At 48.0% G+C, this 72,089-nt stretch overlaps 1 protein-coding gene across 1 annotated transcript; it reads right to left on the bottom strand.

The window, feature by feature from the left end:
* Positions 1-21,779: 21,779 nt before the first annotated feature.
* On the bottom strand, positions 21,780-61,376 carry LOC146193575 (uncharacterized). Its single transcript, XM_084600585.1, has 4 exons — positions 61,370-61,376; positions 60,735-60,878; positions 33,964-34,845; positions 21,780-21,958 (listed from the first exon to the last, which is right to left on the bottom strand). The coding sequence occupies exons 1-4, from the start codon at positions 61,374-61,376 to the stop codon at positions 21,780-21,782; spliced, it is 1,212 nt and encodes a 403-aa protein (XP_084456711.1).
* Positions 61,377-72,089: the final 10,713 nt, after the last annotated feature.

The following is a 72,089-nucleotide window of genomic DNA, read 5'->3' as shown; positions in this document are numbered from 1 at the left end:
AGAATGATGACCTTCCTCTTGAGGCGAAGAGCACCAGCATGAGCCTTCTGGCTCGACGACTGCCTTTGCCGCTTCTGTGCAACCTGTCGTCTCGGAGGGCACAATCTCATTTTCCTGAGAAATTTTAGCTCCAGTAAAGTCTTCTTTTGAAACTTCTGTTGCAGGAACACGATGTTCCACAACCTCATTCTGGCTGCTGGAGTTAGTTTCTACAGTACCTGTGGCTGTGAACGAATCGCTCGGTTCGCTGTACTTTCTAATATAAGGAAAGGTAACCTCCGGAGGCTCGGTGATACCTTTCAAACGCCGAACTTCAACCAGCTTCTTCAGAAGAATATCTCTTTTTAAAAATTCTTTTTCTTTTTCTGCCTACTTCCTGAGCCATTCTTTCTCTCTTCTTCTTGTCTCTTTGCCTGTGCTTGCTTTCGTAGCCATTCTCTCTCTCTTTCGGCTCGCTTCCTGAGCCATTCTTTCTCTCGTTCTTCTCTATGCCTCTTTCTTTCTTTCTCAGCCTCTTCCCTTTCCTTCTTAGCCTGTTCTAGAACCTCCTTTTCTTTTCGGTCCACCCATTCTCGCAGCTCAGCTCCTTTAAGACCCTTCTCTAGGCCGCCCAAGGCAATAATCTCCTTTAGATTCATCTTCAACCTGAACTGCCTAATGCTATCACACAGCACTCTTAATAGACCTTACACAGCTGCTTCAGCGCGGTACCTCTCTTTATCGCTCTGCTGTTACACTGTTTACGACCTCTTCGTAAACTCTTCAAACTAGTTCTCCGTCCTCTGTGCTTGATTGCACCAAACGTCCTGTCGCGGACGCCAGAATAATTGTCACCCGTTAATAATTAGGGGGTATTATTAACGATGCGCCCTTAACGGTGCGCACACTCCCAGACACCCTTAGAGTGAGTTGGGGTAGTTGCTCCGGTCGCAAAGGGGATGCCCTCGACCTGCGTGGCAAGCTCAGCCGGAATTCAACTACCTTGTAGTGACGGAAGGGGGTGGCCCTTTGGTGCCCAGCTGTCGCCGGTTTAAACCAGAGTAAGGATCGGAGTCAGAAGTAACAAACAAAACACAATTTATGCAGAGCAAGAGACGATACAAAGGAATACACAAGATCACTTGAAATGCACAGACGAGAGGTTCACAAAATTCAAACGCTAAGCATGCAACTACAGAATGTTTCAATAACACAGAGGCTTTAAGATCAAACACGAGAGAGATACATAAACAAACACCAAATTGTTCACCGGGCCCTGTTGCAGTCCGACGCCTCAAGAGTCACGATGTGGCCGCCATACGAGACGAGCGCCGCTCCCTTGCAGGTCCGTGGGTTTGCCAGCAGCGAGTGATCCCCGGGAGTCCAGCCTAAGCACTGGCGAACACGCCGCAACCTCTGACTAACTGACTGACTGGCTGACTACACAAGCGGCGCTGTCTCTTAAAATAGGGCGCGCCGCGTCTGTCTGTTAGCACGCGTCAAAGCTAGCGCACACACACACTTAGCTTCGCTGGTTAGAGCGCTCTCTTTTCCTCCCGCCGAGCCGCGCGTCGTCATTGGCCACAACCCGTAGAATATTCTGGAACTTTCTGGCGTATTCCAGACTGATGAGTCCGCGTCATCACCGTGTGATGAGAAAGAGGGCGACGGCGACGCGTACAAAGGGGAAGGAGGTTTTTCTCGAGCTTTCCGTGCGACGCCGTGCGGGCCTCGCGCCGTGCCGGCTTGATGAAAATGTGCGCCGATTTCGTGACACCCGCATAGCAAGCAAGGCACTAAACCTTGCTAAGAGTTTGTTCTAATATGTCCCAAAAGAACATATGTCGACACAGAATAAAGCAACGATTAATTGTTTCAGACACGTTACACTGACGGCAATTTACCGTTTAGGGCCCAAACATATTATCATGAAGAAATGTCTCGACAGCCAGCGTCACTGTGTGTAATTTGAGAAAGAATGTTTTTGCGGCTGCCTGAATTTACATTCGCCTAGCATGCTCTAAAGCACAACAGATAGGGCTGTCGATACAATGGTGTAGGGAACAAAGACTCATAGACAAATTGGGTCATCTGCTTTTTCTGGAGAGCTTATACAGGTAATCTAATGAGAAGCGCACAGTTAGGAAATTGAAAGTATCAGCAACCTCCTTATGTAATCCCCATAAAGGCCCCTCACGGGCCTGCCCAGTCGTTGCGAATACGTAAGGATAATGAGGACTGAGACGCGTAATGAGCACAACTACAAGAAACGGGTTGTTTGCCAATTTGAAAAAGAAAAAAACACGGGAAACAAGTTGATGCACGAACAGGTGAACAAGGCCCACTCCATCAAACTCTAGGGGAAGGAACAAGTTGCCACGCCGCATTGGCTCCCAATGTGAGCGCCACACGAATGTTGCAAATATTCTGTGTATTACTTTTATATTTCTCCTCGCACAATACAGGAATTCCTTCGCAAGCTTTGCTAACAAAAATATGTTGCAGACCTGTGCCCTAGCAAACACTGCGAGTTCCCTACCCATCCGAGCCTGTATTTGTTGCCGCATAGGTATGATTTGTGAATGCCAATAGACTTCACTGTTGCGAACTTGGTGCAGCGGAACCCCTAGGTATTGAAGAGGGCTACAGTCCAAGCATATGCCACCAAACTAGCTTGGCCTAGTGCCCCGATGACCCAATTAAAAGCCCTTAGATTTATCTAAATTAAGAGCCACGCCTGATACAGGCAGAGCTGTTTAGTCAAATGTAAAGCCTTAAGTACAGTCATAACGAAAGAAGGCGATAATATCAGCATAGGCTAAAATCTTTACTTCACATTGAGGCAGAGAGAAGCCACGAAGAGCTGCGCTTTTAATTATGTTGAGACAGAGGGGTTCGAGATATAGGGCAAACAACAATGGAGACAGTGGGCATCCTTGACGAGCAGGTGATTGTGGTGGTATTGATTTCGTTAGCAATAGATTAACAATTAGCCTCGTTAAGAGTTCTTATAGCACTGCCTTATGCCTTCGAGCAAAACGTCAGTATTGTTTGCATACTCCAAACCGTGAACAAGAAATCATTTCGAACTTTATCGAATGCCTTCGCCAGGTCAATTTGAATAAGAGGTATTTGGTCTGTCTCATATGATACTGTCTCCAATACTGAACGTGCAACATGCATGTGTTTGAATACTGTGGCCTCTGATCCCATATACCTGATGCGAACCTATCAAGTTCATAATGACTATCTGCAGAAGACAACAAGAACCTTGGCAAAAAAAGTCTAATCAACATCACAGAGGGAAATTGGACTATATCCTTTAAGCGTTTTCAACCGATTAGTAGTTTTCGTTTTGGGAATTAATGTTGATTGGCCAGCGTAGAAAGTGGGAGGCAGGAAACACACATAAGGTGCTTGAAAAACGTCCAATAAAACAGACGCTAGGCAAGGCGCAACTTTTTAAAGAATTCGCTAGTACCATCTGAGCCAGGAGATTTGTGGCTCTGAAAGCCAGAAATGGCTGTTTTAAAATCGGTCAAAGTGATGCGTCCACTTTGAACGCAAGGAATTGCAATCGGAACCCTGATTTGGATCTTCACAGCTGCCTAGGAGCTTCCGATAATAGCACAAAAAAAGCATCAAGAATACCAGGAGCACTGTTGTATGTGCAATCCCCATGCTGAATTTCCAATATTTCCTTCGCAAGAGCATTTTCTCTTTCATCACTGAGGGCCCGACGAGAAGGTTGCTCGTCAAGAAACCTTCGGGACCTAGATCTTATCAAATCCCCCTGGTTTCTTTCCGTCGCATATTGTTGAAGCTCAGCTTTTAGGTTATTAATTTCTTCGACATAGGCACCCGGGCTAACCCTCTCAAGCTTATGTAGCCCAGTTAGATTGCGCTCACACTCACGAATATAGTGGTTCTTCAAGAACGCGATTTCTGCTGAGGCTTCAATTGCCAAGTGTTTGGTCTCCGGTTTAAACAAAGTCCTACTTTGGAATTGACAGATCATGACGTTACCATATGTGTTTTAAACAAGTAGTTATAGAACGCTGAAAGATTTCATCCGAGAGCAGAGAGTTATCCATCTTCCACAGATCCCATCGAGGGTGAAGTATATGCCGACTGTACCTCCCTATTTGACGAGACACCATGCAGTTGATGCTGAAGATGGGCTGCCCAGAGCAACTAAACACACTCGATAACGTACCTACAGAAGCGTAAATGCTGCCAGCGTGCAATAAAGGAAAACTGAAAATGAGTGAAATGAATCATCATTATCACCCTAACTATACCCACTGCAGGGCGAAGGCCTCTCCAATATTTCTCTAATTAACACAGTTCTGTGCTAATTGCATCCACTTGACCCCTGCGAACTTCTTAACCTCACTAGCCCACCTAACTTTCTGCCGCCCCCTGCTACGCTTTCCTTCCCTTGGAATCAAGTGAAATGAATGCTGTCGCCGTTTTCCTGTCCCACATCCACAAGATTATATTCACAAGCGATATCAGTAAGTAATGCAGCCCTACACCCATATCTTTTACATGACACTGATTGGTCCGCACCCCTACAAACCCAATTAAAACCTCCCAACAATATAAATGGTCAACTAATGACAAAAAGCAAAGTCTTCTTTCTCGCTGTTTTACGAGCGCGTAAACACAAATAATTCGCCACTGCACACCTGAAATTGTGAGGTGGCAGCATATAAGTCGCCCCTCGCCATTTATGCAAAAAGACATGGTGTCTTTTCTAGCGTACTGCCAGGAATAGCACACACCCTCCAGATAAGCCTCTAGCGTGGCTAACAATAATGTGATACTCCGGCAAAAACGGCTAGAGAGTCGTTTCTGTCTATTCATCAGAGGACAACTTTGTTTCCTGAATTGCTGCTACAGACAAGCTCCATTTCTTTAAAAGATGCCCTAACTGCTGTTGCTTCCGACGATTACGCATACCCCTAACGTTAATTGTAGCGACATGATATGCTGCAATGCTCGCCATCTTTGGTGCCAATCTTGCCCACGAACCCGAGTGGAGCACATCACTCGCAGCCACACTCACAGCCGACAGATAACCGGACACGCCAGAGATCGACGCCAGACACGGCTCTCTGTTACCCTCCAACGACGAAGGAAAATCAGCGATGAAGGAGGATTGGCGACCATCCGCTGGCTGTATCGTCTCCACTGACTTCACAGGAGGCTTATCCAAACGCTGTCCTTTGGTGACAGGCCTTTCCTGTGCAGCAAGCATATCACTCTGAGTGGCACTCACAGGCAGGCGCGGGGCCGGCGGTCTTTCCTCTGCAGATTCAGATTTTACATGGCCAATCATTGCATATTCTTCTGTGTTGACATGACGTGCAGAAGGCTTCTGGTCCCCATTAATTTGGGGTTCACGACTTTGCTAACCGATCACATCGACAACCTCTGACACATCCGTGTTGTGTTCTGATGCCACGTGTTCTCGTGACTACTAGCCTTAACGCTGCCTGTCAGCATAACTCAAGACATAGTTCTCCACAGCATGTCCGAAGTGCCGGCACTGTGTGCATCGACGCGTGCGGCACTGGCGCCGTACATATTCAACCCGAATATATTGGAGACACAGTGGAGATCTTGGAATAAAAACTAATGCCTGCCCCCATAAACATTAGGAGTGTGAGGAATCGTGCTTGCTGACACTTGGTACTTGAGCGTGACGGAGATTTCACGGTTCGCCTTTTTCATATTCTCCATCCCTGGGTACCGCCACTTTTCATGCTGCACAGATTGAATCGTTCCATAAGGCTCTAAAGCTTCCATAATCCTCCGGTGCTACATATAGCGGGGAAGCTAAAGGAGCTTAACCTTGACGTTCTTTGTATTCGAGTCAAACACCATACACCTGAGGCCTTTGACAAGAATCTCTACTTTGTTAACAAGCTTCTGCTTGCTACTCTCGCAGGTAACCATCCACACGTGGCTCGTTTGGTATTGAGCGCTACACAAAATTTCCCAGAGGTCATACTTTTGTGCGAGGGCCTCTCCGAAGTATGAAGCTTCTTACGGGCGACCCATAAGGTCAGCATGCAGGAAGACAACGTTAAGGACTACATTACCAGCAGGCAGTCGAGGAAGGACAACTTTGCACGAGTATGTAGTATCTTCAGAAGCCAGAAGACCTCGGCCAACGGCTGATGCGCTGTTTCAAGCAAAGTGCATTTTTAGACAGCCACACAGAACAGCTTCTTCTTCTTCGTCCCACTCGGACATCCTGACAATTCTACCAGCGTAACTTTACTTGCAGCACTACACGGCGTTCTCGAAGTATGACAGAAAAGAAATGCGGTAGAATTGCAATTCGAAACCACGCCTACATCTGTGACCAGAAACCTCGGTTACCTGACTTAGCAGGCGTGGAGTTTGTTTAATCCTCAGAATACAAAGTGCAATACAGAGAGAAGGGTAATTCATATTAAAAAGAACTTCCAGCGCAATTAAAACAAGATTGCATTGTATTCAGTTTTATGACGCCAAAGCGACTATAGTTATAATGCGTCAAACACAAGGTTATAATTAAAACAAGACGACAAACACTAAACGTAGAAATGTTCTGGTTGATAACTTTCTTACAACAAAAAACATAAAAGAATTGATGACAGTAATATCAAGCGGGGCACAAAAACAGCATAGTAATTCAGTTAATGAATGCAAGTACAATGCGTATTTAGTTTCCGCTGTAAAGACAGTTTTAAACTCATTGGGACCATTGATGACGGTTAATGACGCGGATAAAGAATTCCAATCTTAACAGGTAGTTGGAAAATAGTTATGCACATGTAGTTTGCAGCTGTGTCTAAACTGACGCAGGGAAAATAAGGGGTAGTAGATACAGAGCGCCAAATGAACAGGACGAACAAAGAATTTGCACAGGCAAGGCATCAAGTGTTTACTGGTTATGCAGCAACTAGCCTAATTGTCGATTTTTAAAATGATGGGCTTATTTATTACATGATTAACAAAGGGGAGGATTGGACGAAAAATTAGGTTGGCTTCACATTAACCTTCCAAATTTACCAGATAGGTTTGCTTTTAAGCTGCCTTCTTTTAAATGTGGCACTCACCAAGTAGTGGTCACTGTACCGAATTGGTTTTGCTTCATGGGCCTTTCATAGATGAGCGATTCAGCATTAATGTTTAGCCATGGGCAAGAGTCTGCTGGATGCGAGTGCGCGATATAATACCCCGTTCGGGTATTCAGGGTAGTTCCTATTTGATATCGCAGAAAAACTGCTCAGAAAAACCACAGTTGTTGAAAGGCAAAGAAAAACGACACATGCAGGCTTAAGGAGATTACAGCTGAATGTGACATTCAGGTTATGTTGTCCGTTGCAGTAAACAGGTTGGGATGTGCAGGAAAAAATAAAACTGGATTCATTACCTCAAATAGGTATTGTCATGGAAATTTCATCTAAACGAATTGCGCGGAAGTGTGAATGTGCCTACGCAAAACGCGCTGCGGTGCCTAAACAAGAGACTAAGAGAGTACAAGCACATGCGAAGAAACATGCTGTAAGTATATTTGGTTTGCGCTAATTGGTTCCACATCTTTGAAACAGAAAAACGGCGCGAATGAAACAAGGACAAGAAGCAATTTAAACTAACAGGACTGGCACCAACTATCTCAGTGGATAGTTGGTGCCAGTACCGTAACGTTACGTCGCTTTTTGTTCTTGTTTCAGTCCCACCGTTGTTCTGTTTCAAACAGGTGAATAAAGGAACCTGTAGCGGCCCTCTACTCACAATGTAACTGAGCAGCAAAACCGGGAAATTCGATGTGATACGAAAACAAAAGGACAGAAGGGGAAGGACAGTACAACTTTATTGTGGAAATGAAAGGTGGGGGAAGGGAATGTTAAATCATTGTGGCGTTTCCAACGAAGATAGTCCTTAAAGGGCCACTATCCAGGTAAGGACCTTTTAGGCGAAGGAGCCAAGTGTTTCGATCAGGTACCGGATATAGTCTGTGCAAAATGATACAGTGACACGCCCGCCGCAAAGCAACGAAAATACAAATCAAAGCTCTCTCATGCTCTCCTTCGGGAAGCCAGCTTCCCCGTTTCCTGCGCCGGCCCGTCGAGCCACAGTAATGACGTAGTTCCCGCGAACGACGTCCATTGGACCGTCTCGCTGTCTGAGGTTGAAGGATGAGTGTCTACCGCTCGCTGCGCGCTTTTCCCACGCCACAGCCCAACTGAATCCAGAGGCGCGCGCTCCCTCGCCCGTTTTCTTTTTTTTTTTCGCGCAGGTGGAGCGCCACGCCCCACCTCCCGCCAAACGCGAAGGAGGAAAGGGAATTTGTCTAGGCTAGACAACCGGGTAGGCGAGTGGAAAACCTTTGCTAGGGAACGGAAGGAGAGAAACACGACAGAATCGGGTGATTGGGGTGGCTGTAACTGCGTTATTAGCTACTCTTTTCAAAAACATTTGCGGCCTTGCGTTCTGGGGGCGAAGTCTCACAGCCACCGGGGATGAAAATACGTTCGACCGGAGGGTGGACAGTGGGCCTTTAAGGACTGCTGCGTTAGTACGCGCTCAGTTACTCTGTAGGGAAGATTGACTTTTTTAGGCGAAAGCCTTTATTGCCTCATCGTTGTCGACAGCAAAAGTGTCACGCTTTTGTGGCGGCTCTAATTAGTCGAGACGGCATGACGTCATGGATTTCTGGACCAATCACAGAGCACGACCACAGTATGCGTGAATGCGTGCCTTATATGTCCATATGCCAATAAATGATCAATTACTAAATAATTACCTAATAAATAATTGCTATCGACAAATTACTACGTGTTCCTAATTACCTTTTATTACTAATTAGTTATATAATAACTAATTAGTGACTTTTGCGTAAATAATGATTAATTATTGCCGCGCACCCGGTAAAATCAACCAACCTACAGTAAATGTAGAACAACTGCGAAGATACAAGGAGGGCGATTCCGTCGCTGCCAAGCAGAATTTATTTAATAAATGCACTCGCAGAATGTGAAAGAGTAGTCGCTCGCTTTACTTGTACCAGCATTCATCGCTATATGCACAACAGTCGCGTAGTAGAATGTAGCACTCAAGATTTCGCCTTTCATCACTTTAGTCACCAAAGTGTTTTCGAATTTTGTTCAGGAGTTTGAATCTGCAACAGGGCATGGTCTTACCATTGCTGTGGCGGGCATGCTTTGCATAGCATCGTGTATGTATACAATCTTTGACAAAAATAAATAGTTGCAAGTAGCGATTTGTTTCGTGATTGGCCACCTTCTACTCGTGCTGTTACCTGTATCCAAGTAACCGTTTAAAAATTACGGCTACATATGCACTGTTCCTTATTCTTGTACTTTCACACCACTGAATGAAATTCTTATATTTTTGTTTTACGTTTATGACCAGAACTACACTTTTCCCGGTCGACGTAACAATGACAATCTTGTCGTAGTAGGAAAGTGCCCCCCCCCCCCCCCCCCAACTTCGTAAAAATTTAATTGAAAAATCTGACTGGCGCGATCAGTCAAGTTGATGCAGCGAAGCTGCGGCAGCAGTGAAGAGGCCTGCGGCTTTAATTAATTTAGATTTTGGGGCTAAGATTTGAATTCTGGTCGACGAAATGTGTTTGCGACTGAGAGCTCCGCAGCTGCGCGGATGTACTTGGGGTCAACGCTTTTCACTTATGTAGCGGTGTGGCAGGCGCTTTGTGTTTCCGACAGGGATATGTGCGCCGCTTTTATTGGATTTACTTTAAATATTGTTCTTTGTAATAACGTACTTACGTGTTTTTTTTTTTGGTTAAGTTGATTTAGAATAATTTTATTGGCCAGTTGCCTCTATTTTTCGATTGTCACGCGCTTCGGGCTTCATTAACGCGTATCGAATGAGAGGCTTGTTCTTTGTGGCTTCGTGCTCCGATTTCGTATGCACTTGCTTGCATTGTGTCTCTACCAGAATATTCTTTTTATGGCAGCTGTTGTCGTAGCCTCAGTTCCCATTATTCAGAGCCAAGTGCCACTGTGGATTAGAGGAGGCTTGACAGAGACAGCGTGATCTAGAGGATACAAGGAGAAGCATAGACGAGTGCTGTCCGATTTTAACGTTCATTGTTTACAGCACCGTGCCTCTCTGTGTTCATATCCATCCTGCGCTGCTCCTCTTCGCTTGTTCAACTCGTATTGCGGGCCGAGCAGGGAGAGCGGTAGGGAGAGGGGATAGCGTCCATGTCTGCTTGGCGCATGTACCAGAGGATGGTGAATGGATGAAAAAACGTTATTCCGATTACGTGGTAAATGGACATCAATCCATGGCTGACGACGGCTTGGGTGGTCCACTCGACGATCCTAATCTAGAGGCCGTGTCTGAGCTGGCCAACACGGCCTCTCACTGCTCGAGGCAAAGATAAGCTTGTGGTAGCGCTGCACTTAAGTTTTATAAGATATATACATAGGTTGCCAGATCTTGGCAATACCTCCCTGCACTTAATATCTAACGGAGCTTAAACAGCTGTTGATTTTCCCACTTCCTCCTCAGGAAAATATGAGCTGTAATAAAATAAAAATCTTTTTATCGTTAGGGGATCACAGGGGCCCAGCTAAGACGAAGTCATTATCGATTATCGTAAGTTAAATCAGGTAACGAAACGGGCGTATACCTACTCCCGCGTATCGACGACGCATTGGACCGGTTACGTAATGCCAAATATTTCTCGTCGCTTGACTTCAAGAATGGCTACTGGCAGATAGAAGTGGACGACAGGGACAGACAGAAAACAGCGTTCGTCACCCCCGACGGCCTCTATGAATTTTAAGTGCTTCCTTTCGGTCTCTGTTCTGCGCCAGCAACCTTCCAACGAATGATGGACACCGTTCTCTCTGGACAGAAGTGGTAAGCGTGCCTAGTGTATCTCGACGACGTCATCATTTTTGCGTCGTTTCGATGAGCACCTCGATCGGCTGCGAATGGTACTACAGGCGCTGCGTTCAGCCCAACTGACGATAAAACCGCAGAAATGCCATTTCGGATTCTAGGAGCTCCACTTTCTTGTCCATGTTATTAGTGCTGAGGACATGAAACCAGATCCCGACAAGACTGCTGCTGTGGAAAACTTCCCAAGCCCAACCGACAAAAAGTAAGTTAGAAGATCTTTGGGACTTTGTGCCTATTACAGGCGTTTCGTCGAAAATGTTTCAGCGATTGCCAAGCCTCTTACGCTTCTTCCCCGAGACAATGTCCCTTTTGCGTGGCAAGAAGATCAAGAGAATACATTCAACGAGTTACGCCAGCGACTGGAGACCACCCCGATACTTGCCCATTTTGATGCAAACGCTGCTACGAATATTCATACCAATGCCAGTAATTTTGGACTCGGTGGCGTTCTGATTCAGTGGCGAAATAGCACTAAGAAAGGTATCGCTTGCGCGAGTCGCTCTCTTTCAAAAGCCGAGGCAAACTACTCAACCTCGGAAAAAGAATGTCTTGCGGTAGTTTTGGCGATAATTAAGTTCCGACCCTATCTTTACGGACGCCCTTTTAGGGCTGTGAGCGTCCACCATTCGTTATGCTGGTCAGCCAACCTCAAAGTCCCCTCTGGACGGCTTGCAAGGTGGAGCCTCCGCCTCGAAGAGTACAACATTATGATTGTATACAAGTGCAGCCGTAAGCACAACGACACCGATTGCTTGTCGCGTGCACTAGTTGATGCGGCCCCTCCAGACAGCGAAGACGACTACTTCACGTTTCTTGGTGTAGTCACAACAACCTACATGGCCCAGCGTCAACGGGCTGACCCCTCTTTACGCCCGCTTATTGAGCATCTCGAAGGCCTTGGTGTAGCTTTCCCACGTGCTTTCGCATGGGGTTTATCCTTCTACAACATTTGCAATCGCATCCTATATAAGAGAAACTTTCAGCACAAGGAAACCTTTCTTCTCGTTGTGCCGTCCGACCTCCAGCCGGAAATCTTTTATGCATGCCACGATAAGCCTTCGGCTGGTCATTTAGGAGTCACGCGAACATTAGGACGCATTCGGTAAAAGTACTGTTGGCCTAAGTTGCTGCCTTCAGTCCAGCACTACGTGAGAACATGCCGAGATTGCTAGTGGCGAAAGACACCTCCTCTGAAGCCTGCAGGCGTCTTTAGCCGATACCTCCGCCAACAGCCCCTTTCCAGCAAGTGGCCATGGATCTTCTGGGCCCTTCCCAACGTCTGCATCAGGGAACAGATGGATAGTAGTGGCAACGGACTACTTAACGCGATATGCTGAGACACAGTCACTTTCCCATGCAACTGCTGCTGACGTAACCCAGTTTTTTCTCAAGACCATCGTACTGCGCCACGGTGCCTCATCGGTTATTATTACTGACCGCGGTGCAGCCTTTACGGCCGAACTAATGCAGGCTCTCTTCAGTCTTACAAGCACAAGTCATCGTAGGCCCACTGCTTACCATTCGCAAACAAACGGACTGACTGAACGCCTCAATAGAACGCTTGCAGACATGATTTCCAAGTACGTCGACGTTAGGCATCGCACGTGGGATGAAGTCCTTCCGTATGCAACTTTCGCATACAATACGGCTGAACAAGAGACCACGCGTCTTACGCCATTCCAGCTAGTCTACGGTCGTCCCGTCACCACAATGTCGGACGCTATGCTGCCCATAATTCACGGCGACGATGCCACAAATGCCTATGCGGACGGCGACATATTTCTGCAGTGGGCAGAAGAAGCGCGCCAGCTCGCACGGTGCCGTATTCAACATCACCGTGATGCCAATCGGTACAACCTTCGACGCCGAGACGTTCACTACCAACCTGGCGACTTTGTATGGGTGTGGACACCAGTGCGCCTACGAGGACTCTCCGAGAAGCTACTTCGCCGTTACTTTGGGCCATACAGGGTCATTCGGCGTCTTAGTAACGTGACATACGAAGTTGTTCCTCGGGGTCAACGACCCTCAATGCGGCGTCGCTCAGGTGCTAAAACTGTTCACGTTGTGCGGATGAAAGCGTATTATGAGAGGGAGTGATCTTTTGTGCGTGTGCAGCTTTGTGTTTTCTGCTTCTCCTGTGTGCATGTAGTTTGAGGACACACACCCAGCGTCGAGTCGCCGCTTTCGAAGAGGGGGGTAATGCCGCGTGCCTCTCGGAACCGAGGCAAAAGAGGACGAAGCAATGCCGCGTGCCTCTCGGAATCGAGAAAAAAAAGAGGAAAAAGCTGAGTGTGTGAGACTGATCCGCTCAGGGGACTGATTCGTTGCCGCCTTCTACTCGTTACATTTTCTGGAGGAGCAGCCGGGTACGATTCCCCTTTTGCTGAGTTCTACCCCTCAAGGGCAACGGAGCAGTCCCTTGAAGGAATCAGTCTCACACACTCAGCTTTGTCCTGTTTTTCCTCGGTTCCGAGAGGCACGCGGCAGTATGCAAGGCAATCATTTCACTTTTTTTCATCTTACTCGCCGCTTCTCAAATCTGGTACTTTTATAGTTCTGAAGCAAAATCGTACATAAAATACATCCGCTAGTGATGACCCCGCAGCGAAGTAGATAACAAGTCAGCTTGCAGAAACCTTGACTAGTGAACTACCTATTTTTCTGTATGCTATGATTTCGTGCCCCCTATTTTACACCTTGATCTATTTTTGCTAAGAAATAGTAGATTTACATAGTTGGCTATTGTCATAAGCTAGCTTCTGCACTACACAGTGCAACCACATATTTGCTTTCTTCTAATTGGAAACTTTATTTGAAGGCTTGTCGAAGTTCTGCTTTTGCGTAAATTTCTTGTCTGGCCATTATATATTACTGAGCTGTAAGTGGGAGAAACAGCGAGACTGAGGTCTTTTATAAAGACTAAAATATTGAAGCTTCCTTGTTCTCGCCAGGACGTGCGGTCAGCGTTATCACCGAAAAGCAATCTTGGTCGAAGAAACAACAGAACACTCTGTTTTCGCAACAGTCTTTTTGTGCTATTATATACATAGGACCTGTTGCGAAAAACCCAGTATGTGGGTGCAATGGTTACGGCCCTCGACTACCGTGCCCAAAAATGCAGGATCGAATCCTTGCCGCGGCGACCGCTTTTTTATGCTGGAGCATGTGTTCTGTGCTTTTTGCGCGTTAAACAACCACAGGAGGTCGAAATTGTTGATGCAGTTCACTACGGCGTCTCTCACAGCATGAATTACTTTGGGATGTTAGATCCCACAAACAAAACCTGCTGCAACAAGGAAAATTTCTGCAGTGACATTAGACTTTTGTGTAGTCACAAACGAAAACCTCCACTTAACTCTAGAAGAGTACTATAGATATAGCAAAATAAGAATACGAACATAATACGTAAGGGAAAACCGTAGCACAAAATGAAAAAGCCTCTTTCTTCGAGACGTCGCTCTTTGTGACACGGAATTAGTCTACAGCCGACAGATCGAATGCTTTCTATTCTTTGAGTAAGTCTTATTTTCACATGCTTGCACAAAATTTTCCCTCAGCTATAGTGAAGCTTACATGTAAGGACAGAAAGAAAACTCTTTCTTTCATGTGAGCACAAATTATATACATTAAATGCAAATTATATGCATGCGAATTAACACAATATAATGTGCGCTCTATGCAACGATGACTACGCACGAACATATATACGCAAGTATAAAGCAGCAATGGGCGACACTTTCTCTCAGATATGAAAAGAGCAACATGTTTACTCCAATGAGCTCGTAATCTCACCGGTCTTCCTCGGCTTAATTTATATTCGAAGACATTCACAACCCTGCATAACCGCTAAGTGCTTTACAAATCAAATTAAAAACCGTATAAGCAGTTGTAGGGGCGGCAACAAATACGGTGCACTCATAAGGTAGGTTAGGCGAAAGGCCCGCCAGAAAGTCATGGGGATATGTGTGCAGTGCCTTACAGAAATCAGCTCACTCTGTTCACCAAGTTGCTTTCGCCGTATCTTTGGTTGGCCTCCCCTACTAAAACCGGGATAATCTCTGAGGATGGTGACTGTTTATTTCTGCCCTCTTGTTGCCCGTCGCTATGCCTGCTTATTGTCCTCGGCAGCTAGGACTGCAAAGGCCATGCGTCCGTGTTGTGCGCCGTTGGTGTTGGTTGCATCAATGCTTGACGTCACAGCAAAGATGGGGTCCCAACGCAGTGACGCCCCGAATGACATCATAATAACATCAGAAACACCATTAGATGAACTAAACCAAGTAATCATGAATAAACAGTGCATTATTCCCTAAGGCAAAACGCTGCTCAGTGAAAAGGCGGGAAAAAGTTCAGAAACGGTACGACTTTGCGTAAAACGTTATTGTGGCGTAGATGAGCACCTTGCCGTGTACTTGCCTCTTCCTTCCTTTCGTGGATCTCTCAGTAGTAGGTTATGGTATTTGACTGGGCTTGAATTTTTAATTTTTATTCATGTGGTACACGGGAAAACCTCAATAAAACTGTACAGAAGGAGGTCCGAAGATAATAAGCGTAAGGGGAACCTCCTGTTATTTAATGTATCAGTTAAACTTCAAAGGTAAGGCCGCAAAACAATAGAGGCGCAAGGAGAGCACAAAAAAACTTAATCGTATAAAATAAAATTAGCACTAAAATGTATTAACAAAATTTGTTGCCACCGTGTACATAGAGAAGTATACAAAACAAATATAAACAATAATAGCAGTCATCAAAACTATTAAAGGAATAACAAAAGACGAAAGGGATGTTATCAATGGGATAGGGCAAAGTACAATGTAAAAGCAACATGAAGCGAAATTCATCTCAAAAGGACATAATATATCAGGACTAGCATCAGGTAGGACAAGAATAACTATGATAACGTAGGTAGTAGCTCTTCAAGGACTGATGAAATGAGCATGAGGTGTGTAGTAACTTCAAGTGAGTGGGTAAAGATTTCCCGACGAATATTGCTAAAAAGAACAATGTTTGCTTACCATATACCTATAGTGCGGATGTTTGGAAGAAGTGGTTATTTTCTCCTGAATATCTTCTTATCATAGCGTTTGAAAGTAGATGGAGGTCAAAACAATTAATTAGTTTAAGTTCAGTATTACTAGCACGTAGATAAGTAGCATTAAATTAAGGTTAATTTGAAGGTCGACAGGAAGAATGTTTACCTTACAGCGCCTATTTAAGGTAGCCTATCTTTGTGGGGCCAAAGTGATTGATCAAGTTGCTTGATTTTGCAAATGACGAAGGAACGTAAGGTGCATGCTAGGCAATTCACCACAATGACAACCAATAAATGAGATGACTATGTATGAAATAATAATAAAGGGAGAGAAGAATATGCAGTGAAAAATAATGCCGTGTTCTAGTTGTTACGCGAATTCCAATACCATTTCAGATGTTACAGGTCGAATATGGGCGGAGAAATAGAGTCAAGGACAATCCCCAGAAAAATGGTGGGGTCTGATGCTTTAATAACGCGTGTAACAAAAATGAATCTGTGGGGTAATTACTTTTTTTTTGCTGCTATAATGAAACACCGCGAATTTAGTTTTTGTCAGGACTAATCTGAAGTAAATTTATTTCACACCACAATCAAATTTGATGAAGATCTTCACCTATTATTATGCAAGATTACAAATATCGATATCACTGCGAAATTAGTCGTATCATCAGCATAGAGCATACAAATAAAGTTATGGAGACCGTTTGGGAGGTCATTAATAATACAAGGGAAAGGATTGGCCCTAAAATAAGTCCTTGTGAATACCACATATAATAACGGCTGGATTAGAAATGGCCTTAGAAAAACTGCACAATTTGGAATCTGTCCATAAGGTAGCTGCGTATTAAATGTAATTATTATTTAAATATTGCGTAACCAAGTTTTTAGGCTGAGACTGCATGAGAAGAAAGATGCAGCAGGGAAAGTAAGTAGGTACAAGGTCGACTGATTTGTCAGTTGGTAAAGGAGGATGCTATCTTACTGCGGGAAAATTAATTGCGGCTTAGCTCTGGTTAACCCTAGTTGAATTGCGAAAGCAACGGCGGAAGCTTCGTTTTCCTGATACGTTATTCACCTACGTGCCTGCGTGTCGTTGGGCAAATGAGACTGCAAATGGTTCTGACAAGCGTATTGCCATTCCCCGAAAACTGCAGCAACGGAAGTGCCGGGTTGAGTCACTAAAAAATAAAACACAACAAAAAGGAAGTCAGTAAAGCCATACGTTTTTTTAGTATACATTGCAGTGCATAAAATAAATTGCATACGCAATTAAATAGTTTGATCGTATAAAATTGCTTGCAGTAATCATCTGATCATGCTGGTTGCATCTGTTGTGCCATTTTTAGTACGTTGAGTAAAAAAGAAAAACAGCACATTTAAAGATGCGCACTACCGATCGCTTCTGTGGCGCAATGGATAAACAGGTATGTTCCCCGTTAGGTAGCCCAATACGATATTTTTTTGCTTTTAATACGAGCAAAAGCCGCCGCGAACGCAGCCAGCATGTGGCAGTATGACAACGGTTGTACTATACAAATACTTTCATCAAATACTTTCATCGTAATTAATTCCCGTCTTCAGTGAGTGTATGTTACCCTTAGGTGGCGTTCAGCGACAACCCTCGGCAACAACCGCCTTGTAACATGCTTTAAATTTTTTTTTTTTTTACGGATTTACGCCGCGGCCTAAATCCGCATGACGTGGCGGTAGAACATCCGCCTCGCATGCAAGAGGACCGGGGTTCAAATCCCGGTGCCATGCAATTCTCCACCGGATAAAAGAAAGAAAAAAAAACATTCGCGTGTCGATGGAATTGCCTAAACAGGTTTGGGGTGCGACCTGATGCCGGTGAACACCTCCGGCAACGCACTTCCTCACCAGAATAGCAGTTGGCCACCCTGGTGCAGTAACCGACCGCAACCTCTCAAGATAAGCTCCATAAAACACCGGCCCTCAGTCACCATGCGGCTGCGGAACAACTGACCACGGCGGCGGTCAGACCTGTGACGCAGGGTGCTAATATTTCCAGGCTCCGCTGGACAGGCCGCCATTGGAAATTGACCTTGGCAACGTTTAACGCTAGAACCCTACCTAGTGAAGCTAGTTTAGCAGTGTTATTGGAGGAACTAGAGGGTATGAAATGGGATGTCATAGGGTTTAGTGGGGTTAGGAGGCAAAATGAGGCATATGCTGGACTGAAGGACGGGCATGTACCATGTTATCAAGGTTTACCAGAGAGGCGACAACTTGGAGTAGGTTTCCTTGTCAATAAGTATATAGCGGGTAATGCAGATGAATTCTATAGTATTAATGAGAGGGTGGCAGGCATGTAATTAGGCTTAATAAGCGGTATAAACTGAAGGTTGTACAGGCCTATGCACCTACATGTAGTTATGTTGACCAGGCAGTTGAAAGCTTCTACGAAGATGTAGAATCGGCAATGCGAAAAGTATAGACGCAGTATACTCTACTAATAGGCGACTTCAATGCCAAGGTAGGGAAAAAACAGGCAGGAGATCAGGCAGTAAGTGACGAAAAAGCAGGCAGGAGACCAGGCAGTAGGTGACTATGGCATTGGTTCTAGGAATAGCAGGGGGGAGTTAAAAGAGCTTGCAGAGCGCAATAACTTAGGAATCATGAATACCTTCTTCAGCAAACGCAAGAACCGGAAATGGACATTGAAAAGTCCTGACGGGCAAACTAAAAATGAAATTGATTTCATAGTGTTTTCAATCCCCGCCATTATGCAAGATGTAGAGGTAATAGGGAAAGTGCGATGCCATGACCAAAGGATGGTGAGGTCCCGAATTGGCCTAAATCTGAAGAAGGAACGCAACAGATTACTAAGAAAGAAACCCATCATCGAATTAACGGTGAGAGGGAGGGCATTACCCTAGAAGCAATGAACAATAATTTCAAAGATATCATACCGAGTGTGTGGTAGAAGTAGGCGATAGGATAGTTAGAGAGGATACCGGTAAGCTGTCGAAGGAGACGAAAGATTTGATTAAGAAACGGCAGAGTATGAAAGCCTCCAATCCAACAGACCAGATTGAATTGGCCGAGATATCAAAGCTATCAATAAGCACAAGGTGGCCGATATAAGGAAGTATAACATGGAGAAAATTGAGCATGCTGTAAAGAACAGGGGATGACTTAAGGCGGCGAAGAAAAAATTGGGCATAGGCAGAAACCAGATGTATGCGATAAGGGACAAGGCGTGGAACGTCATCACGAATATGGACAAGATAGTCAAAGTATCCGAGGAGTTTTATAAAGATCTCTACAGTAGCCAAAGTAGTCAGGACTGTAGTGAGATTGGCGGTAGAGAAAAACAGCCAAACGTTACGCCAGTGACGAAGGACGAGGTCAAGAAAGCATTAGAAACTAAGAAAAGGGGGAAACTAGCTGGAGAGGATAAGATAACTACAGATTTGCTGAAGGATGGGGAGATATCGTGCTAGAAATACTGGCCACCCTGTATACGCAGTGCCTGGTGTCATTGACGGTACCGGAACCATGGAAGAATGCAAACACTATCCTCATTCACAAGAAAGGGGACTTTAAGGACCTTAAAAATTACAGGCTAATCAGCTTACTGCCTGTTACGTATAAGGTATTTACTAAGGTAATCGCTAATAGAAGGAGGACAACCTTAGACAGCAATCAAGCAAAGTATCAAGCAAGGTTTCGGAAACGATACTCTACTATCGTTCACATCCATACCTTCAATCAGGTGATAGAAAAATGCTCGGAATATAACCAGCCCTTATACATAGCATTCATTGATTACGAAAAAGCATTTGACTCAGTTGAAACCTCGGCGGTGATGCAGGCATTGCGAAATCAGGGGGCAGACGAGCCGTACGTGAAAGTGCTGGAAGATTTATATAGTGGCTGCACAGCAACCATAGTTCTACATAAAGAAAGTAACAAAATTTCCATAAAGAAAGGTGTTAGTCAAGGAGACACAATCTCCCCAGTACTATTCACTGCTTGCTTAGAGGAAGTATTCAGAGACTTTGAATGGGAGCAGTTAGGGACAAGTGTAGATGGAGAATACCTCAGTAATCTGCGATTTCCTGATGACATTGCCTGGCTAAGCAACTCGGGATTGATGACCTAAACAGGAAAAGCAGAAAAGTAGGCTTGAAAATCAATATGCAGACGACTAAGGTAATGTTCAACAGCATCGGGAAGGAACAGCAGTTTACATTAGGTAGCGAAGTACTGGAAGTAGTAGGCGAATATGTCTACTTAGGACAGGTAGTAACCACAGATCCGGACCACGAAAAGGAAATAACAAGAAGAATAAGATTGGGATGAAGCGCAGTTGGCAAGTACTCGTAGATTATGACTAGCAGCTTACAGGTATCGCTCAAGAGGAAAGTATACAACAGTTGCATCTTGCCTGTACTCACCTATGTGGCTGAAACGTGGAGGCTAACCAAGAGAGTTCTACTGAAGTTGAGGACAACCCAGAGGGCTATGGAACGAAAAATGGTAGGGGTAACATTAAGAGAAAGGAAGCGTGCAGAGTGGGTCAGAGAAATAACTCAAGTTACCGGAATTCTAGTGGAAATTAAGAAAAAGAAATGGACATGAGCAGAACATGTAGGGCGAAGAGAGGATAACCGATGGTCGCTTAGGGTAACAAACTGGATTCCAAGGGAAGGAAAGCGTAGCAGGGGGCGGCAGAAAGTTAAGAGGGCGGAAGAGGTTAAGAAGTTCGCAGGGGCAAGTGCATGCAGCTAGCACAGAAATGGGTTAAGAGGAGAAATATGGGAGAGGCCTTCGCCCTGCAGTGGGTATATGGTCAGGCAGATGATGATGATGATGATTTTTCAAGTTAACTTATTCAACGTTGCAAAGATGGCGCGACGGACGCCACCGATGTATTACGCTCTTTACAGTAAGTAATTTCAATCCATAAATCTATCTTAATAATATGCCATTTGAATTTCCGCACTGCACTTCATGCTTGAAAACAAACGTAAGATTGCGTTTTATTTTTGAGGGACGCACCCGGCACTTGCTTTGCTGCAGTTTTTCCGGGAACGGTAATACGCTTCTGGTAGGCTGATTCTGATATCACCCTCCCGTACAAAAGCAGCGAACCGAGTAGGCAGCTCCTGCCCGTGGTATAGGGGTAACGTGATTTCAGACGTCAGTGCAGGCTGATTTTTTTTATGAGGGCTACCACGGACACGGACCCGGAAATGGCATACAGCGACATGCGGTTAGATCTGACGCAGTACTGCTTTCGCAATAAAAAGCTGACAGCAGCGTCCTGAAATGTCCCAGAAGCAGCCAGGTAGACTACGTATAGAGAGAGGGACGACGAACAGAACTGAGAAAAAGCGGCCGCAAGACATGTAGCACAAATCCTGGCAGATACGCACTGAACGAGTACATATATCTGGAACCCCAAGTAAGGCAGCAGCCAGGAAGGCATTGTGCCAGCCCTGGAAAAGGTTTCACGCTGACAAGAAACTTCGATAGTGAATAAAATATTTTTGTCATAGCCCATTTCATAATACACTGTCCGAAATGTTTATCCGTAGCAGCGCGGAGTGAAGTGTATTAGGCTGCCTTTTTCAAACTGGGGAATGCCATGGTCGCTAACGTATCACACTCTTTTGCCTTAAAAGAAGTTTTCACATAAAATTATTCAAAGGTTCGGCCGAAACAAAACCATTTGTCTCGATGACACACTGACAATGTTTACGAATTCAACGCACTTCAGTGCAGCGCCTGTGAAGTGGCGCGTCCCCTCAACGCTTCTTCTTTTCGCAGATAATCCTTAAGGAGTCCCAGCACAGCCTTTCGATGATGCGGCGTTGTTTTTGTCTACTGTCCAGGCCCGTCTGCGAGTTTTGTCCCGACAGGCGAGGAATGACAAAAGCACCGCCACGGTGCAGTTGGCCGCTCCGAAGACACGGTAGAAGTTGTCGTACGAGCCAAGCGTGTCCTTGAAGAACGCTGAGGTTTTGAGAGAAAATGGTAGTGGGGCGGGGGAACAAAAAAAGGAAAACAAAATTCTTAGGGGATAGAAAATTCACGTTGACCATCTTGTGTACGCTTTCGCTCCTTTCTTTTTTTTTGTCGGTCAGTATATGCACCAAATCACAAAGCAAGATGTACTCATTCCACAATGAGAGCTCTATACTGAGAAATGTGTCGTCTCGTTTGAAAAGGGTGTAAACAGTGCTCTAAATAAGGATAAAATATGTATTATAGCCTTGTCGCTGTGTCTCCGTGGTTTTAAATCTAGACTGCTGATTGAAAGGATGCTAGCCTCGGCGGCTGCTTTTCGTCTTAGGCGAAAACCAACGCGCTCATGTATTACGCGATGTCACTACATGTTGAGGAGCCTCCGTTTTTCGAAACTTCGGCGGCCTTCCACTGCGATATACGTCGTATTCTAAATCACCTGCCAACATTAAACCCAATAAACGAAACGAAATATGAGTAAACTTCTAAAGATGTTTCTTGAAGTTCCTTTTTTTTTCTTCTTCTTCTTCTTGTTGGTAATGGTCCCGTCTCCTTGCTTCGTCGAAAGAATTTCAATGGGCCGAATTAAATTAACAAACTGATTTAATTAAACTAATAGGTTGAATGGATGAACAAACACAGCACAGTTGAGAGGAAGAACAAATAAAACACAGAGTTGGGTCGCCCTCCGGCTTAGGACAGTCCGTCGTCCCAAGCGAGCGTACGGGAGAACGTCCGTCTTCTCCTTCGTTCGGGCTGCAACTCCCCGGGCCACCCATCGCACCTCGTCGTTTTCGCGCGCTTTCCGTTTCCGTGAAAACGTCCTTGGTGTCCCCCCCGTTCACACAGATTCGTGGAATACCGTAGCCGAGGCTCAGTTCGCCGAAGCGTCCCAACCCCGGCCTTTCCACCACTGGCATTCCACTCTCGAGGACGCGCACGAGATTTACGACCGCGCTTTACACATACAAAATAAGAAAAACAACACCCAACGGACGCTCGACGGGGTCCGCCGACGGAGTTCGGAGCCAGGCGCGCTAGCCACCAGTCCAAACACCGAACGGCAGAGTGCCCTCCGATGCGCGAGACCCCTCGCCCCTCAAGAAAGACACAAAATAGATAACGCGCACAAGCAGGGACACTTCACACTGTAACCCAAAAACAAGAAAAGGTCCCCCCTCCCTGGGTACGGCGCCGCTCCGCCCGCGCGCCTCGCGGGCCGGCTGCCCGAAACGGCAGGAAACACAAACACACACAAAAAGAAAACTCGAGAAAACATGCACTGTTGACGACCTTACACGCCCCTCCTAAGATCGTTGCAACAACCTCACTGGTTGTTGCACACGATAAATAACATAAAGGTCGTCACAACTTCATTACAACGCCCAAAAAAAGAAACAAAACCGCCAGTACAATCTGGCGCCGAGTTACAGAACCCTAAATACAATCACCTCACGGGAGGCGTAGAACAAGACGCCATGCAAATACACTTCACACAAAGAGTCCCATGAGTGGCCCGACCGCTTTGTCCCCGAAACCCACTGGTGGCAAAAGCGGTGTTGGGCGCTAAAACGGCTCGCTACCTCCCTGTGCGCGAGGCAAGCGTGACAGTGCGTCAGCATTTGCGTGAGCGGTGCCCCTTCGGTGGGTTACAGTCACATTGTATCGCTGCAGCGCCAAAGCCCAACGCGCCAGTTTTGCCCCGGCTGGCTGGCTGGCCGTGATGTAGGCCAAAGGATTATGGTCGGATACGACATGCACCCGCGCCCCATATACCCAAGTGTCAAATCTGCGTAGAGCCCACATCACTGCGAAGGCCTCTCGCTCAATTGTGGCCCATCTCATCTGCGTTTCGTTGAACCGGTGGCTCGCGAACGATATGGGAAGCTCTCTGCCTGATCCATCCATCTGGGCCAGGCAGGCGCCTGCCGCAAAAGCGGATGCGTCCGTAAATAGCCAGTATGGCTTGTCAGGATCCGGAGTTGAGAGCATCGCCGCTCTGCAAAGTGCTGCCTTTAGTTTCTTAAAAGCCTCTTCCGCCTCTGGATTCCACGGAATGCAATTTGGCACTTTCTTTCCCGTCAGCGCTGTGAGGGGTCTAGCAATTTCCGCATAGTTTTCAACATAGTCTCTATAGTAACCGCAGAGACCGAGAGCACTCCTGAGCTCGCGTTTTGTGCCAGGCGTCGCCAACTCATTGATGGCGTCAACTTTCTCAGGGTCAGGTCCATGCTGCCCCGATCCCACGACGTGTCCCAGGTACCGGATGTGCGGTGCCGCGACCTGACATTTCTGTAGGTTGGCTTTAAATTCCGCCTCGCGTAGAGCACTGAGCACCGCCCTAAGGTGATCAAGGTGTTCCTCCCAAGTTCCGGAGAATACTGCTATATCGTCCAAGTACGCGCAAGCGTACTCTTGGTGTGCCGGTAGCAGCTCGTTCATGGCTCTTTGAAATGTCGCGGCCGCGTTTTTCAGTCCGAAGGGCATGACCCGCCACGCAAACTGCCCGACGTGGGTAACAAAGGCCGTCTTCTCCTGACTTTCTTCTTCCAGAGGAATTTGCCAGTACCCTCGTTTTAGGTCTATTAGGGTAATGAATTTCGCGCCACCCACCCGAAAGATTAGTTCCTGCTGGCGGGCCATAGGGAAAGCGTCGTCCACAGTACCGGCGTTCAAGGCCCTGTAATCCACACAAAGCCTGAGTGAGCCGTCCTTCTTAGTTACGCACACCACCGGATGGGCGAACGCGCTCGAAGCCGGATATACGAGCCCTAAATCTAGCAGCTCGTCCACCTGTCTCGCTACCTCCTTTTTGAGGAGTTGAGGCACGCGATAGGTATACCGCTTTTTCGGGATGAACCCCTCTTTCAGTACTATCCTGTGTTCTCCGATGCGCGCCGCTCCCGGCTGTCCCTGAAATACATCTCCGTATGACCCAAACAACTGGCGTATCTGCTCATCCCGAGACGGAGTCAGATGCTCTGTCGCACTGGACGGCAAACAACCATCAAGCTGCTCATCGGGCGGCGGAGAGCACTCGACTTCCCCGAATTCGGCATCCTCGCCAAAAATCACGCTTGTGTGGCTTACTCTCGCATGATATGGGCGCAGGTGATTTGCATGTACCATCTTTCTCTTTCCGTCTTCCACCTCAATTTCGTATGAGTTCTGGCGGGGCCTCGAACTGACCCTATAGGGGCCGCACCACCTTGCGCCGAGCTTTCCGTGACTGTCCGTGCGGAACAAAATTACATCCTCGCCAACGTTGAATGTTTTTGGTCGGGCACGGCGGTTGTAGTGCGCGGCATAAGCTCCCTGCTTCGTGGTGGCGGTGAGCCCCGCCATCTCGGCCGCCAATTGCAACTGCTCCCTCAACTTCTCCAAGTATCGGGCCGCTGGTTCTCTAAGATTATTGGGGATATCTACCTCTCCTGACCAAGTTTTCTTTAGTATGGACAAGGGTCCCGTCGGGTGTCTCCCGTAGAGCATCTGGAATGGAGACTCCCGTTGTATCATGCGGCACTTCTCTGTATGCCCAGAGCAGGAAAGGTACACATTTGTCCCAGTTACGCTTGTCACTTTCAATTACATGATAAATCATGTTTTTGAAAACACGGTTCCATCTCTCGACGGAGCCGTTACTCTCAGGATGCTCCGGAGTGGAAAACCGCGGCGAACTGCCGATTTTCTAGCAGAGTAGCTGCGTCATCTGAGCGGAGAATTAGTACCCTGATCACTGCATATCGTTTCCGGGACGCCGGTGCGCGAGAAAATCTCAAGAAGCGCGTCGCACGTCTTCCGCGCTGTAAGCGACGTTAGGCAGACGACTTCTGGCCAGTGCGTATGTAGGTCGGTGACGCAAAGCGCGTACCTGTGTCCCCTTGCTGACGGGGGGTTAAGCGGCCCGATAACATCGATGTTCACCACCTGCAAGGGGTAACTAGGCCGCGTGAGCGGGGCGATAGGAATTCTATCTGCTGTTCGGCGGTCTGATCTCATTTGACATCCATGGCAGGTCCTGCAATGTTCGTTGATGTCTGCGTTAACACCCGGCCAGTAGAAGCTCATTTTTACTCTGTTCATTGTTTTCCTCTTTCCTAGGTGCCCTCCCCACGGGGACTCATGCCCCAGCATCAGTACCTCGCCTCTTCTCTCCCTAGGCAGCACTAGCTGCTCATACAGTATGCCGGCAATTTTGTCTTTGTGGTAGAGCAAGCCATCGCGTACGAACATCCCGTGGCTACTCGCTTTCCCCTGACGCCAAGCATCGGCGAGGCCCAGGTCCGACCGCTGCGCCTCACGGAATACATGATTCTCTTGCGCTCTCGTCGCCTCGAGGTGTGTCTCGTTAGCGGCCACTAGTACCTCATCCGTACTCCGATCTGCCTCGTTGTTTCCCAACGGCCGAAGTTCTTGCTCTCCCCAGCTGCCAGTTCCCAGGGTCCCGGCTTCCACTAGTTTCATGTCGGGCATCTCACAAGCTCTGCTGCGTGTCTGCTTAAGCATGTCCCAAGCCTCTGCAGAGAGTAAGCAGTCTGCTTCCCTGGACGCCAGCTCACTCGTTACGGCGCACAACAGTGACGCACTCTGTCTGATCTGCCGATCCCGATCTACTGCTAGGCTTAGCGGCACTCTAGCGAGCTTGGCTACCACTCTAGCACCAAAAGCTCCCACTAGTGGTATATTGCCCACCACCTCCACCTGGTCGCTCGGTATGGCGCCCTCTTTAATCACCGTTATCTCTGCACCCGTGTCGATCAGGGCCCTCAGACCCGCCTCGCCGCATCTCACGTCGACGTATTCTAGTGACGCGAGGCCATCCTTCCCCGATGGCTCCCCGCAAGGCGGAAAGTGGCGGGTCGTTCCCCGTCCGACCGCTCCGCTGTCATAGTTGTCGGCAGCGTTAAGTCTTTCTTGCGCTACTCTGTTCACGCTTTTCTTATGCGCGTCACCAGTTGCTGGTTTTTTAGGGCAAGAGCGAGCGAAATGTGGTCCGTCGCAAATGAAGCATGTTGAGGATCTCGAGGAGACTAGCTGTTCCTGCGCAGCTAGGCCGGACTTTTGCAAAGTTGCTTGTTTGCAAGAGGGGATTCTGCCTGCAACTGTTTGCTTCCTTCCCGACCCCTTACCTTCGCAATCCTCGTAAGCCTCCACCAACCTCGCTATCTCATGTGGCCTCACCCAACCGTCCCCCTCCTCTCGTTTCACGTACTTATACGCCTCAGTGCTCAGTGTCTGCTTCATCTGGTCAGCCACGTGGAGAGCAATCAAGCCCTCTAGCGTTTTGATCCCCCGCGCCGCCATGTAAAAAGCATAGTAGCTCTCAATTCGCGACGCGAAGTGCTGCCAGGTCTCGTCACGAGCCGGAAGCGCATTGCGGAACTGCCTGAGGTAGTCACCTGGCGACAGACGCAACTCGGACAGAATCGTCTTTTTTACCAGATCGTAACTGTCGAGCTCCTCGGTTGAAAGTTTAGAAAAGAGGTGTGGGATTCTCGCGGTCACCAGAGGCAAAACTAAATGGCTTCTAACCTCTTCTGGCACCCTATAGGAACGAAAAATGCCCTCGATTCCCTCGAGCCACACTGGAACCTCTGGATCTGAGGGAATTGCGGTCAGTAGACTCTTAAGCCGTTTTGCGAAATGCGCTAGTGATTCCTCGCGCGTCGGCTTACCATCTGTTAGCGAGCCCTGTGGTCCACCACTTCGCAGCTCTAACTGACGTGTTTTTTCCCGCTCAATGAGCAGCGTGGTCTTCCTAAGCTCCAGCTCCATTTCTAGCCGTCGCATAGCTGAATCGGGAGCTTCGCCACCGCTTTTATCTGCTCCTGTTGATCCTATTGTTTCCATCGTTTCGCCTGCCCCCGTCGCCTCCTCTGCTCTTGAAACTCCGCTATCACTTCCGCTCTCCTCCGCACTCATTTTCGTGACCACTGCACCGCTACGCAGTATCATGCACAATTCCTGTCACTCGCTACAAACCACACGGCACCAGTGGGCTCCGAGGACCAGCATAAGGGCCACTCACCTTTCCGCTGGAGTAGCCACCCTGCCTTCCCTGACCACCGCGTTGTCTGCCGTTCCTGCGCCCGGGCTTTGCTCCTCTCTGCTGCCAATGCGCGAAGTAATAATTGGAAAATGCACAAAAGTCCACCGCTAGTCCATTAGCGGCTGATGTCACTTTCGTTGCCTGCTCCCTTGGCCGGTGCGCTGGAAGTCAGTTTCTTGATGCGCTGAGCACCGCTGGCTCGGTCCGTTGGCCGTGATGCGTGGCGTCTTTCGCTGGTGCGCGGCTCGCACCTTACGCGCACTGATGGCTCAGTCCGTTGGCCACAATGCTGGGCGTCTCTCGAAGCTGAGCCGCTAGCTCCTTAGCTTCAGTGTCGGTCCGTCGATCTGAAGTGATGGCTCGGTCCGTCGGCCACAATGTTGCTGTGTTTTCGTGCTGTCCTCTTTCGACTGAGACCTCCTTCTCAGGCGCTGTCCATCGGCCCGGAAGTCTTCCTGCTGAGCAAGCTTTTTTTTTGTGATCGCCGAAGCCTGACGGGAGACGGTGATCCTGTATTCGGCTGCGCCAGTAAACTTCTAAAGATGTTTCTTGAAGTTCCTTTTTTTTTTCTTCTTCTTCTTCTTGTTGGTAATGGTCCCGTCTCCTTGCTTCGTCGAAAGAATTTCAATGGGCCGAATTAAATTAACAAACTGATTTAATTAAACTAATAGGTTGAATGGATGAACAAACACAGCACAGTTGAGAGGAAGAACAAATAAAACACAGAGTTGGGTCGCCCTCCGGCTTAGGACAGTCCGTCGTCCCAAGCGAGCGTACGGGAGAACGTCCGTCTTCTCCTTCGCTCGGGCTGCAATTCCCCGGGCCACCCATCGCACCTCGTCGTTTTCGCGCGCTTTCCGTTTCCGTGAAAACGTCCTTGGTGTCCCCCCCCGTTCACACAGATTCGTGGAATACCGTAGCCGAGGCCCAGTTCGCCGAAGCGTCCCAACCCCGGCCTTTCCACCACTGGCATTCCACTCTCGAGGACGCGCACGAGATTTACGACCGCGCTTTACACATACCAAATAAGAAAAACAACACCCAATGGACGCTCGACGGGGTCCGCCGACGGAGTTCGGAGCCTCGCGCGCTAGCCACCAGGCCAAACACCGAACGGCAGAGTGCCCTCTAATGCGCGAGACCCCTCGCCCCTCAAGAAAGACACAAAACAGATAACGCGCACAAGCAGGGACACTTCACACTGTAACCCAAAAACAAGAAAAGGTCCCCCCTCCCTGGGTACGGCGCCGCTCCGCCCGCGCGCCTCGCGGGCCGGCTGCCCGAAACGGCAGGAAACACAAACACACACAAAAAGAAAACTCGAGAAAACATGCACTGTTGACGACCTTACAATATGTATCCAGTGCACTACGTAGAAACATAGGCAGACGGTGGCTTTGAAAACAACAGCGGAGGCCTTGACACCGTTGCACCAGAGGTATGACACCCAACCTAGTGGATGCCTTTCTAACATATTTTGCTGCATCGCATATGGCAGCTAGGCTAGGCTTTTTTCCCGTCGAGAATTAGCCTATGTACCCGGCTCTAGGTCCAAGGAGGGACAACTGTGGCGGCTTCTCATAAAAAAATTTCTGTGTATGTTTGTAAAAATGCTGCAACATTACGGCGACGCCTCATCAACAAAAAACTTTCGGGGGCGATCAAGCACATTTAAAACCGCCTTCTTCATTCGCGAAAGCGTTTATATTTATTGTTTAAATTGCAGGATCTGTTTCGCTTTTGTGGGTGGGCGGACATCTAAACTTATCAGAGGCAGTGTATATGTCGCCAGTTCGCATCTCTATCGAGAACTAGCGTCCAACGGGGTTAGGAGATAAACACTAAATGAGGAGTGACGCAGTATGATCCTAGCCGTAATGCTACAAAAAGTATTATTTCCTCACAAGTTTGGTCGAAGTGACGTGCATATTTTCTGCGGCACCATTTTTCTTAATTTGGGTTACGGCTCACTGAGATGGCGATGGCGTTTTGTGGCCGGACAGACTGTACACATTTCGCATAAAACAGCATCAGCAACGAAGGAAAATGAGAGTATTGCCAAGTCATAACGAACAACAGGATGTCACAAAATGTAATGAAAACTGCTATAATTAGTATTTTCACAAGAAAAGTACATTTTGCACATTTTATTTTGCTTCTCTGTCTGTAGGTAACGTAAAAACATTATGGGCATAGCAGAAAGTACCTATTCCCCTGACGGCTAGGAACTTCGAACTACGAATAATTGCATTGGTAGGAATATTTCACCTTGCTTCTACGGGTTTGTGTTAATGCTACCAAAAAAACTCCTTTCCTGAGCACACATTACTGACTACAGGTACCTCAGGACGTCGTCTGCTTCATCTTGGTTATCTTAGCACACAGCGGCGATTGTCCGCTCCTTTGCTACAGCGCTCAAATATACAATATTTGCGCAAGAACCTTAGCCGCATTTGATTGAAGTAGCATGACTAATACTTTTCCAATCTCTTTAATCTCTCCATCTTTGAGCCTCAGTCAGTAGCTGGATCCACAATTCTGATAACATCACAAAACCCTGCAAGCGTCTCCTACCACCGGTTCTAGGCAGGGTTGCAGCATTGCTTCCAACGTATGATTTGATATTGTGCAGATCTTGTGACCGCAATCTATCGTGGACCGATCGGTATCTCTCCTGAGAATATCGGCGCTCTATTGCTGCGGTGGCAAATTTAGCTCACTCGCAATTGAATGATGTGATATAAATACGATATTAGAGATAATTCTAGTCATAATGTTTTCCAGAAAGTGCAAGGACACTTGCAAGCAGCACTTGTGTAAGAAGGTACGTCGCCGTACTTGCAGTGTGTTCATGTTTGGTGGTGTGTTCTTGTAGCAGCGAAAAAAGCAAGCGCAGACATTAAAATGCCTTTGACTAGATTATTATTCTAGGCATTTTCCTTTCGTATCACTGCCGTTGCGTGTATTCCGAGCGGTGATCATACAACAAGATCTTTGCCACGATATGTACGCAGAGGACTAAATGTCATACACCGCAGTTTCGGAGGTCTATTTGAAGCGCTAAAGAAGACAAGTGAACGCATTGCCGAGATGGATGCAGCAAGATTAATGAAAATTCCACGCTTCTTGAAGCGAAACGCATCCTGCTGCCTCCAAGCGGCATCAACTCGATGATAATGATGAATGATGCAAAAAGACACCTGCAAACTATGTTACCAAATATTAAAGTCTAGAAAGTGCGATTCCTCCAAAAATTCGAAAGTAACTACATAAGTCACGCGCACAAATAAGGGCAGTTTACGTTTTCTACCTAAAGAAGTGTCATATTTGTAATCATATTTTAACTTGTCGTTAGTGACTTTTCTCGGCCACTCATCATCCGCTGCGTAGATGCCCAAAGCTCGGACATGTAATCAGAACGAAGCTTTTTTGCACGCAGAGCTGGTGCGTCAGCGGACTTATAGTTGAATGTTAAGTGTTGCCTTTTACAAGCGTCGGTGTGCAAAGTGGGTTATCGGTGTCAAACAATCAGTATTTCATTCTACTGGCCGTGGTAGAGGTTTGAATGGCAGCTTGTTGTACGGATACACGAATTATCCAACGGCGTCTTGTTACGTCTTTGTTTAATTGAATGGTTGCTTGTTGTGCGGGTACACGACTTCCCGAACAGCGTCTCAGTGCATCTTTGTTTAATTGAATGGCTGCTTGTTGCCCGGATACACGATTTATCGAACGGCGTCTCGCTGCACCTTGGTTTAATTGAATGGCTGCTTGTTGCGCGGATACACGACTTCCCGAACGGCGTCTCGCTGCATCTTTGTTTAATTGAATGGCTACTTGTTTTGCGGATACACGACTTTCCGAATGACGTCGCATTGCATCTTTGTTTAATTGAATGGCTGCTTGTTGTGCGGATACACGACTTCCCGAACGGCGTCTCAATGCATCTTTGTTTAATTGAATGGCTGCTTGTTGTGTGGATACACGATTTATCGAACGGCGTCTCGCTGCGTCTTTGTTTAATGGAATGATTGCTTGTTGTGCAAGTACACGACTTTCCGAATGGCGTCTCGCTGCATCTTTGTTTTATTGAATGGCTGCTTGTGCGGATAGGCGACTTCCCGAATGGCGTCTCGCTGCATCTTTGTTTAATTGAATGACTGCTTGTTGTGCGGATGCACGACTTCCCGAACGGCGTCTCGCTGCATCTTTGTTTAATTGAATGGTGAAAGAGAGATTCATTGCCATAGAGACGTGTGTCACATAGCACAAAGCCATCGGTATGCTCCCTTTGCTGCGTGTTTTGCTTATAGCGTCGCATTACCGTATCAATATTCGCTTGAACGTGCTGTAACAGGTCTGACTGGGAGAAAGCATATTGGCGGGCTAGTTGGTGCATAATAGAAGTTAATAATAAACAGCGTAAAAACAAAAAACAGACCACGGAAAACGTTTTCGCGTTGTTTTTCAATACCTTCTATCATTGGGAGACTCGTATTGTTCTCACAAATATGTTAAATACTGAAGTTGTCACAAATTTATTGCCTCACAAATCGAATCCATTCAGCGATAACTAAGGGCTATCAAAACAATAGAATCGGGAACCAGGCATGATTTCAGTTTCAGGGAGCGAAGCTGTATCGCAGCTATTTTCACTTCTCAGACGCAATAACTTCTAAATAATAATGATCCCCGTTATAATGTTTTACCTAAGGTGTTACGCCCCGCCGGGGTGGTGCAGTGGTAAGACGCCCGACTACTGTGCCGGAGTTCCCGGGTTCGAACCCGACCACGGCGGCTGCGTTTCGATGGGGGCGAAACGAAGTGGCGTCCGTGTGCTGTGCGATGTCAGCGCACGTTAAAGATCCCCAGGTGGTCGAAATTACTCCGTAGCCCTCCACTACGGCTCCTCTTTCTCTCTTTCCACTTTCACTCCCACCTTCCTCCCTTCCCTTACGGTGCGGTTCGGGTGTCCACAGAGCAAGTGTGACAGTTACTGCGCCTTTCCCTTCCTGTGAACCAATTTAACTTTATTTAATTTAACTAAGGTGTTATAGGTAGGTGTTCTAACGCAAGCGTTAACATATCTCCCGTTAGTTTTTCTTGATTCTTTGACACTGTTGGCACTTTCCTTCTTCGCAAAATTTCTTACCCTTTCATAATCTCACCGCATCCCATTTGCAAACCTATGCTCAGGTCATTCTGTTATCACGAGGATTACATAAGACCATGGAAGACAAATGAGAGACGGTGGCGTTTATATATTTCAAGATTTACATGTGACGCTGACGCGTCTATGTGGTTAATCATGAGGTAAAAGCCTAGCTTTAGAATTAGCTCAGTTTCACTCATTTATGCCCTTAGGGGAATTGTTCTATCTTTCTTATTCATGTGCTTGCCAAATTCAAATGCCCCTTATATTCAGAAACGTGCCCGAAGAAATAAGCCAAAAAATGCGAAGATAGACTAGGGTAACGACGACGGAGTCACAAAGATGCTATTATAAGGTAGTTGGGTATGTCGTAAGATTTCAGTTAACGAAAAACTTTACAGAAAAAATTCATTCAAGTAACGTTGGCTGAACAGGTATGGTGTCCGTTTTTCCACCTTATCCGAACATCCTTCTGCCTCCATTGTCGTTGGCCTTTTTCTTTGCCCAAAGTAAAAAAAAAAACGACAAATTCCACCAATGGTACGTTACTCTGACGTCACCAGCTTTCGCGACGTCACAACGTCACATGTTTCCTCTGCATCACAGTTCGCAGGGGGCGCCAAGAAATTAAAGCCTCGCCCAGAATCGACACGAAGGCTTCTATGGGAATTTTGCTACCACTTGATCCTAAAGGGGCTACCATGGATGTAGACCCTTTCCACCCCGAGGCTTTTTAAATAACTTTCCTTATAACTTAGCTTCAAAGGCAAACACAGCGCTCAGCTCTCTTACCCAATATTGTTGCACTCTCCAATGCCAGCGGTATAAGAAGGAGGCCCAGGAAACCAAAGAAGGCCGGTAGGCGCTCAACACCGAGGTAGGTTGTGATCAGGACACTTCTTATGCAGGTCACGTAGCCCTGACCAACACCGAGAACTGCGTTTATGGCCATGAACGATGTAAAGGAGCATGCATACGAAGCAGCGAGGAAGGACAGGAAGGAAATGAGGAGGCTCGCCACAGCAATGGGACAGTGGCTGAATGGTATCCTGTCTGCTGCAGAGGGCACAACGCTTCGACCCACCAGGTGACCAAAGGCATTGCATGTGAGCACGTACTTCGCGCTCTCCAGGGAAACTCCCTTGTCTCGTCCGTAGTCCACAGCAGTAGTGGAATGGAGCAAGGCGGTCCAGTCAAAGACAGCATACACAGTCAGCAGGACGTAGAAGTCCGGTATCCGGAACAGGTTCGCCACACCCGTCAGGGTTAAACCAAGCTTGTCAATGCTTGCCATTGGAGGGACGGGGGCTGTAAATAATAGGGAAGTTGTCGGTTCCGGGCCATTTTGTTTCTTGCTTATTGTCAGAAGTCCATTTCTACCTGCTATAGAGTTTCGCTGCTCAGATAAGAAACGGTTCTTGGTGCAGCAATTCAGGGGACGGGGCTCTCTGAGTAGCAGCATGAGTGGCACTGAATTCATCGCAAGACCACCACTGAGAAGCAGTGCCCCATGTAGGCCGTAAGAGTTGGCAAAAGCAGACATGATCAAAGGTCCCACCAATCCAGAGACGGACCAGGCCGAGTATTTTATTGCTGTGCTTGTTGCCGTGTACTTGTCAAAGTAGAGCAATGTGTAGATGGCGAAAGATGTCAGGCTCGCTCCAAATCCTATGCCTGTAACAATAAGAGCATATATTACAAATAAATGAGGAACGTTAGTGTGCGAACTTATTTTACGTTTCTTCCAATCCCCGGTTGCATGACGTCTCATTAGCTTTGCAATGAATGGTCGACTGAACAGCTCAATGAACGAATACACATTGATAATGACTATATAAATACAGTAAGGCTGTCTTTTTTTTGTTATCCTTCGCAGTATATACTTCTCATAACTGATCAGCGGAGATAATAATTTAAAAATAAATATGAAAACGCTGTGTTGAAATCTAAGAAGGTTGTTTAAAGAAATTCGGTTGGCCTGTATTGGTTGAAATTCTCTAGCAAAATAATTCTTTCTGAGTAGTGAACGCCATCAAAACAATTTTTATTAAACACAGCCATTCAATTGGAAGATATACGAGTACTGAAAAGCTACAAACTAGAATTGCTGATGTAGTGAGAACGATGAAGTGGCAAAATATGCAATGTATTTCGATTAAAATTAACTAATTATCACGGGCTAAAAGAATGAGTTCCATACCTTTCTCTCTCTTTCTTTCTATCCTCTATTTCTCTTTACTTTCCGCTTTTTCTGTTACGTTTCCTTTTCCTCACATATGCCTTTTAATTGTCTTGCTAAAAAGCTCTTCTGCCAGCCGTCCTCTCCACCTCGTGTCAGGAGCGTCTTCACTAATCTGCTCTAATTTTCAGAAGGGAGGAATCTTCGCGGAACTGGGAGACAGCATGACGTTTACGGACGCACAGGGCGTATTCTATATGATGAAGCTTTAAAATAGGCGTGCTCAAAGAATATTCCAGCTCTGTCGAGTAGTGTCAATCATCTTGACATTGCAAAATATATGAAAGGCTTCAATTTTAGTGAGAGTATAAAGTAAATTACAGCGTTTTTGTCCTTACATTCACTGCATATTTATTGAAAAATTGTAGCAAAACTTAAACAACGTGCTGCGAAAAGTTCATTTCTATTTTTGCTTAAAGTGTTTATTTGCGCAAACTTTGAGAATAGTACTTGTTAACAATCTTTTGTCCCATTTGACGAATAAAAGACAGCTGGCGTACGGTCCCTTTTTATTACCTATTTGTCCGTTGATACAGCGTGGTCAGAAAATTTATTGTTTGCTGCTGGGGATGCGACGAGAACGCAAAGCGAAGGCCGCTGTCAAATTTGGCAGCTCCTGCAATACCTTAAAATATTCTTTCGTCAATAGGTGAAACCTCAGCGATGTTCAGTTATACTGTGAATCCACTACGTTGTACTGCTAGGTGTCTAAAACATTATTTTAGAATAGGGCGACAGTTTCAGAAGGAAAGTACGAAAGGAACTGAAAAGTAATATATAAAAAAAAGTTGAACTGAAGGGCTAAAAAAAGTATGGAGGGAGGAAGCGGGTACAAAAAGCATCTGCGAAGTCCTTGAAGTAAGGCAACAATTTGTAGCAGTGAACCGTGGGACACAAATATTGTGAAGAACGTTTGTTCTTTACTCTAAAGCAATTACCGAATTTCTTCAATTACTACCCACACGTGAAAGCATTCCAGTGATGCCCCTAGGCAAGACTGACTCTTGTGGGTGAAATTACAAAAGCGTGGAGGCTTACGAAAAGGATTGCATTGAAAAATGGTGCAGCCCATGCACTTACAGAATAAAATTTATAGGTGCACGGTCAAAAAATCTGAAGACGAGATTAGGATGTGGAGATTATATGTGGACATGGAAATTAGGAAATTAAAACGCGAGTTAATAATATTTTAATCGAAATCGTGAAAAATAAATGGTCATGGACATGAACTGTAATGTGAGGCCTACAAAATGGGTGTCCCTTAATGCGAGGAGTTGATTCTATGAGGTGGATATAGCAAGCAGAAAGGTTCATTTTCTGGGCAAAATTAGAAAATTTCTGAGGCTAAGGAGGCCTCATCTTTTAAAGTGCAGAGCTAATGGGGAAGTTTCGGAAAGGCATTTACCCTGTGGTGGAAACAATGAAGCTAATGTTGTCGATGACCTTTTTAAGCAGTGCAATCTCATTTGGTTACAAGACTGAGTAAAGGATGGAATGAATTTGACTAAAGGTAATAGCGCACAGGAGGACACACTAGAGAGTGTGTATCTTTCACTGCTCTAATACCTTTCGTCAAGTTGCATTGCAACATCTGCCAATCTTCAAGTGTTTTTAGACGAAACGAATGAAAGCCCATTTTCATCCGACGGAGCTGACTGGACGCCCCGCCGCGGAACAAACGCCCGCAGCCTCATCGATCTGTATCTGCCAGCTATGGGACGCGTCGCCGGCGTAGCGTTCCGCGTAAACGGAAGCGGCTGCGAACGCGAGCCAGTAGCAGTGCAGAAAGCTTCCATTTCCAGTTCGAGCTGCCGGTGACGTGACAGCACGGCCAAGGTCAATGGCACGGCCGCCACGGCCGACGGCGATGTTGGCACCGAACTAGGAATATAGTTAAAATAAATGCTTAGTCATATAGAATTTTTTTTTAGCACAGAACCTAATTTATCTCGGATCAAAACGTCTGTGTTTCCTACTTAAAGCGAAATGTGTTGGAAAAAACCTCGTCGCTGGTATCAGCTGCTGAGCGGGCATTTCGAGGTATGCTTCATAAGATCAAGGGCAGGAAAATAAATGATAATGTAGAGGATAACAGGAGGGTGAGATCAGTTATTTCGTAGACCCACTGTGCAGAGCATAATTTGAAGAAAGCCGCCAATATGTTCAAGGTGCCTGTAGCGTTTTCCGCCCGTCGTAAGCTGGCTACATTGTGTTCCAGGGTCAACAAGGAACGCTCTAAATAGCAAACTTGCTGTGTTAGGAATTTTCATATGCTTGTCAATTGTAAAGAAAGCGTGATTCAGATTCCGCTAACACGTGGCAAGGTGTATATAGGACAATCGAAAAGATGCCTGAATTATCGCTTGAGGGGCCACAAATGCTTGCTCGGAAAAGGAACTGGGTCCAATCTAGCAATTCACTGCAGCAAATGTGAATGCATGCATCGGTTACTTTGTACCATGATTCTGAACAGCAGTCGAGACAGTGCATCTCGTGAATGGACCTTTTTCATGGTGGCACTCTGCACATTCGCGCGCAATACATTGCGGGAAGTTGGTGACCGCCATGTTTTTTAGTGGTTCGTCTGCCAGTGCGGCTGTTGGAGCAGTGCAGTCGGTTGCTTCGTTCGTCACTTCGCTGCTGCGCTGTTGTCATCTCCGCGCTCTGCGTGCCTGTTGCAATCACTGGCGCGATGCCTCAGCGATGCGCTGCCGTGGGGGACTTTAATTCTAGCAAAAAGCCAAGAAATGACAGATTTTTTCGCAATCCCCGCGGTATTGCTCCACGCAGTTAAGGACAAAGTAGGTGCAGGCAATGGGCCATGTGAATGTTGATGGAACTTCGTGGCAGCCAACAGCCAACTAGCGTGTCTGCAGCGACCACTTTGTGACAGGTAAGAGCTCCTTTTCTGCTGTCTTGCACTTCCGAGATGATGTAAGCGAAACAGGGTGCGACACCTCTGTTGTGACGTGTAGCACAAGTTTATGCATGGAGAAATAAGCGGAAACTGCTCGGCCTGTCTCCTAGCATCATGGGGATGAGAAACTTGTCAAACTAGTTGGTTCAACAGACGCGAACGACAGCGCGAATTAGCCACGGGGGCAAAGAAGCATACAAACGTTGCGTTTGTGTGCGTGTTTGCCTCTTCGCCGTCCATGTCTCCGTGGTTTGTGCTGCTCTTTGCATCTATATATCACCGCCGCATGCGAATAGAAGGGAGCCTAAAAGAGAGGGCGAAAGGTGAACTGTGGAAGTAATTTACGCCCGCCGTATTGTGCTCGCACTGCGGCCACCGTTTCGCTGAAACGGCGGCGACAACTCCAGAACACCGGACACCTTCTGCGTAGGAGCAACTCCCTTGCGAAAGCAGTCGCCTCGACCATTTTTTCTGCAGTCGATTGTGCCCATTTCAGGATATCGCTATATAGTAGACAATACGCTAGATACTAGCGGACGGCGTCCTCAACGAAACTTTCGTGCGCTCGCTAGCCAGCCGACAAGCGCTTCGAGCTCAGTGGCTCCACTTCGCGATATCAGGTTGCGAGATCGTGTGTCTCATTAACAGCTGTGCCGCAGCCTTATTAAACGACGAGCACACTCGACTAGGTACCCCGATCGGACTTTCGAATACATTTGCTTCTCGTTAGTTACTCCTGAAACTGTAGCTGTTAGAGCAAGATCAGTGCACAGTTCCTAAAAGGGTCAAGTTGACGTGCATTTCTCGTATACATATATGTTCTATGTTTTTTACAGGGGTGCCTTCTCGTGTCGTGGACCACCCTGATTGCGTGCTATCAATCTTCAAACACAAGAACGCTAGTGGCGTCGGGACTCTCGCCCGCTTTGAAAGGTCGAAGAAAATAAATACAGTAGCCGAGAGTTGCGCTGATAAATGCAACATTCAATGCGGCGAATGCACTTTTCCACTTTAAATGCCTATCCTTTCCGCAGTTGCCGGTTTGATGTTCCGAAGTGCACGTCAATCGTGCTCTTACTGATCGGCAGCACAGAAGTCTGGTTGCTGGTCCACATCTTGCTCTCGTCCAAACATTGCGCGAAATCCGGCTGCGAAAACATTGTCAACAACACAGAAAGAAAATGTTCCCAGAATGAAACACTATAGTCGGAACTTTCGGAAGAGCACGAAATCTTCAGCATTCGTTTGCCCATCGACGGAACACCAAACTGACTGTGCCACACAAACCACCCGGACCACCAGTTGTGATTCAACAGCCGCCGCTAGGGGCGCTCTCCAAACGTGAAAAAGGTGAGTTAGAAAATGAAGTACGTTTGTTAAGGACCGAAAATCAGAAACTTCTTGGACAGTTTCCTCAAATGGAAAAGAAAAAGGCCGACTTTATCCTTGGAACCAACGAGGACGAACATTCCAGTGCGGGTCACGTGGCTGGGACCAGCACTGGCATGGAAGGCATAAGCAAAGTAGGTCAGGCGGATCCGAACCAACCGAGTTAATTAGAAGCAGCTACTAACAAGCCGGAGAAAAAGGAAAAGTAAGGAAGAATGAAAATCTCAGAGAGAAGGCCACATATAACTGAAAGCAGGAGCCAACAGTTGGGAGAGGGAGAGAGAAGGCCCAGGTGCTTATCGCCGGAGATTCTAACATGAGCAGGTGCAAGCGAGATATCTTGGAACGTCTAAAGGGTGATAAGAGAGTGGTATTTGGAGCCTTCCCAGTGAGCACAATGAGGGCAGTGCTGAGAGAGAGTAAAAATAGGCTGTTGAAAAACTCCGCAGAGCGCAGTATGGTGATAGTAACCGCAGGGCTAAACGATGTCTTAAATGGTGACCCTGCAGGAGTGGTGAAATGTTTAGCTAAGGGAGTTGACCATTTCAGGGAGATAGATCGCACAGCAAGCGCAGATAGTTGTATGCACAGTACCGGAGGTGCTAGGATTGAACGGACAGCTCGAAAAGGACGTGGTGACAGTTAATCAGGGCATTAGAAAGTTAAGCCTGGAGAAGCATTTCGAAGTGGTTGAGGTAAACAGGGAGGTACATAAAGCAGGTTTTGGTAGGGCTTTTCAGCGAGATGGCATTCATTTTAACAGAACGGTGGGAGCAGAGATCGGCTGGCGCCTGGCAGGCAGGGCTGTAGCTTTTTTAGGGAGTCCGCGAGGACTCCATGCACAGAGGTAGTTAGAAGTGAAGCAGAAGAAAGTGTAATAACTGAGGCTGAGCCCCCAAAAATGGCAAGGAGGAGGTCGAGAAAGAAAAGTGCAAAAAAGAAATTTAGCACTAGGATCAGCGACATAAAAATGCGCGGAGGTAGAAAAAGAGCGAAATGGCTAGAGATAGAACAGCAGTTGAAGGATGACAAAATAGGTGTGTACGCTCTTTGCGAGACTCATCTCAGGGATCTAGAAGATCCGCCGTTTATAGAAGGCTACGTCTGGGAAGGATGCAACAGAATGACAACGAAAAAAAAGGGTGGAGGGGTAGGTATGTTGATACACCAGGGAACAAATTGGCAAAGAATTGAATCATCTTGTAAAGAATGGCCGCGCCGGGGTGGCACTGTGGTAAGACACCTGACTACTGTCCGGAGTTCCCGGGTTCGAACCCGACCTCGGCGGCTGCGTTTCGATGGAGGCGAAACGAGGTGGCGTTCGTGTGCTGTGCGATGTCAGCGCACGTTAAAGATCCCCAGGTGGTCGAAATTACTATGGGAATGCCCGTATTCTCCTAGGAGGACGAACAATATAGGTTGTAGAGACACCTGGGAGACCCTGCTGCGCAGCTCGGACTCTGAGCTCCAGCTCCTACTCGTCCAACTGAAGAGGCTGCTGGAACCCAAGACCTCCCGGCCTGCCTCTGAGGCGGTGGCACCCGCCCCTTGACCTGCGTGTCGGGGGTGGGTAGATCACCTTATCTGTTGGACATTAAAGTTGAGTCCATCCACCCATTCGTAGCCCTTCATTACGGCTCCCTTTTCTCTCTTTCCACTTTCACTCCCACCTTCATCCCTTCCCTTACGGCGCGGTTCAGGTGTCCACATAGCAAGTGTGACAGATACTGCGCCTTTCCCTTCCTGCGAACCAATTATTATTATTAATATTGTTACGGGAAATATTCACAGTACGGCAGTTGTCCACGCCACTGAGGATGATCACAGCGCAGCACACGCACAGCAAAGCACTCGTCTGCGTCTTCTTCATCTGGCAGTCTGTCGCACTTCTTTTTCTTCAGCACGGCCAGCGAATACCGCTCAGTAACACTACCCCACCTCGGGAAAAGCACAGTCCCGGTGCGTTCTACGTTTGTGAAACAGAACGTGCATAATAGGGCTTCATGCGGGACGCATGCACTATTTCAGAGGATGGCGCTCTGGACGAGGATTTCGGAGGCACAGATTCAACTTCGTATGTGACGTCTCTCAAGGGGTGCAAAACTCGGTAAGGGCCTGTGCAGCGGGGCAAAAGTTTTTCACACAAGCCCACGCGACGGCACGGGAGCCATAGTAAGACGAGTGACCCAGGAGTGTAGTGGACATCACGGTGGCGACTGTCTTACCGGAACTTTTCAGAGTCTTGGGATCCAGAGAGCCTGGCATGAGCTATCCAGTGGGCATCATGAGCGCGGGCTACGGCATCACTGGCGTAAGTACTGGTGGCGTCTGTCGCGGGTATTGAGGTGTCGAAGGGCAGTAACGGGTGTCGGCCAAATAACAGATAAAATGGGGAGTATCCAGCGGTAGAATGGACTGATGAATTGTAGGCAAATGTCACAAAGGGTAGATAAACGTCCCAATCTCGGTGGTCGTCAGACACATACATGGACAGCATGTCTGTGAGGGTACGGTTTAGGCGTTCCGTGAGGCCGTTGGTCTGGGGGTGATAGGCTGTGGTGAATTTGTGACGGACGGAGCACGAACGGAGAATTTCGTCAACCACTCGAGACAGAAAGCAGCGGCCACCGTCAGTTAGTAGCTCACGAGGGGCACCATGATGTAGAATCACGGTTTCTCGGAGGAAGTCAGCGACGTCTGTGGCGCGGCTGGTCGGGACGGCTCTGGTAATAGCATACCACGTAGCATAATCGATGGCGACGGCGATCCATTTGTTCCTTGAGGCGGAAACTGGAAAGGGCCCCAGAAGGTCAACACCTACACGGGAGAACGGGTCAGTGGGTATGGGGATCGGCTGCAAATGGCCTGAAGGCAAAATTGTGGTCTGACACAATTCACATGCGGCAATGTATTGCTGGACGGAGCGGTAGAGCCCCGGCCAGTAGAAGCGTCGGCGCAGGCTGTCGTATGTGCGAGAGACACCCAGGTTGCCAGCCGTTGGAGCATCATGAAACTGGTCAAGGATGGTGGAACGCAGATGTTGAGGAACGACGAGCAAAACGTCTGCGCCGTCTGGTCGCATATGGTGTTCTCGTGGAGTACATATAAGGCAAGAAATGGATCAGGTCGGTCGCAGGTCAGACGTAGGATATGGAATGGAGCAAAGGATCTAAGTGTTGTTCGTCGGCAATGTTAGAAAAGGCCGACACAGACAAGACACATGCGTCATCGTCAGAGTCGGTAGGACTAGTGGAGTCGACGGGATGACGGAACAAGCAGTCTGCATCTTGGTGAAGCCGGCCGGACTTGTACACGACGGAAGATGTATACTCTTGTAATCGAAGTGCCCAGCGCCCCAAACGGCCTGTGGGATCTTTGAGGGAGGAAAGCCAACACAAGGTATGATGGTCTGTTATAACAGAAAAATGCCGGCCAAACATATAAGGGCGGAATTTTGTAATAGCCCAAACGAGTGCCAGGCACTGTCGCTCTGTGATAGAATAATTTTGTTCGGATGTAGATAAGAGGCGGCTGGCATATGCAATCACCCTTGTGTGGGCGTGTTGTCGCTGGGCAAATATAGCTCCAGTGCCATGGCAACTTGCGTCGGTGCGGAGTTCAGTATTGGCAGATGAGTTGAAATGGGCCAAGACGGGTGGAGTTGTGAGAGCAGCAATAAGTTCCGAGAAAGCTGCAACTTGTTCTGACCCCCAGGAGAATGAAACGTCTTTCTTTAGGAGTTTGGTGAGAGGACGAGCTAGCGCTGCGAAATTCGGGACGAATCACCGGAAATAAGAACATAGGCCAATAAAGCTTCGAACATCGCTGGATGAACGTGGAGTGGGAAAATCTCTGACGGCACCAGTCTTGTCGGGGTCAAGCTGAACGCCGGCAGCATTAACCAAGTGACCAAGGACTTTGATTTGTCGGTGACCAAAGCTGCACTTTTTGGAGTTTAGTTGCAGTTCCGCGCGGCGAAAAAGCGCTAGGATTGAAGAAAGGCGAGGGAGATGGCTTTCAAATGTAGACGAGAAAACTATTACATCGTCAAGATAACACAAGCAAGTGGTCCACTTGAAGCCTCGAAGCAAAGAGTCCATCATACGTTCGAAGGTTGCTGGGGCATTGCAAAGGTCAAAAGGCATGACTTTGAATTGATAAAGGGCGTCAGGGGTGATGAACGCGGTTTTTTCACGGTCTCTCTCGTCGACAGTGATCTGCCAGTAGCCGGAACGAAGGCCGATGGACGAAAAGTAGCTGGCGCCGTGCAAAGTATCAAGCGCGTCGTCTATACGCGGAAGAGGATACACATCGTTTCTGGTTATCTTATTCAAATGACAATAGTCGACGCAGAATCTCCAACTGTTATCTTTCTTTTTGTCCAACACCACAGGGGATGCCCAGGGGCTACTGGAAGGCTCAAGGATGTCGTTCGCCAACATTTTGTCGACCTCTGTTTGGATGACGCGTCCCTCGGCAAGCGAAACACGATAGGGCCGCCTGTGAATAGAAGTGGCGTCACCGGTGTTAATGCGGTGACTGACAACTGTGGTTGGACCCAATGGAAGTCAAAAAGGTCACTGTAGGTGAGCAAAAGCTGTTTTAACTCTGCGGCGAATTCAGGCTGGAGATCAGCTGCACTCATGCTTTTAACAGGATCACGGCGCGATGTAGAGGCTGAGGGATGTGTTGCAGGGACGGCATTTCGATTATCGGTAGTCAAAGCTGAAATGGCACAATCGGTCATCGGCGACAGCTCTGCTAGTGAAATTCCCTCGGGCAGAACTTGAGTTGATAATCTAAAGTTAAGGACCGGGAGAGTGGCACGGTTCTGGGAGATATGCACAATCAGATGAGGAAGGGTGACGTGCCGCTGCAAGATGACATCAGTAATGGGACACGCGAGATAGTCGCCGTCTGGGACGGGTGGGAATGGTGACACAGGGATGTAGACGGCAGCTTCAGGAGGATGGCGGCAGGACTGTGCTGATCGAAGGCGGGGTGAGCAGGAGGGGTCTTCAGAGCAGAGCGGAAGGTCCAAGCGAAGTAGGCCGGTAGAGCAGTCAATGAAGGCAGAGTGGGCTGTTAAGAAGTCAATGCCAAGGATAACATCGTGGGGGCATTGTTGGAGGACGGTGAACAACACTGGAGCATAACAACCATCAATGATAACTCGCACTGTGCACATGCCAACCACGGCAGCAGGGCTTCCATTGGCGACGCGAACTGTGGGCGAGGCGGCTGGAGTAAGGACGTACGCGAACTGTGGGCGAGGCGGCTGGAGTAAGGACGTTTTTGAGGCGACGGCGAAATGAGGAGCTCAGAACGGACAGTTGTGCGCCGGTATCGATGAGAGCAGAAACGGGAACACCATCCACAAGGACGTCGATGCGATTATTTTGTAGGGCAGGGGTCAGCAGAGATTTTTCAGTCTGGGTCACAAATGCAGCGTCACCTCCGGGAGCTGCATTGGCTAGTTTTCCGGTATGTGGCTGGAATAGGACGGGGACAAACGGCGGCGAGGAAGAGGAGAACGCGAGCGTCGGGTCTGCGGGGATGGTGAACGGTTGGCCGCATGAGCAGGGACATCGGGGTCAACAATGGTCTGGTCGGGGCGAGGTGAGGTATAGCGAGGGGCATAGTATCCGCGGCGGTCGAGGTAGGTGAATTGACGAGATGGCGTGTACCAACGGCTACGGCAGTGACGGGAAATGTGGCCAACGCGGGAACAAGTAAAGCAGATGGGACGATTGTTATGGGTACGCCACTCATTGGGATTTCGGTACCGATATCGGGGCGAGCAACCGGCGGTGGTTGAGGCAGCTGCAATTACTGGAGGGGGAGGTCCTGAATCCGCGGTGTCGGTGCGGCAGGTAGAAGGAAGACCCATATTGGCAGCCTCCTGGCGAACAACAGCCTGAATGAGTGATATTGTAGCCAAGGTATTGTCGGGAGTATGTGAGAGTGAAGCTGCAGGAGTCATTGCCTCGAGCTCTTGGCAGACGATGCGGGTCAAAGTAGTGTCATTAGCTGGCGGTCGAGGAGGCGGAAGATCGACACAGGAAGAACTTGCAGCTGTGTTCGGTAGACGGTCGAAACGTTGAGATATGCGCCTCTGTTTCGCTTGTTCGAAACGTCGGCACACTTGTAGTACAGAGTCCACGGTGGAACAATCCCTGCATAAGAGGGGGTTGAAAGCATCGTCGGCAATGCCTTTTACTATGTGGCCGACTTTATCCTCCTCAGGCATGGCGTGGTCGACTTTGCGGCACAAGAATAGGGCGTCCTGTATATAAGTGATGTAAGACTATGTAGACGTTTGCGCGGAGAAGCGAGCGCCTTTTTGTCGGCAAGGTGACGGCCAATGCGCTTTCCGAAGAGGTCGTGAAGCTTTTGCTTACAGATGTCCCAAGATGTAAGGTCCTCTTCATGGGTCTCAAACCACAGCCGCGCTTACCAAGATACTTTGTTGGGCGAGTTGGTACTTATTCATTATTAATATAAAAAGCGCCAGCACGAAGACAAGGGACAAGAAACAAGAAGCCACAGTACATGCGCTGACTCACAACTAAGCCTAAGCCGTTTACTCCAAGGCCCAGAAAAACAAACATGAAGAAAACGAAACAGTCACGTGAAAACACCCCTGGGTTCATCTGCTGCATAGAAAATTACTTTAAAAAATCACTTAAAAAAGACACCTCTTTGCTTGAAAGAGCAAGAGACGTCTTGCCGACACACTTATTGTCCGTTGAAATAAAATACGATTCCACTATCTCTCTCGTTATCTTCTCTTTGTGGCGATATAAAATCTTAACACTGTAGTAAACTTCTTTTCTCGTTTCTTGAAGTTTTTTCTTTTTTTCTTCTTCTCGTTGGTTATGGCCCCGTCTCCTTGCTTCGCCGAAAGAATTTCAATGGGCCGAATTAAATTAACAAACTTATTTAATTAAACTAATAGGTCAGATGGATGAACAAGCACAGCATAGTTGAGAGAAAGAACAAATAAAACACCGAGTTGGGTCGCCCTCCGGCTTAGGACAGTCCGTCGTCCCAAGCGAGCGTACGGGAGAACGTCCGTCTTTTCCTTCGCTCGGGCCGTAACTCCTTGGGCCACCCATCGCACCTCGTCGTTTTCGCGCGCTTTCCGTTTCCGTGAAAACGTCCTTGGTGCCCCCCACGTTCACACAGATTCGTGGAAAATCGTAGCCGAGGTCCAGTTCGCCGAAGCGTCCCAACTCCGGCCTTTCCACCATTGGCATTCCACTCTCGAGGACGCGCACGAGATTTACGACCGCGCTTTACACATACAAAATAAAAAAACAACACCAAACGGACGCTCGACGGGGTCCGCCGACGGCGTTCGGAGCCTCGCGCGCTAACCACCAGGCTAAACACAGAACGGCAGAGTGCTCTTCAATGCGCGAGACCCCTCGCCCCTCGAGAAAGGCACAAAACAGATACCGCGCACAAGCAGGGACACTTCACACTGTAACCCAAAAACAAGAAAAAGGTCCCCCCTCCCCGGGTACGGGCGCCGCTCCGCCCGCGCGCCTCGCGGGCCGGCTGCCCGAAACGGCAGGGAACACAAACACACACAAAAAGAAAACTCGAGAAAACATGCACTGTTGACGACTTTACACGCCCCTCCTAAGATCGTTGCAACAACCTCACTGGTTGTTGCACACGATAAATAACAGAAAGGTCGTCGCAACTTCACTACAACGCACAAAAAAAGAAAACGTAACCGCCAGAACAATTTGGCGCCGAGTTACAGAACCCTAAATACAATCACCTCACGGGAGGCGTAGAACAAGACGCCATGCAAATTCACTTCACACAGAGTCCCATGAGGGGCCCGACAGCATTGTCCCCAAAACCCACTGGTGGCAAAAGCGGTGTTGGGCGCTACATCGGCTCGCTACCTCCCTGTGCGCGAGGTAAGCGTGACAGTGCGTCAGAATTTGCGTGAGCGGTGCCCCTTCGGTGGGTTACGGTCACATTGTATCGCTGCAGCGCCAAAGCCCAACGCGCCAGTTTTGCCCCGGCTGGCTGGCTGGCCGTGATGTAGGCCAAAGGATTATGGTCGGATACGACATGCACCCGCGCCCCATATACCCAAGTGTCAAATCTGCGTAGAGCCCACATCACTGCGAAGGCCTCTCGCTCAATTGTGGCCCATCTCATCTGCGTTTCGTTGAACCGGTGGCTCGCGAACGATATGGGAAGCTCTCTGCCTGATCCATCCATCTGGGCCAAGCAGGCGCCTGCCGCAAAAGCGGATGCGTCCGTAAATAGCCAGTATGGCTTGTCAGGATCCGGAGTTGAGAGCATCGCCGCTCTACAAAGTGCTGCCTTCAGTTTCCTAAAAGCCTCTTCCGCCTCTGGATTCCACGGAATGCAATTTGGCACTTTCTTTCCCGTCAGCGCTGTGAGGGGTCTAGCGATTTCCGCATAGTTTTCAACATAGTCTCTATAGTAACCGCAGAGACCGAGAGCACTCCTGAGCTCGCGTTTTGTGCCAGGCGTCGCCAACTCTTTGATGGCGTCAACTTTCTCAGGGTCAGGTCCATGCTGCCCCGATCCCACGACGTGTCCCAGGTGCCGGATGTGCGGTGCCGCGACCTGACATTTCTGTAGGTTGGCTTTAAATTCCGCCTCGCGTAGAGCACTGAGCACCGCCCTAAGGTGATCAAGGTGTTCCTCCCAAGTTCCGGAGAACACTGCTATATCGTCCAAGTACGCGCAAGCGCACTCTTGGTGTACCCGTAGCAGCTCGTTCATGGTTCTTTGAAATGTCGCGGCCACGTTTTTCAGTCCGAAGGGCATGACCCGCCACGCAAACTGCCCGACGTGGGTAACAAAGGCCGTTTTCTCCTGGCTTTCTTCTTCCAGAGGAATTTGCCAGTACCCTCGTTTTAGGTATATTAGGGTAATGAATTTCGCGCCACCCACCCGAAAGATTAGTTCCTGCTGGCGGGCCATAGGGAAAGCGTCGTCCACAGTACCGGCGTTCAAGGCCCTGTAATCCACACAAAGCCTGAGTGAGCCGTCCTTCTTAGTTACGCACACCACCGGATGGGCGAACGCGCTCGAAGCCGGATATACGAGCCCTAAATCTAGCAGCTCGTCCACGTGTCTCGCTACCTCCTTATTGAGGAGTTGAGGCACGCGATAGGTATACCGCTTTTTCGGGATGAACCCCTCTTTCAGTACTATCCTATGTTCTCCGATGCGCGCCGCTCCCGGCCGTCCCTGAAATACATCTCCGTATGACCCAAATAACTGGCGTATCTGCTCATCCCGGGACGGAGTCAGATGCTCTGTCGCACTGGACGGCAAACAACCATCCAGCTGCTCATCAGACAGCGGGGCGCACTCGACTTCCCCGAATTCGGCATACTCGCCAAAAATCACGCTTGTGTGGCTTACTCTCGCATGATATGGGCGCAGGTGATTTGCATGTACCACCTTTCTCTTTCCGTCTTCCACCTCAATTTCGTATGAGTTCTGGCGGGGCCTCGAACTGACCCTATAGGGGCCGCACCACCTTGCGCCGAGCTTTCCGTGATTGTCCGTGCAAAACAAAATTACATCCTCGCCAACGTTGAATGCTTTTGGTCGGGCACGGCGGTTGTAGTGCGCGGCATAAGCTCCCTGCTTCGCGGTGGCGGTGAGCCCCACCATCTCGGCCGCCAATTGCAACTGCTCCCTCAACTTCTCCAAGTATCGGGCCACTGGTTCTCTAAGATTATTGGGGATATCTACCTCTCCTGACCAAGTTTTCTTTAGTATGGACAAGGGTCCCGTCGGGTGTCTCCCGTAGAGCATCTGGAATGGAGAGACTGCCGTTGTATCATGCGGCACTTCTCTGTATGCCCAGAGCAGGAAAGGTACACATTTGTCCCAGTTACGCCTGTCACTTTCAATTACATGATAAATCATGTTTTTGAAAACGCGGTTCCATCTCTCGACGCAGCCGTTACTCTCAGGATGCTCAAGAGTGGAAAACCGCGGCGAACTGCCGATTTTCTCACAGAGTAGCTGCGTCATCTGAGCGGCGAAATTAGTACCCTGATCACTGCATATCGTTTCCGGGACGCCGGTGCGCGAGAAAATCTCAAGAAGCGCGTCGCACGTCTTCCGCGCTGTAAGCGACGTTAGGCAGACGACTTCTGACCAGCGCGTATGTAGGTCGGTGACGCAAAGCGCGTACCTGTGTCCCCTCGCTGACGGGGGGTTAAGCGGCCCGATAACATCGATGTTCACCACCTGAAAGGGGTAACTAGGCCGCGTGAGCGGGGCGATTGGAATTCTATCTGCTGTTCGGCGTTATGATCTCATTTGACATCCATGGCAGGTCCTGCAATGTTCGTTGATGTCTGCGTTAACACCCGGCCAGTAGAAGCTCATCTTTACTCTGTTCATTGTTTCCCTCTTTCCTAGGTGCCCTCCCCACGGGGACTCATGCGCCAGCATCAGTAATTCGCCTCTTCTCTCCCTAGGCAGCACTAGCTGCTCATACAGTATGCCGGCAATTTTGTCTTTGTGGTAGAGCAAGCCATCGCGTACGAACATCCCGTGGCTACTCGCTTTCCCCTGACGCCAAGCATCGGCGAGGCCCGGGTCCGACCGCTGCGCCTCACCGAATACATGATTCTCTTGCGCTCTCGTCGCCTCGCGGTGTGTCTCGTTAGCGGCCACTAGTACCTCATCCGTACTCCGATCTGCCTCGTTGTTTCCAAACGGCCGAAGTTCTTGCTCTCCCCAGCTGCCAGTGCCCAGGGTCCCGGCTTCCACTAGTTTCATGTCGGGCATCTCACAAGCTCTGCTGCGTGCCTGCTTAAGCATGTCCCAAGCCTCTGCAGATAGTAAGCAGTCTGCTTCCCTGGACGCCAGCTCACTCGTTACGGCGCACAACAGCGACGCACTCTCTCTGATATGCCGATCCCGATCTACTGCTAAGCTTAGCGGCACTCTAGCGAGCTTGGCTACCACTCTAGCACCAAAAGCTCCCACTAGTGGTATATTGCCCACCACCTCCACCTGGTCGCTCGGTATGGCGCCCTCTTTAATCACCGTTATCTCTGCACCCGTGTCGATCAGGGCCCTCAGAACCGTCTCGCCGCATCTCAAGTCGACGTATTCTAGTGACGCGAGGCCATCCTTCCCCGATGGCTCCCCGCAAGGCGGAAAGTGGCGGGTCGTTCCCCGTCCGACCGCTCCGCTGTCATAGTTGTCGACAGCGTTAAGCCTTTCTTGCGCTACTCTGTTCACGCTTTTCTTATGCGCGTCACCAGTTGCTGGTTTTTTAGGGCAAGAGCGAGCGAAATGTGGTCCGTCGCAAATGAAGCATGTTGAGGATCTCGAGGAGACTGGCTGTTCCTGCGCAGCTAGGCCGGACTTTTGCAAAGTTGCTTGTTTGCCAGAGGGGATTCTGCCTGCAACTGTTTGCTTCCTTCCCGACCCCTTCCCTTACAAAAATGGATATTGAATTTCTGTTACCCAAGTAATGTGTTTTTGATGAGTCATCAACCACTCAAAGGAGATTCAAGATTAGATGTGTTTTAACATCATATCCGCGGCAGACTTTCCTTTGAGATCACACATGAAGTTTTGCGCTTGGAAAACGCAACAGTATTTTTGGGTAGGATCTAATGTGGAAATACATTGACTTTCTCAAATGAGGAAATGTATACATCACTAAGTGAATATATATTATTTCTTTGTTAACTGCACACTTTCAGAGCCCTATGTTTTCATTTCTGATTAGCATATGTAGGATGTTGCCTAAGAAACAATTTTTATGTGTTTTAACATGAGATCCGCAACAGACTTTCATTTGAGATTACGCAAGAAGTTTTGTACTTGGAAAACACAACAGTATTTTTGTATAGGAGCTAATGTAGAAATGCATTGACTTTCTCAAATGAGGGAAATTATACATCACTAAGCGAATGTATATTTTTTACGATGTTTTCATTCCTGTTTAGCATGCACTGTAAAAACAAAAACAACTTTTTGGACATTTGTTTTATTCAAAACACGCTTACACCCGGAGTCTTGGGTGTTTGTGCCATTGCAAATCACTTCTTGCCAAGCGAATGGGTGCTGTGGTTGGACAATATGCTTGAGGGTGTTACGGGCAAGGATATTGTTGTGTACGCGAACCGACGCACTGCCACACCGCCTCCAAGCAAACGGACGCAAGGCCGCTCCATTTCCAATGCCTCCTCGCACCTGCGAGCAGGCCGTTTTGGAGAGGCCTGCGCCGACGACGACGCGCGGACGTAACCCGAGCCGTTCGTTGACTCGGAACTGGACCGTCCTGGGAGCATGTGCGCGACCAGGGCACGAGAAGCAATGCCTTCTTTATAATGCATGATATTTTGCGTGTTTCTTAAGCTTTCGAGCTCCTTTCTTGCTCTGCGTATAGATTAGCCGAGCCCTCAGTCATCGCATCGCTTCCCGAAATGTTTAGATACAAATAAGATTTAGTTACCAGTAAAATAGTGTTGGCGCTGCTGCGCTTGCCGGTATTGAAGCTTGGTCGCACTTTTTTTCCTTAAAGGTTCGTGCTACAGCTCCGTGTTCAGCGAAAATTACGCCCAAGGTAGCAACCACCGAAGAGCCAGCGCTGATAAATTTGCCAGCGATGCCAAACTCGACATGTTAAAATGACTCCAGTGGACAAAATAGTACGCATAGGTATCCAGAACATTAGATGCAAGTTCTAATGGTCAAGAAGTTGTAATTGTTAGAGCAGCCGCAATGGCCTGTACACTTCGAAACATGCTTCGAAACATTAAGTCTCAATCTTATGAATGCAGTCCAGACATAAGAAGCAAATACGGTACCAACGTCACCAGTTCCCGAGTGGCCGAGTGGTTAGCGAAGAAAGCTACGGAGTAAGAGGTACCAAGTTCGAATCGCGCTAGAGGTGCACTATTTTTTTTTCGCTTAGTTTTCATTTTTTTTTATTTTTTAGCTTTTTTTAATGTAGTTGAGGGGCTTCGCTATGTTTTAGCTTTTACTTTTTATCCAAAAGTGAAAGCCATGAGGCGCTCATTGGTCAACACACAAGAAATGCACACATTAGGTACCAACCAGAAGCACGGTGGCCAACTTTCTTGTGAAACTCATTAAATATGCATCAAGAAAATGTATAGAAATGTTAATGTGCATGATGAGAAATGTAATTAACATTTAATCAGAAACTCATTAAGCTTTTTTGTAAGGGTTACCTTCGCAATCCTCGTAAGCCTCCACCAACCTCGCTATCTCATGTGGCCTCACCCAATCGTCCCCCTCCTCTCGTTTCACGTACTTATATGCCTCAGTGCTCAGTGTCTGCTTCATCTGGTCAGCCACGTGCAGAGCAATCGGTCCCTCTAGCGTTTTGATCCCCCGCGCCGCCATGTAAAACGCATAGTAGCTCTCAATTCGCGACGCGAAGTGCTGCCAGGTCTCGTCACGAGCCGGAAGCGCATTGCGGAACTGCCTGAGGTAGTCACCTGGCGACAGACGCAACTCGGACAGAATCGTCTTTTTTACCAGATCGTAACTGTCGAGCTCCTCGGTTGAAAGTTTAGAAAAGAGGTGCGGGATTCTCGCGGTCACCAGAGGCAAAACTAAATGACTTCTAACCTCTTCAGGCGCCTTATAGGAACGAAAAATGCCCTCGATTCCCTCGAGCCACACTGGAACCTCTGGATCTGAGGGAATTGCGGTTAATAAACTCTTAAGCCCTTTTGCGAAATGCGCTAGTGATTCCTCGCGCGTCAGCTTACCATCTGTTAGCGAGCGCCGTGGTCCACCACTTCGCAGCTCTAACTGACGTGTTTTTTTCCGCTCAATGAGCAGCGTGGTCTTCCTAAGCTCCAGCTCCATTTCTAGCCGTCGCATAGCTGAATCGGGAGCTTCACCACCGCTTTTATCTGCTCCTGCTGATCCTGTTGTTCCCATCATTTCGCCTGCCCCCGTCGCCTCCTCTGCTCTTGAAACTCCGCTATCGCTTCCGCTCTCCTCTGCACTCATTTTCGTGACCCCTGCACCGCTACGAAGAATCATGCACAATTCCCGTTATTCGCTACAAAACGCACAGCACCAGTGGGCCCCGAGGACCAGCATAAGGGCCACTCACTTTTCCGCTGCGTAGCCCAACTACCGCGTCGTCTGCCGTTCTTGCGCCCGGGATTTGCTTCTCTCTGCTGCCAATGCGCGATGTACCCCTTGGAAAACACACGAAACTCCATCCATTAGCGGCTGATGTCACTTTCGCTGCCTGATCCCTTGGCCGGTGTGCTGGAAGTCAGTTTCTTGATGCGCTGAGCACCGCTGGCTCGGTCCGTTGGCCGTGATGCGTGGCGTCTTTCACTGGTGCGCGGCTCGCACCTTACGCGCACTGATGGCTCAGTCCGTTGGCCACAATGCTGGGCGTCTCTCGATGCTGAGCCGCTAGCTCCTTAGCTTCAGTGTCGGTCCGTCGATCTGAAGTGATGGCTCGGTCCGTCGGCCACAATGTTGCTGTGTTCTCGCCCTGTCCTCTCTCGACGGAGACTTCCTTCTCAAGCGCTGTCCATCGGCCTGGAAGTCTTCTTGCTGAACAGGTTGTTTTGCAATCGCCGAAGGCTGACGGGGGACGGTGATCCTGTCGTCGGCTGCGCCAGTAAACTTCTTTTCTCGTTTCTTGAAGTTTTTTCTTTTTTTCTTCTTCTCGTTGGTTATGGTCCCGTCTCCTTGCTTCGCCGAAAGAATTTCAATGGGCCGAATTAAATTAACAAACTTATTCAATTAAACTAATAGGTCGGATGGATGAACAAACACAGCATAGGTGAGAGAAAGAACAAATAAAACACCGAGTTGGGTCGCCCTCCGGCTTAGGACAGTCCGTCGTCCCAAGCGAGCGTACGGGAGAACGTCCGTCTTCTCCTTCGCTCGGGCCGCAACTCCTCGGGCCACCCATCGCACCTCGTCGTTTTCGCGCGCTTTCCGTTTCCGTGAAAACGTCCTTGGTGCCCCCCCCCGTTCACACAGATTCGTGGAAAATTGTAGCCGAGGTCCAGTTCGCCGAAGCGTCCCAAGCCCGGCCTTTCCACCGCTGGCATTCCACTCTCGAGGACGCGCACGAGATTTACGACCGCGCCTTACACATACAAAATAAAAAAACAACACCAAACGGACGCTCGACGGGGTCCGCCGACGGCGTTCGGAGCCTCGCGCGCTAACCACCAGGCCAAACACAGAACGGCAGAGTGCCCTTCAACGCGCGAGACCCCTCGCCCCTCGAGAAAGGCACAAAACAGATACCGCGCACAAGCAGGGACACTTCACACTGTAACCCAAAAACAAGAAAAAGGTCCCCCCTCCCCGGGTACGGGCGCCGCTCCGCCCGCCCGCCTCGCGGGCCGGCTGCCCGAAACGGCAGGGAACACAAACACACACAAAAAGAAAACTCGAGAAAACATGCACTGTTGACGACCTTACAACTGTCAAACTTAGGAGTGCACTTCTTCTCCTTCTTCATTATTTTACATGACTGACAATGGGATACCAGAAACGTTTTGTCCTTTCCAATTTCCAAGTTTTTACAGCGTTCCTGTAGTCTCTTATTAATACACCGTCCGGTTTGTCCTATATAACTGGCTCCACAAGAGAGTGGAAGCCTATACACAACACCTGTCTTGCATCCAACATATGGGTTTCTATGTTTCACCCCACATTCTTGCTTCTTCGCTTCTTATTTATGCAGCAGGTGAACCCAGGGGTTTTTTCACGTGACTGTTTCGTTTTCTTCATGTTTGTTTTTTTTGGGCCTTGGAGTAAACGGCTTAGGCTTAGTTGTGAGTCAGCGCATGTACTGTGGCTTCTTGTTTCTTGTCCCTTGTCTTCGTGTTGGCGCTGTTTATATTAATAATGAACACACCCGCGCTGTCCCAGTCGAGTAAACGATGATGTTAGCAAGCATAAGTGTGGGATCCCACCTGTTGTGTTTGCTGACTCGTTCGTATAGTGCCAGCAGGTCGTCGACATCAACGTCGTTGGTCCCACAGAAGGTTCCGGGGTCACGGGGATGGGCCATGACGACAGCAGATGCGGCGGCAGTAGGTGTAGCGGCGTCAGCAGTCATAGTGGTGGTAATGATGCGTCGGCCACTGCGGAGATCCAGCTTGGGACGGGGATCGAAAGATTCGCCTCCCCCAAGAGATGTTACGGGAAATATTCACAGTACGGCAGTTGTCCACGCCACTGAGGATGATCACAGCAAAGCACTCGCCTGCGTCTTCTTCTTCTTCTGGGAGTCTGTCGCACTTCTTTTTCGTCAGCACGGCCAGCGAATACCCCTCAGTAACAATATTATTATTAATATTGTAAAGAACATATCTGGGCATCAGGAACAATTGCCGGCATAATGACATGGCTAGGGGTAGTTTATTTAGGAGCAGGACACCAATGCAGGCAAGAAAATAAGGATCTTGTTGAATGTCTAAGGGACGATATAAGCCAGTTTGGAGACGGGGCCAATATTATTCTGCTGGGGACGTGAACGACCACATCGACGAATCTGGATGGATACACGGATTGTAACGGGAAGCTTATGCTAGCGACACGATCTAGTTATAGTAAATAGAAATAGAGACGTAACAAAAAAAATGTGAAGGCCAAATCAAGTGGGAATTCCGCAACAGGCACACGACCATTGACTATTGTCTAGTGTCGCAAGAAATTTATAGCAAGGTCACAAAAATGGAAATAGACAAAGAAGGGGAGTGTAGTCTGGGAAGTGATCATAAACGTATTAGTCTGCAGATGGGACCCTTGGTAAAAAGAGAAATGGAACTTAGACAAAAAATAAACGCAACATTAAACGACGATCAAATAGTGCAGATAGCAGCAGACATAGAGGAAGCAATAGAGAAACGCCCCATGGAAGACTGGGATTATGAACAGGTAGAACTACTCATAAGGAGGAAAATTACGGAGGTTAAAGTAGCAAAACGCTGGAAAAGAAATAGGAAGCCACGGAGCTGGTGGAATAAGGAAATCAGGGAAGCTATTGAACAACGACGGGCTGCTTCAAGGGAACATCGAATGCCAAAGAAAGCACAGGTATCTCAGGAGGAAATTGAGCAAAAATGGGAATCGTATCGACAAAAGAAACTTTAAGTACAGGCCGTTGTCCAAAGTAAAATAAAACAGTCCAGTGATCACTGGATGGCCGACATACGCGATGCCTCTAGAGGCGGAGCAAGAAAATTCTGGAACCATATAAGCTGGCTAGGGAAAAGGAATCAAAGAAAGCAAGATCGGACTCAAGATAACGAGGGAAATTGCTTAAAGGGAGACAACGCAGTGAACTGCATTACATCAGTTATACCCGAGTCATTTAAAAGCGACTATAAGGTAATCTCCGCAAATCAGGAAGCAAAAGCAAAAAAAGGCAGAAAAAATATTCCTAAAAACACATCTACAGGAATAGATGGAATTCCAATCAAGCTGATTAATGAACTTGGTCCAAAAAGTAAGGAAACGTTGTTAAAAGCTTTGGAAACAGTAATAGTTCAGTTCAGGTCAGTCGTTCAGTCGTGTCCGACTCTTCGTGACCCTATGGACCATGTCACGCCACGCTTTCCGGTCTCTCACTAACTTCCTAACATCACATAATTTCATTTGCAGTGCCTCGAGGATGCCATCTAACCTTCGCGTTCGCTGCCTACCCCTTCTCCGGCGACCCTCAACCTTTCCCAACATCAAATCTTTCTCCAGCGACTCATCTCTTCTCATCAGATGACCAGAGTAGCTGAGCTTTAACTTTAGAATTTGACCCTCCAATGAGCAGTCAGGGTTTATGCTCGACAATATCGACTGATTTGATCTTCTGGCAGTCCAAGGAACTCTCAAGAGTATTCGCCAGCACCACAATTCAAACGCGTCAATTCTTCGGCGGTCAGCCTTTTTCACAGTCCAACTCTCGCATCCATACATTACAACTGGAAAGACCATAGCACGAGTTATAAGGACCTTGGTTGGCAGACAAATGTCTCTGCTCTTTACTAGGCGGTCAAGGCGAACCATTGCTCTCTTTCCCAGAAGCAGGCGTCTCCTAATTTCATGGCTGAAGTCTCCTTCCGAGGTAATATTGGAGCCCAAGAAGAGAAAATTTGTCACAGCTTCCACTTCTTGTCCATTGATGCTCCAGGACTTGATAGGGCAAGACGCCATGATCTTTGTCTTTTTAATGGAAACAGTCATAACGAATAAGCAAATTCCGGACAGCTGGCACAGAGTAAAATGAATTTGATTTATAAAGGGAAAGGAGAAAGGATGCACATAAAATCCTACAGGCCGAATATCATAACATCTGTTAATGTACAGGTTGGCCATGCAGGCGGTGAAATTAAAGGTGCAATCATGAGTAGAAAGTAACAAGATACTCGGAGAACTTCAGAACGGGTTTAGAAATGGTAGGCGCTTAGGTGATGATAGCCTGTTCGCGCTTACCCAATGCATTTAAATATCTACAGTGGAAAATAGACCTTTGTATTTGGCCTTCCTGGACATAAATGGGGCGTACGAAAACGTAAACAGGGAACTCCTGTGGAACATATTAAAAGAAGAAGGTATCGGTTATGAGATAATAGAGTTCCTACAGGAAATATACCGGGATAACACAGTAGAAATTACATGGGAATGGATAAGAAGTACGGAAGATTTCAAAGTATGCAAAAGATTAAGACAAGGCTGTCCTCAATCACCGCTGCTGTTCATGCTTTATATGATAAACCTGGAACGGAGGATACAACCTAGGTTTTTACCTGTCATATAGATTAGGTGGAAAGGCGGTAGAGCAGCGCCTCCCCGGTCTGATGTATGCAGACGACATTGTGCTGCTAGCTGGGAGTCTGGAAGAATTGCAAACGCTAGTTAAGTATTGCGGAGACGAAGGGGGCGCTCTAGGCTTCAGTTTCAGCACAGTTAACTCGGGTCTGATGATTTTCAACGGCTCAACTGATCAGGGTCTTAAAATACAAGGCCATGAAATACCTAGAGTAGCAGAATATAAATATCTGTGGGTATGGGTAAACGAAGGATTGGCATATATTGGAAAGCATGAGCAATGACTTAAGGCCAAAGGACGAAGGAATGCTGGGATAATGCAGCATAGGGCATTGTGGGGATACAACGGGTATGAGGTTTTGAGGGGTATTTGGAAAGGAATTACAGTACCCGGACTTACTTCCGGAAATGTGGTTTTGTGCTTAAAATCAGTGGTACAGTCGACATTAAAAATAAATCAGAGAGCCGTTGGGCGATCAGCACTAGGTGCCCAAGGCAAAACCACAAATGAGGCGGTACAGGGAGATATGAGCTGGGCATCTTTCGAAGTACGGGAAGCTCAGAGTAAAATATTATATGAGGAACGCCTGAGGAAATTGGACAGTGACAGATGGGCAGCTAAAGTATTTAAATACCTGTACTTAAAAAGCGTTGACTCCCAATTGCGGAAAAGAACTAGGAAACTAACTAGTAAGTATACGCTAGTCACAAGGACGGAGAAATAAAGATCATTAGGCAACAGGTGAAAAACACAGAAGGTAAAAATTGGATAAATTCGATGGAAAAGAAACAGAGTGTGGAATTATACCGAAAGTGAAAAATGCAGATCAGGAAGGAAGCTTTCTTTGATAACTCAAGAGGCAGTGCCGTACTTTTTGAAGCTAGATCAGGGTGCCTTAGAACACGCAGCTACAAAAAGAAATTTAACAATGAAGATGACGCATGTGCTGTATGCGGTAACTCCAGTGAAAAAATTTACCATATTATACTGGGATGCAATGGTATCCACCTGGAAGTTGATGCAGGCGCAGTAACGGTTCCTGAAGCTCTAGGGTTTATAGATACCAGTTACCGGGTGAATAAACCGGCGGTGGAAACTAGCAAAAAACGACTGGAAGATTGGTGGCTTAAAAGCAGAGAAGTGACATAATGTTAGTAATGTAGAAACAAAACATTTAAGAAATAGAATGATGTTTTATTTAACCAATCTAAATCAATAATTAAGATATAGGGAGAAAATGAGCATGACAGCTGCTGCTACCACCCCGTTTCAAAGGGGACGCTCCTATATTCCATTCATGCAACCCAAGGTCCATTGAAGAACCTTTATTTATAAACAAAAAATGTTCAGCATGTGTGAGTGACGCGTCGAAATCGCTCTTTGAGAATGAACTTCTCTTCTTAGAAGCACGTTGTTAAATTTTAGTTTTGACCGCGTATGCCTGACAAATTCATCGTCCGTGCACTCTTGTACGCTTTGTCAAGCACAACGGAATTATTTTGAGTTGCCAACTTCTTTTAGCCTTTCATCCTGAGTTCGTTTTATAGTTCTTATGGCCCTTTACACCCTGTTGCGTTGACCTACCGGATTTTTGTGAAACTGCTTCAGCGTATGCCTGTTTGATTCATCGTCTGTGTTCGTTTGTTGTTATATATACTTCGTCCGGAACAACGGAACGTTTTACCATTCTTTTGTGTTCAGTCATCTTTAAGCCTATCATTTGTTTTGTGTTTTATCGCTCTTATGGCTCTTTACATCATGTGACGTTGACTGCATCTAATTGTTCCGCCACTGCTTCAGTTTATATTGCGCACGCTTAGCTCAATAAAGATTAGATGTCAGCACGCGCTCTTTCCTGTCCCTTCGTCTTTGGTCTTCTTCGTTTGCACTGAAGTTTTCAATCTGCATGCGGGTTATTTCATCCGAGCATGCAAAGTTTTATGAGATCTTGCAAACAAGATCATAGTGCAGTCTAAATGAACAATTTCACGTTTTTAAGGGACGGCATAGCATCGTCTCCCTCAAGCACGTCGCTGCGCTCTATTTATGCTCGCTGATAACATTTTCTTTCGCATCGAGCGATACTCGGCTCCATATATTTCCAGCGTGCCGCTTTTCGCCGCGCGAACATCGTCGAAAATATCGTTGCATGTATGCCGGTCTCAAGCCCCTCTCGTACTCACCGTATATAGCACCCAACGTGACAGACATGCAGGCCAGGTTCGGGCAGAATGCGGCAGCCACCACTGTGGCCGACGATGTTCCGACGACCAGGAGCGTGATGATGAACACGGATAGCTTGCTCTGGAGGACGACGATCAGAATGCCTGCGGTAAATGAGGCAGCATGATGGCTCTGCTCTTTGGCTGAGTCTTTAGGTATGCATAACGTTCTTTAATTCCGAAATAATTCCTTATGACTGACTTAAAATTGACTTCATACTGTGTTATAACCCCGCATTATGCAGAATGTAGAGGTAATCGGAAAGTTTTGATGCAGGGGCCACATGATTGTAAAGTCTCGTGTTAGTCCAGATCTGAAGAGGGAACGAAACAGATTAGTAAGGAAGAAGTCAATGAAAGAATTAGCAGTGAGAGGGAGGATGGAAGAAGTCAGGATCTCGCTACAGAATAGATATTCAGCTCTAACCGAGGATGATGTCTTTAGCGTAGAAGCAATGAACAATAATTTCAGAGATATCTTTACTGAATGTGCGGTAGACGTAGGCGGTAAGATAGGAATAGGAGGATAGCGGTAAACGATCTAAAGAGACAAAATATTGGATCAAGAAACGCCAGTCTGAGTGCTTCCAACCAACCCGACATGATCGAAATGGCAGAGATGTCAAAGTTAATCATTAAGCGTAAAGTGGAAAAGTGAGTATATATATATATACTCTAAAAAACGGGGCAGCCTTAAAGCGATGAAGAGGAAATTGGCCATAGGCAAAAATCAGATGTATGCGCTAAGGGACAAGACAGGCGATGTCATCACAGACATAATAGTCAAATTAGCCGAGGAGTTCTATACTTGTCTCTACAGTAGCTGGTGTAGTCAGGACAACAATGATATATAGGCAGTAGTGAAAGGCAGCCAGATGTTCTGCGAGAGGCGAAAGATGAGGTTTAGAAAGCTTTAGAAAGTATGAAATCGGAATACCCAGCCGTGCGCTTTACTATTGCCCCACACCACGGATCGTGAAACGCTCTTCATAATTCCTCTTGTGTACCGTAAGAATACTAGTGGGATTCTGCGAGTGACAGATACTGCGTCTTTCCTTTTCTCTAGGTAAGGGTGGCTTTTGGGTGGGAGCACAAAGTGCATATGAGGGATACCGGCCTATGTGGAATGTGGAAAGCAGAGCTGGTGTCGCAGCGTTCGTGTCTGCAGGTGACGCCAGATTGACTGTCCTCTGGTAGTGAGGGATGGGTGGGGTAATTCTTTTATTCGGCCCGGCGTCTCCTACCCCCTCCGGGCTGGTGCCTCTCCGAACCTTGGAGGACTGTGAGGCCCGCGGTGTTGGGTCAACGGACCTGGCCAGGCAAAAGATCGTCGTCAGCTGGGCCGCTTACGTCATGAATCAACATCACATGAATGTTCGAGTGGGGTCGTGCGGAGACCCACGAGGCCTGCGTGCCTCGAATTCTTCGCACAATAAAGTTTTTCCTCCTCCTCTTGTTCTCTAAAGTAATTATATAACGCCTGTATATTTGACAGGTTCAATGAAATGCTGGATGTGTGCGACAAGGGGCGCGCGATGTACTATCGAGAGGTCATGACGTCACCAGGCGATTCAAGTAGAGAAAGCAACCACAACCCTACGGGAGGATGATGCGCCGGTGACGGTTGACAGCAAACTCCTTCATATGTGGGAAGCAAAATGCGGCATGGAGAGGCGTCTCCGGTCGCAAAGATGGAACAGGAACCTTAGCGAAGGATAGCAAGATATAACGAAGAGATTGAAGATAACGCAGTAAAACTTTGCGAACAAAACTGGTGTAGTAGGTGTGACGAGATGGAAGGGAACATGAGCCTTGCTAATTCGTGGAGCTTACCCAGACACATACTTGATCCTGACAATTCGAAAACTCAATCGGCATAAGACTGACGAAAGCCAGACACGCGTTCGAGGGCACGGACGGGGAACACATGGCGAAACTAATTAACATGTACGTAAGCGACACACAAACCTTACCCCTGCCGGATTACGAAGGACCCTTAAACGAGGCCCTAGACGCGCCGATCACGGAGGCGGAGGTTCGCGCCGAAATATTACGCCTAAAAACAAAATCGGCTCCCGGCCCAGATGGAATCACAAACAAGGTTCTCCGAAACTTCGACGATAATTCCATCCGCACGCTCACCAAATACATGAGAATCGTATGGGACAGAGGCCGCCTCCCACAACAGTGGAAGACGGCAAACGTAATTTTGATACCGAAGCAATACGACCAATCTCTCTAACATCCTGTATAGGGAAATTGATGGAGCGGGTAGTCCAAACGCGACTAACGTGTTGCATGGAGCGTAACGACCTGTGGCCGCACGAAATGGTTGGGTTCCGGCCCGGCCTGTGCACACAGGACGTAATGCTCCGCTTGAGACACGACATAATAGAAAGCGAAACCAGGGACGCGAGGATACTACTTGGTCTAGACCTGACAAAGGCGTTCGATAACGTAAAACACGCTGCAATTCTTTTTGGCCTCCAAGAATTGGGGGTCGGAAAGAAAACGTACCACTACGTAAAAGACTTCCTGTCGGGTAGAACGATAAAGATAAAGTTTCGGGACATTGAATCCTCCACCGTCAAACTAGAAAGCAGGGGTACGCCACAGTGTTCGGCGCTGTCCCCGTTCTTCTTTAATGTTGCCATGCGAAACCTCCTAGCAGAACTGATGAAAGTGGAAAAATTGAAATTCAGCATGTGCGCGGACGACGTCAACCTGTGGGTCACCCAGGGGAGTGACGCGAGCATCGAGGAGCGCTTGCAAGCGGCGGCGGACACCGTGGTGTCCTACGCGGCCGAAAGGGGCCTCTCGTGGCCTCCACAAAAATCGTAACTGTTTATCTACAACCCGAAGGTGCTCAGGTGTAAACGCCAGATAAACATCAGCGTAACAGTAGACGGCCAAATAGTGCCAAAAGTCGAACAAATTAGGATCTTGGGGCTGTTTCTACAAGCAGATGGGTACAACGATACAACGGTAAAGAAACTGAGCGCGTACGCCACCCAAGTCACGGGTCTGTTCAGAAGAATCGCACTCAAGGGTCGTGGCCTTAAGGAACGAAGCCTCCTGAAACTAATGCAGGCTTACATCACTAGCCGCATATGTTACGCCACACAATTCCTAAACATTAGATCAGACGAAAAGCAGAGAATAGACGCACTCATCAGACGATGCGCGAAGATGGCTCTGGGGCTACCCATCTCGACCTCGACTGAACGCCTCCTCGAAATGGGGGTGCACAACAATTGGACGAACTAACGGAGGCTGTGCGCATGGCGCAACTAGAAAGATTGAGCAGAACCACCACGGGCAGAACCATCCTCGGCTCGACTGCATTCAGATAGAGGAACAAGCCACAAAGTAGACATTCCACGAGAGTGTCGCGAATATATAATAGTGCCCCCCCCCCCCCACCTAAAAACATGCACCCTACGTACAACAAGGAGAGGAGACAAAAGAGGGCCGAGACTCTCGCACAGAAAGCGGGGAAAATGAAGCCGGGGAAGGTCGCCTACGTGGACGCGGCTAGCGGGATGTCGGGGGTGGCGGTGGCTGTGGTCGTCAACGGCCGCGGCGTGCCCGCCGCCGCCGCGTCCGTTAGAAGCCGAAATGTAGACACGGCTGAAGAAGTTGCAATAGCGCTCGCTTGCGTTGGAACGGAAGCCAGCATAGTTATTAGTGACAGCAAAACATCTGTCTGGAACTTTGGAAAAGGGAGGGTCTCGACGGAGGCAGCCAAAATTTTAGATATGGTTTGTTTGGTTTTTGGGGTTTAACGTCCCAAAGCAACTTAGGCTATGAGAGACGCCGTAGTGGAGGACTCCGGTAATTTCGACTACCTGGGGTTCTTTAACGTGCACTGACATCGCACAGCACACTGGCACCTTGCTTTTCGCCTCCATCGAAAAGCTGCCGCCGAGGCCGGGATTCGATCCCGCGTCCTTGGGAACAGTAGTCGAGCGCCGTAACCACTGCGCCACCTTTTGAAATTAAGATTCGAATTACTCAGCCCCCCGCGCATGAGTCCGTCCCCGGCAACGAGGCGGCGCACGAGCTAGCCCGAGCTCTCTACTTCCGGGCAGCCGTAGAACCGCCTGATTGCGATGGGATGGACGAGAGGCTGCAAACTTATCAGGAAATTTTAGAACACTACAGACTTAGCAGAAGGTCTCTGCCACCACCGGACCGAACGCTAACTAACAAGGAGGCCGTCGCTTGGCGGCGCCTGCAAGCTGGGAATTTCCCAAGTCCCCCCCCCCCCCTTTCTCTCTATCCACTTTCACTCCCACCTTCATCCCTTCCCTTACGGCGCGGTTCAGGTGTCCACAGAGCAAGTGTGACAGATACTGCGCCTTTCCCTTCCTATGAACCAACCAACCAACTAACCCGTCTGGCTTTTCCACACGCAAGTGGAGGAAAAGGCGGACGATGTATGGATGGGATGGGAAAGCATTTATTTCATCGGCTTTAAGTGGTTCAGTTTGATTGCTGGCCTCGCCAGATGGCCGCCAGTTGCGTCCTGTCGGCGATCTCTTCCGCCCACTCAGTGACCCGAGCCTGGATGGCCGGGTCCGAGCAGCGCAGCACGGCCTCCTACTCCTCCAGAGATGGAGCTGGCAGCAAATCGGCGGGTGGCGGATAGGCCGCGCACCCCCATGTAATGCGGTCTAAAGTAGCGTCGACGCCACACTCTTTGCATTCAGGGTCAACCTGCTCTTTGAATATATATGAATAAACTTTGGGGCAGGGGAAGGAGCGGGTTTGTAGCTGGCGCCAGATTATCTCCTGGGCCTTGCTTAATGAATTGTGCGGTGGAGGGAAGATGCGCCTTCCCAGGCTAAAATGGCGAGTTATATCATGGAACGAGATCAAGCCCTCCCTCGCACCCGCAAAAAACGAGGTGTTCACCGCCCGGCCGACGAAACCTCGGCCATATTCGTGAACCTTTTCGTTCCCGGGATTGCCCGAGTGAGCCGGAACCCATACCAGTTCTATCGTCCTACCAGGCACTGGACGGTAGCTTTTAAGAATATTCCTGGCGGCAGCCAACAGACGGCCCCTCCCGAAATTCCGTACGGCTGTTTTGGAATCACTAAGACTATAACATCTGCTTCGGTAGAAGCGATAGCCAGCGCGACGGCTGCTTCCTCTGCAGCCTCGGAGGTTCTGGTGCGCACAGTAGCTGAAGCTAAGATTTTGGCAGGCGTGGACTCACGGGCCCCAGTCACCGCACCGGACGATAAATGCGAAACCTGCGGAGAAAGGGGTACTCTGGATCACATAATCTGGCACTGCCTTGATTCCCCCTGCGCCAAGGAAAATATAAATAGTAGAGTAGCCTGGGAACTGCTACTGCGGAGCGAGTCCCCGCCAACCAGCAGCAAACTGTCCGCCTGGCGGCTGAAGCCGCGAAGAAACACTGTCGCTTCGCCTGTCTTTAGTCGCGGAGGCCCCGGCCTCCGTCCCATAGGCCTGCGTGCCAGGAGTGGGGAGGAGGGGGCCTCCTACATCGGAGGAAAAATAAAGTTCATAACAACAACATGAATATACTGAGGAATATAGGATCAGGAGAAACACAGGCTCAAAATTCGAAATTAGAGTCCCGCCGGGGTGTTGCAGTGGTACGACGCCCGACCACTGTGCCGGAGTACCCGGGTTCGAGCCCGACCGCGGCGGCTGCGTTTCGATGGAGGCGAAACGAAGAGGCGTCCGTGTGCTGTGCGATGTCAGCGCACGTTAAAGATCCCCAGGTGGTCGAAATTACTCCGTAGCCCTCCGCTACGGCTCCCCATTCTCTCTTTCCACTTTCACTCTCACTTTCCTCCCTTCCCTTACGGCGCGGTTAAGGTGTCCACAGCTACCAGTGTGATAGATAATGTGCCTTTTCCTTCCTGTGAAGCAATTTATATTTAGAATCGAGGGTAAAATCGTTCCTAAAGTCGAACAAATCAAAATCCTGGGCTTCTTTATCCAGGAAAACGGATACAATGACGGCGCCATAAAAAAGGTAGACGACTACGCGTCGCAAATTCTAGGCATTTTTAGGAGAGCCTCCCTTAGGAGCAGAGGTCTTAAAGAGAGAAGCCTATTGAAGCTAGTACAGGCTTACGTATTTAGCGAAGTGTGCTAAGCTACACCCTTCCTAATTCTTAGAGCGGATGAAAAGGAGAAATTAGATTCTCGCACCCGAAGATGTATCAAGAGAGCCCTTGGACTCTCGATGTGTGCGGAGAAACTCCTGTCCATGGGGGTGCATAATAACTGGGAAGAATACGCAGAGGCAGTTCGCATGTCTCAGCTAGAGAGACTTAGCAGCACCACCACTGGCAGAGTCATCTTGCAGATGGCAGGCTTGCAGTCTGACCGCGGGCTTCACCCTAAAACTAACCCCCCTCCCCATATGTAGGGAGAAAATAGGGATACCGGAATATACCGGAATATAGGGATACCGAAATAGGAATACGCATCTGAAACATAATACCGAAAGGAGGGTTAAGAGAGCTGGAGCGCTAACAAAACGCTTGGGAAAAATGGATCCCGAAGAGGTTACCTACGTGGACGCCGCTAGTGGGAAGTCTGGCGCGGTCAACGGACTAGGAGCCCTCAAGTCGGCAGCCACTATTCGCAGCCGCAACATAGAGACGGCCGAAGATGTTGCTATAGCACTCGCGTGCGTTGGAACGGAAACAAAATTTGTAGTCAGCGATAGTAAAACTGCTATCTTGAATCTCATGAAAGGCAGAATCTCGCCGGAAGCGGCGAGGATCCTGGCCGGCAAAGAGTTGACCCGCCAAGTCAACCTAATATGGACCCCAGCGCACGCGTCGGTTCCTGGCAATGAAGCGGTACACAAGTTAGCCCGAGCTAACTACTTCCGCGTAACCGTAGAGCCGCCGGACTTCCAGAACCCAGATGAACCCGCGCAAACATTGTGAAATCATTGAGAATTATAGAATAAACAGAAAACTACTGTCACCATCGGATAAGACACTAAGTAATAAAGAGCCGACCGCATGGCGGCGACTGCAAGCTAGAAATTTCGTTAATCTAGTATTGGCTTTTCACATACTACCAGGGGACAGGAAAGTAATCTTTTTAAAGCATGTGGGGAGAGGGGTACACTCGACCACTATAATGGGAATGCGTCGACTCTCCTGGAGTCGAGGAAAATATCAATAGCAGTGAGAGCTGGGAAGCCGTGTTGCGGATCGGAGACCTAATGCTTCTCTACTTCACTGGCTCCTGCTAATAGTGCATTCTTTGCTTGAATAATGCTGGTGCTCATTTTTAACATTTTGGCGATAGAGCCCGTATGCCTTTCCAACACTATTGCGAAGCTCCCTAGTGATTGACAGTTTTGATGTACCAACCCATAACTCTCCAAGTATGGTTTTGCCTGCCATAGACCTGGCAAGCTTGTCACTGACAAAGAGGCTCAATGGGGAAGTACCTGCTTGTTTTCACAGCAAAACCATTAAAATAACTCATGCAGTTTTTGAAGTCGGACAAGTGTTCTTCCTAACGGTTAACAGTAGTTTGTACTACCTGCTTTGCTTGCTGATCTCGCTTCTCTCCACCGGCAATTCAAAAGACCGAGGAGGTGCTACATCACATGCACAGTGCATTTTGTTTTCGCAATTATCTTCAATCGCTGGTGGCTCATACTAAATTTACTTGCGAAAAAATATTTGTCATGCTCCATGCTTTTTTTCCTTAAAAAATTTAATTTGTATTAAACATAGCGCAAGGTTATATGTCTGCTACTGGTGCAATGACATTGTTCCCATGTTCTGCTAAATTTGATGGCAGGACATCGAAACAGTCAGTTTGGAGCAGTGTTTGAGCAATATTGCATTTTGGAGCCGGATGCAGCGGGGAAAGTAGTTTGGAGCAGAATGGAGCAAATGGAGCAGCACTTCCACCCCTGATAAAGCTGCTCACTTAGATTGTAACCATTCTGTTATAACCTTATCCTGCAATGATAAGGTAACAGTTTGCATAGGTGCAAAGCAAAGGAGTGAATCTGTGAATGCAAAAAGCAAATCCAATCCAAGCAGAAAAGGAATGAATTTAGATTAGGTTACATGTAACCTAATCTGATAAGGTTACATGTAACAAAGTCGGTTGTTACATCCATGCCTAGGACCGTTCAGAATGAATCAACATCAGCATTAGAGAACCAATAACCATGTGATAATGCTTAACACGATGAAAAAAAAAGGTATTTATACCTTGCAGATGTGGTATGAGACCATGTACAGTGGTGGCCATACAACAAATGTGAACTGATATGTACCAAAGAAAACCCAGCTGATCACTGCGCAAGGTGCAAACAAATTTACACGAGCAGCAAATGCAAAAAAGGACTGAAGTAATCTGTAATGCATCCTACATTGTCGAAAAACGTAAGGTTTGAGCATGCCCACCAGCGATATCACTCAGCAGGCAAAATGAAAGCAATAAATAGGCACATACATGTGCATCGACGACATCAGATTTTGATAGCATCGTAAATATCTCAATTGGCGCACCTTAGCAAATACATGCAGCTGAATAGCTTCTCAATACCGATAAAACTGAGTTGGCATGTATTGCGATGAGAGTAGAGCGATCAAAGCAACCATAAATACCGGATGTAATGTGTGCAACTCCCCGTATTAAGCCTACATCACATCATTTGCCTAAGCTATTGTCCAGTGAACTTAACTCATATAAGTTATGCAGGAAGAAAGCAGATTGTAATCACAATAATTTCCCATTTTTTTTCTTTCTTTTTAACCAAATATGTTTTTATTCTCAACATGCTTTTATGCTTGGACCCAAGGGTTTGCAGTATGTAACAAATAAATGTCTTAGGTACACCAAAGGGTCCATATCATTAGGCACATTTGCATATGGTGTGTCTTTTTTCATAAGCATTCCCTCCATACTGTACTTTGTTTGGCAATGCGTCAGATTATTTTTTTTTTGAAAAACATCCAATGTGGTGATAAAGTGTTTAGCTCATCACATACAGAAGTTGTGTTCAGTCGACTGATTCATCGCACAGATACGTATTGCAGACATAGGTGCACATAGCTAGCAGGAAATCAAAATAAATAGGTACTCTCGAAGTGATAGCTGCCATGAAAGTATACAGATATTTTCAGTTTACACAGCACCGTCGAGCACCCATATCAGCACAAAGCGCAAACCGCAGAATAGTGGCAAGTTGCCCGAAAAACGTGCAGCTAAGGTCGTTTTCTGCACAACGTCGTTTTCGAAGGGCTCAGCGCACGCACGGCATTTTTCAAGCACAGCACACACATGAACCGCGATCAACACATGTGATCGACACGGCGCGGAAACAACGTTGTGTGCTCGTTTCTGTTGCGGTGACTGCGACCAGCGGAACTTGTGCCAGGCTAGTTGTCACCAAGGTAATTTCAGCATTAGAAAAACACAGTGTGTGACAAACTTTGCAAACATGGACAGTCCTCTTCCTTGTTAGGAGGCAGTCGCCAAGTCGTAAACACTTTCGCAACACATGCACGGGCACTTTTCGATGCGCTGAGGAGCCGATTCGTGCGCATGAAAAAGCCCGCGAACTACTGTTGCTGGCCGTCGGCCGTGAAGATCCTTGCGGCTATTAGAGAGAAACACTTGCGATAATCACAAACACATCGTGACACCGGTGCGACGTAGCACATTTGGCCAGTTGGAAGATCACTCTCTTCAGCTCAGCGCAGATAATAATGGCGCATATGATCCGGCTTGAAGGGAAATCAGTCGATAGGAACACGAGTATTAGCAATGCGCGCTAGGTATATTGGTTTTTGCGGCAAAGCAACAACTACCATCTACGCTTCGCTTCGCACCGCTGGCGGCCATGTTTCCCTGGCGAGATAGAGGAGGAGGAGCCGGAGACGTCGCCTACAGGGCAACCAATAGCTGCAATCCGGTCGCCTTGCTGATCACCATGTGCGGGCGAAAAGTTGAGATTGAGTCAACTTTTCTTCGGACGACCTATGCGGGTGAGCGCTATTGTCTGCCCCTCAAAACCGGTCTTCTCGGTGCACCCACATAAGTGCGGACCGGGCCTAAAAAGCAACCGTACAGCGGCCTTTAGGGTGTGCTAACGTCGCCAACAAGGACTACCTCTCTTAATATCTACCACTTGCGGAATCTCGCTGACACATCTCGCGGGCAACACAGCAACGCTCAAGCTTAAGCATTTCTCCAGTGCAGGTTCAACAGTGCTCACGGATTTGTGAAGTGAAAAGCTTCACTAGGAGGGTCGGAGCCGAGCTTCGCGTATGCCGTATGCCGTATACCGTATGCTGTATGCCGTATGCCGGAAGGCAAGAAGCGCCGGCTATCGGACTTGGAGCGTACTCGTTTCCGCTTGGTCCTCATGTCAACCTAATTGAGTGACTTATTTTAGTTGTTGGTACTTTCAAATTTCGCGCCAACGCAGTATCTGTCGATCGCCGAATCCCGCTATCATTCTCACGCTAGACAAGCTGAGTGCTGCACTACCCGGGGCGTCGCACAGCGGTGAAGCGCTCGGCTAGGAATCCAAGGGATGAAGGTTCGATTTCCGGATGTAGACTAATTTTGTTTTTAATTAGGAGGAGTCGCACACCCCTTAAGCGTTTCTAGGCAACGCCGGCAGAGCTTGGCGAGGGGGCTGTGCAGCTGGCATTGGCTGTGTCGTCACGGCATACAGTAAGCAAAGCTCGGCTCTGACTCTCGTAGCGAAGCTTTTCGCTTCAAAAAAGAAATCAGTCTTCATCCGGAAATCAAACCTCCATCCTTTGGATCCCCCTAGTCGAGCGCTTTACTACTATGTCACGCCTAGCGCCAAGAAACGCACTTCATAATTCCACTTGTCTACCGTGAGGATGACAGCGGCATTACGCGAGTGACAGATACTGCGATTGACTCGTTATTTGAAAGTACCATAGACTAAAATAGTTAAATAAATAAATCAGGGTAACGTCAAGGCTGTGACGTCATCCATCTGCGTCAGTTATGAGTACCAAGAGGGAACTAGTGGACTGCAACACCGCCGGCCGGCGCTTCTAGCCATCCGCGATAGTAGCCCTTCACTACGGCCCCACCTGTACTCCCTCTCTCCTTTCACTTACACCTTCCTCCCTTGCATTACAGTCCGCGGAGAATCTTTCTATAAATAAATCAGTTTTTTTCTTTGTGGCAGATAAAGCACATTTTCTTTCCCGTTAATCAATTTTGAACGCCGCTGATGCCTGCTGTACTAACGCCTCCTAGACATCTGGATCTGCTTCTGTTTGCTGTGTAGTGCGG

The sequence above is a fragment of the Amblyomma maculatum genome, chromosome 4 (genome assembly GCF_055883805.1).
Source record: "Amblyomma maculatum isolate TAMU_Amacu chromosome 4, ASM5588380v1, whole genome shotgun sequence".
In the NCBI taxonomy this organism is placed as follows: Eukaryota; Metazoa; Arthropoda; class Arachnida; order Ixodida; family Ixodidae; genus Amblyomma; species Amblyomma maculatum.
The sequence above is the reverse complement of the archived record's forward strand: the minus strand, read 5'-3'. Positions and strand labels throughout refer to the sequence as shown.

Excerpts from the sequence above, each read along its gene's own strand:
- LOC146193575 (XM_084600585.1), bottom strand. Across the intron at positions 34,846-60,734 it reads CACGTTGGGTGCTATATACG|GCATAGGATTTGGAGCGAGC; the intron begins GTGAGTACGAGA and ends TTATTGTTACAG. Across the intron at positions 21,959-33,963 it reads GGAGAGTGCAACAATATTGG|CGTTCTTCAAGGACACGCTT; the intron begins GTAAGAGAGCTG and ends TCAAAACCTCAG.